The sequence below is a fragment of the Lolium perenne genome, chromosome 4 (genome assembly GCF_019359855.2).
Source record: "Lolium perenne isolate Kyuss_39 chromosome 4, Kyuss_2.0, whole genome shotgun sequence".
Lineage (NCBI taxonomy): Eukaryota > Viridiplantae > Streptophyta > Magnoliopsida > Poales > Poaceae > Lolium > Lolium perenne.
In genome coordinates this window covers 57,552,002-57,624,090 of record NC_067247.2, presented here as the reverse complement: position 1 = coordinate 57,624,090, position 72,089 = coordinate 57,552,002, and the positions used below count along the sequence as shown (strand labels likewise).

Here is a 72,089-nt window from a genome sequence, read left to right as displayed (position 1 = left end):
CTACAAGGATCATGGCACAAAATGCTGCCAGAGGATTTCCTGGAATGCTTGGAAGCATCGATTGCATGCACTGAGCATGGAAGAACTACCCGTTTTCTTAGCAAGGTATATACAAAGGGCGTCATGGATATTACAGTGTGGTGCTTCAAGCTGTGGCAGATTATGACCTCTGGATTTGGCATTCTTTTTTTGGCATGGCTGGATCACACAATAACATCAACGTGTTGTAGTAGTCTCCGGTGTTCAGCAGACTAGTGGAAGGGCATGCTCCACCATGCAACCATGAGATCAATGGCAACCAATATAGCAAAGCCTATTATCTAGCCGATGGTATATATTCAGAATGGGCCAGTTTTGTCAAAACAATCTCGAATCCATCAGGTCAGAAGAATTCCCACTTTGCTACACAACAGGAGGCTTGTAGGAAGGATGTTGAGTGGGCATTTGGTGTGCTTCAAGCTCAATTTGCAATTGTTCGGTACCCTGCTCTAAGCTGGTCTCACGACCAAATGTGGGAGGTGATGCAGGCTTGTGTGATCATGCACAACATGATCATCGAGGATGACCGCAAGAATCAGGTTAAGTCACATGTTGGTCCCTATGAGTGTGAAGGCCCTCTTGGGGAGGTTGATCATGAGTTACCTGCAGATTTTGCTGATTTCCTAGCTATGCACGCAGAGATCCGTGACAACAATGTTCACGCTCAACTTAAAGCTGATCTCGTTGAACATTTGTGGACGATCAAATAAAATGCCGCGACACATTGATCTAGCCCTATTTATTTGTTGTTTTATTGTTCGTTGTATTTTAATTTGAAAACAATCTCCGCAATCATATTTATTTGTATGCTATATTTAAATGATTTTGTTTTCAAAAACCCTTATTTAATGTTTGGGGGAGGCGTTTGGGGGACGCGACTAGGGAGCGGCATCCCCCAAACGCGGCACGAACAAAACACGTCCCCCAAACACTCGATCCGACGCGGTTTGGGGTACGCGACGCGACTGGAGATGCTCTAAGAAGTAAAAAAATTAAAATAAAATAAATAATTCAAGTAAAATTCGGCCTCTTCTTTAAGTCTCCACGGATGCTCCACAAGATTATTTTGGACTTGCGCATAAGTATGTTCTTAAGAGATGATTATCCATGGCTAGATCTTGGTCTCATTCTCAATAATCATGTTATGATTATGCAACCATTAATCACTTCCCACATCTCCCACTAAAAACAAGCAAGACCAATGTACCTAACAATAGGAAACCGATATCGTTGCAAATTAAATGTTCACTCCACATCCTTCGGACTCCCTTGTCGCGAAGCAAAGTGAGACATCTTCTGTCCTAGAGATTCGCTAATTGACTTTACAAATGTCGACCATCTTAGATAGATGCAATCGGCTAGGTGGAGCATGGCCTTCAACAAGTCTAGCAAACAACAGTGATCGCGTTGATGTCATTGTATGAACCTACCATGCCCAAAAAAGCCTGCCAAATCCAGGTGTCATAGTCCGTCACAGCTTACCACACTGCAATGTCCATCATACCCTTTGTACAAACTTTGCTAGGTAAATGAACAGTTCTTCCATGACCACTGCATGCAATAGATATTTTCGGGCATCCCAGGAAATCCTATCAGTTGGCCATTTTGTGCGATGATACGCTATCTTCTCTTCATTTGACTATCTCAACCAATGTTGTCCAAACTTTTCCATGAATGCCCTAAAGAATTTGTACATGGATACTAGGATGTGAAGTCAGGCATGCGTAGGTACTCAACTTTTGTATCTCCAGGAACTCTATATATGTCTTACGTTTCAAATTAGTTTTTCATGCGAAAAATATACCAATATATTAATAATCATAAAGAAGTACATATAACACAAAAATTAATAAAAGTTACAAATATGTACTCATGTCACCTATCGACGAGTACATCCACTAGCACGAGCTGAAGGCGTGCCATCGTTCTTGCACCTCCATCACCGAAGTATGGCAAAACTTACGGTTGTAGAGCTTGTTAGAGCATCTCCACTGGCGGCCTCGATAGCGATTTGGGGGCCAGGAGCGAAAATGGGCACGCACCGGTGCGTCCCAAATGGCGCCGGCCAATTTTCGATCCCAATAGAATTGCCGGCAACCCCGTTCCGGCTCCTTCGCCAAGGGCGCAAATCTGGCACGCCGGCGCCTCACGGAACGACGTTTTTCGCGGGTGGAGCGCCTTGTCAGCGAGAGGATGCGGCGGTTCGCATCGAAAACGACGCGGGGAGGTTGGTCATCGGCGTTAATAGCCTCCCGCGCAGAAACTCAAGCGGCGAGGGCGGTGACTGGCCACACGGTGTCCACCTACCTTACCCATGCGCCTGCCTATGAATATCATTTTCAACATTTGAATTTGTTTTTCCAAGAGCATCTCCAGCCGCGTTCCCCAAAGCGTCCCCCAAAGCGATTTGGGGTGCGCCGGACAAAAAACCCGTTCCAGCCGCGTCCCCCAAAGCCCATTTTTGTCCGGCGTGCCCCCATACGGTGTCCGGCGCCCCGAGCCCGTCCCCGTCCCACAGGGGACGCACCGGGCACGCCGAACACAACGAAAAGCGAGGCGAACCGACGCGGGCCCGACGCGTCAGCGGCTCGGATGCTCAACCGCCGCCTACGTAGCGACGGTGCAGTTGCCCGGAAGCGGAACCGTCGCATTGGCAACCGCGTCGCCCGATGCCCCAACCGCCGGAATGGAGCGCGGACTACTCGGAAGAGCAACCGCCGCTCTCTTCGACTTCTGCGCCGCCGTTCATCCGCGCTCAATAAGAAGACCCGTACGTAGGCGCTTTCGGATCTTCAACCGCCCGCCATTGATCCAAGCTTCCAGCGACGATGAGCTACATCTCGCAGCTTCCATCCGACACCTCCAGCGAGGGCAAGTCTGCTGGATTTCACCATTGGTGGGACAGAACCCAGACGTCCAGCAGCGGTGATGATTCCCTGCCGGCACTTGACAGCGAGGAGGAATGGCTGGGGTCAGAGGAGGCGGCGGCCCGTGCGAAGGCGGAGGCGGACGCGAAAGCGAAGGCCAAGGCGAAGCCGGTGAGCACCGGCGACGACGAGGAGGACACTAGTTCCTCCGACGAGTCGGCCGACACCGCCTATTCGGAAGAGGTGACGAGCAGAAAGCGCCACCATGATGACGACGACGAGGCGGGGCCATCATCGAAGAAGAAGACGAAGTAGTTTAAAATAATTTATATGTAATTTAATTATGTTTTTTTCGAAGTTTTATATGTAATTTTAAGTTGAACCGATTTGAATATTATAGTAAAGAGTTTTCTTCTATCTATTTAAATTATTTTTAATGTTTGGGGGCGGCGTTTGGAGGACGCGGCTGGGGAGCGACGTCCCCAAACGCGGCACGAACAAAACACGTCCCCCAAACGCTCGATCCGGCGCCCTTTGGGGGACGGTTTGGGGAACGCGGCTGGAGATGCTCTAAATATATCGGGACCGCAGGTTTGGGGCGTCGGTGTGGGAGCAGCGTCCCCAAATAGAAGATGTTGTGCTGGTGCTCCCCATATGGTAGTGCCGGCGCATCTGCCGGCGCCTATTTGGGGCTGCCGGCGGAGATGCCCTTATACCACGGTTACACTGAAACGTACTTGTTAGATAGAGACGAATGTAAGCCAAATCTGAGCAAAGCAGCGACAACTAATTTAGAACGGATGATGCACTACATATCAACCTCGCTAGCCTCGTCTATCACTCAATATAATTTATGCTCGACGCCAATTCAAGCTGCGCCACTGGCTGGCCGTGCTGCGCTGGTGCACGGTAGATGGCCCGTGCATATCCACAACATAAACCCGTCATGATCGGACCAATAACTAATCCGCGGGCCACACTCATCGACCTCCTCTCCCTGTCGCCCACGGGGTTCGCCCACAGAAGGCTGCGCAACTTGCGTGGCCCGCGGGACCCGGCGTCAGCGACTGGGATGTCGACGGAAGCCGGAGAGAAAAGTTGTGGTGGTGCTGCGCTGTGGATCGATCCCGGCTGCTGGAACTGGATGGAGGCCAGGCTGGGCACAGCTGTGCGCCGTGGATAGTCCAGATTCCGATCTCATTCTCCTCCGGATAAAATTCCGCGCCGCGATTGGACGATCGCGCGCCTGACTGCGTGCGCTGGGCGCCAGCGCGCCGGCGGGCTCCTCCGGATTGATTGATGGAGAAGTTTCCCGCCTCCTCCGTCGACATCGAACCGCATCGTCTGCTTCCCGCTGGTTCGGCGCGACGACGACACCTGGGAATGTGCAACGGCGTGCACGTCACCTGCGTAGCCAGCCCTATCACGTTACCAAGACGAATCATGTGCGTCGACCAGTTTCAGTGGGTGGCTTGCGTTGCTTCACGGACGATCAGGGTTTTGTCACGTTACGGCGGACCTGAGCCAAACCTGAGCCTGCGATATCTCCTACTTGCTAGATCGGTGCATGCGCTTCATGAAATTCTGGGCAAAGGTTAACTGACGAAGAACCTGCAATCTGCGTCCACCATCTTCACGTACGTATGTGGCGGTACTTCCGTCGCTTATCTTGTCTAGTACGGAGGATTCTGCATCTTTTGTCTTCGACCTTACTAATTGTCTTGATTAATAAAGGTTATTTTCGCTGTAAAAGAAAAAACTACTACCCTAGAGCACAACGAATACTTGCGAGATTCTTTCCACTGTCCGCGCGGTAAGCTCGGGACCAGAGCAGGTGTCATACCTTTCTAATTTCTCACTTTTTGTGATACTAATTCGGTAGTACTCACAAGAGCTAATTACCTTTTCCATCAACCTGGCCAGATTAATTTAACGCATTGTGATCGGCATCGTTGTAGTCGATTCTATGGTATGACGAAGCAAAAAAAAAGGTGCTGTATTTTGGTGAGTGTAGAACCTGCTGAGTGTTTTCGTGGTGTTTAATGGTGATTCTAGGGCTGGTCGAGCACGTCTGAGTGCTGGTGTTGTTTTGCCGCGCACTATCAATTCGTGGTCACCAGCGTCCATCTGACATGAGCGCGAGCACCATCCGCCTGGCTAGCATCAGCGTGTAAGCACGGCACACGGGCAGCAGATCGATCCACCAGCCTGCTTGCTTGCTAGTGGACTAGCTAGTTATAATCCCTGCTTTGTACTGAAAACATTTTGCACCCTATCTCAATCAAAACTGAAGCTATATGCGCAATGGTGAGCCGACCAAGATAAAATCCTAGGAACATCAATTTACCCTTTTCTTCTTCATATCTCCATTTTCAATCCAGAGATGTCTCGATGCACATCCATTTGGAAGACTCTGTTTTGTTTCTATTTTAGTAAACACAATCGAAAATCATCAGTTAAAAATGCAGTTAAATTTACATGTCGCTACATGATGTTTGTGCCTGTTTCTTTTTCAATATTCTTACTGTAAACAAATTTGAATGCAGGTGCTAATTCCAGATCGTTCAGCGCTGAAGTAAACCAAAATGGATTTTTCCGTGGGTTAGGTGGCAATTTATCCTATGCCAGTGCAACTATGGATTATATTGACTTATGCTCATCTGAAAATTGGTCCATGAATGTGATGGATGAAATCTTGAATATGATTGGCTGTGAGAGGGATTGGCAAATTGCATGTGCATTGGTGTTTGCCGAAGAAGGAAATATGTGAGGGGCTACTTCCTTTGGAGACAGATGAAGATTGTGCTTCTATGCTCGATGTCAGCAATACAGAGAAGTGTGTTGTTATGTTCATTGATCATACCAAATTTCTGAAGACTTTGAGAATTGAGGCCATTATTACGAACAGAAGGGTGACCACAGTGCCATCTATGACCAACCCAGAGGCACCAATGAGTGAACCTGATGAAATCAGAGAATGTGAAGCATCAACTTCATGTTTTGGAATTTTGGTGTACCCACTGAATAGCTAAAATAAAAAACGTAATTAAATTTCTATATATTACACCAAAAAATAAACACATTTCTTTTCATGTGGATTCAACATTTTGCTAGTTTGACTCAAACTTAATTTCCAGTAATCACTTCCTCAGCAGATCATTTCGAACCTTATAGTGATGGGATTCGTAGCATAGAAAACAAAAAAATTCTACCGCAAGAACGAATAACAAGCCAAGATCCAATCTAGAAGATGGTAGCAACGAGAAGATCATGAGACTAACCCTCGAAGATTTCAAAGCCTACGAGATTAGATCTCGTTGTAGATGTAGTCGATCACTTGCCGCTTTCAAAAGCGCGTAGAAGATCTTGACGGTGCCACAGTCGGGCAGCACCTCCGTACTCGGTCACACGTACGGTGTTGATGACGACGTCCTTCTCCCCGTTCCAGCGGGCAGCGGATGTAGTAGATCCTCCTCGGAATCCCGCCAGCACGACGGCGTGGTGGCGGTGGTGGTGGAGATCTCCGGCAGGGCTTCGCCGTAGCCGTGCAAGAGGGAGGAGGAGGAAGGGGTGGCTAGGGTTTGGGGAGAGGGGGCAAGGGCTGCGACTTGTGGTGCCCTTGGGTGCCCCTTGGTCTCTTTAAATAGGTGGCCAAGCCCCTTGGGTCGTCCATAAACCTTCCCCCAAGTTTGACTGAGTTCCGACAGGTTTCCGGTTCCAAAAATCTACTCCTACTCGGACTCTTTTCCCAATTCCGAAATTGCATTAAGGAAAGACTCCTTTTCCCTTAAGGCAACGTGGTTTCACCAATTATGGAACCCTCTGGACTTCCTTAGAAAGCCCGGGTCGTCCCGGACACTTCCGGAACCTTCGATAATATTCCGGACTATTCCGGTCCTTCCAAAACCTTCTAGAAGCTCTAGTCAAAACACCGGACTTTTTCCGAACCCCGAAAAATGACTTCCCATATATGAATCTTATTCTCCGGACCATTCTGAACCTTCTCGTGATGTCTTGGATCCCATCCGAGACTCCTAACAACATTCGAGCTTCATTCTATATTCCATATCTACTTAAAACGACATCAAACCTTAAATGTGTCACCCTACGGTGAAGAACTATGCGGACATGATCGAGACTCTTCCCATATATGAATCTTATTCTCCGGACCATTCCGAACCTCCTCGTGATGTCTTGGATCCCATCCGAGACTCCGAACAACATAGCTCCATTCCATATTCCATATCTACTTAAAACGACATCAAACCTTAAGTGTGCCAACCTACGGTTCAAGAACTATGCGGACATGATCGAGACTCTTCTCTAATCAATAACTGATAGCGGGACCTGGAGATCCATAATAGCTCCCACATATTGAACGATGACTTCGTGATCGAAAGAACCATTAACATACGATACCAATTCCCTTTGTCGCGCGATACTTTACTTGTCCGAGGTTCGATCATCGGTATCTCCATACCTAGTTCAACCTCGTTACCAACAAGTACTCTTTACTCGTACCGTGGTATGTCATCTCTTGTGACCTTGTCACATGCTTGCAAGCTAATTAGACGTCATTCTACCGAGAGGGTCCAGAGTATATCTATCCGTCATCGGGATGGACAAATCCCACTCTTGATCCATATGTCTCAACTCATACTTTCCGAATACTTAATCCCATCTTTATAACCACCCATTTACGCAGTGGCGTTTGATGTAATCAAAGTACCCTTCCGGTATAAGTGATTTACATGATCTCATGGTCGAAGGACTAGGTTACTATGTATCTGAAAGCTTATAGCAAGTTGAACTTAATGACTTGATCTTTATGCTATGCTTACTATGGGTGTGTGTCCATCACATCATTCACCTAACGATATGATCTTGTTATTAATAACATCCAATGTTCATGATCAGGAAACCATGATCATCTATTAATCAACAAGCTAGTTAAATGAGAGGCTTATTAGGGACTCTGGTTGTTTACACAACACACATGTATTAATGTTTCCGGTTAATACAATTATAGCATGGGGTGTAAACATTTATCATGAACACTAAGATATAACAATAACCAATTTATTATTGCCTCTCGGGCATATCTCCAACAGTCTCCCACTTGCACTAGAGTCAATAATCTAGTTTACATTTGTAAAGATATAACACCTTGGCCTTCTGGTGCTTATCATGTTTTGCTCACGGGAGATGACGTGGGCATAACCCTTCGGGTAACCGACATTGCCCTACCCTATACGATCTAGCTGGAGGCCCATGAAGGTATTCAATGACAAAGACGGGCCACTTGGATGGCGCGACAGAAGATTCCTTGGCGAGCAAGACAACGAAGGGAAGTTTAGAGATAGATCTATTGTAAAATCTAGTCGTACTCGGTTAGACCTCTTGAGACCTAGCCTCCTATATAAAGGCCAGGAGAGGGGCTGCCGAGGGACACGTACAATCTGAGCAATCTTAGCCACCAGAAGTCTAGAGCTAGGTCGCCGTAACACTTAGCCTCTCGACGAGATCTCAGCCGAACCCTTCGGCACCCCATTATAACCCAATATTCTCATAATCAAGATCAGACAGGCAGGACGTAAGGGTTTTACCTCATCGAGGGCCCCGAACCTGGGTAAATCGCTCTCCCCGCTTGTCTGTGAACCGATGTCTCGTGTCAGCTTACAGGATTCCATCAACCCTAAGCCCCTATCGGAGGGCATTGCCGATGAGCACCCTCGACAATTGGCGCTGTCTGTGGCCTGTGGGAACCCTGTCAGCACAAGATCGATCATCGGTAGATCCAGTCATGTCATCGGCAACTTCATCGACACCGTCATCGCCAAGCCTGGGAAGTCCGATTCGATTCGGCTCCTATGAATTCACCCCGCACAACGACTCCTCCCGCTCGACCTTCTCAGATCTACAAGGAAACATGGAGATGACCTTCGGCAGCGTCCACTACAACGTCAACGCGGAAGGAATTCTTCGACTGCTGGAGCCACTCGCCTCCTGATCGACAGATCCAAGTGCGTCGTCATCAGTCGACCTTTCGGCTGGTCTGAAGGGCTCAACGGACTCGCCTGCATCATCGACTTCTCGTTCAACGTCTTCCATGTCGGTTGGATCCGACAATCCCGCATCTTCGGAGATGACCTCATACTACTGTTTGCACTGCGACGCCAGGCACGGGCTGGGTTTAAGCGACACACCATTCATCTGTAATGCCCAGTACTCATCGGGAGAGGACAGTGTCGACAACATCGTCCAAGGTACCACCCGGAGAATGGCACACAACCAGGTTTATGTCGCCAATAACACGGGAAACACAAGGCACAGGGGAGACAGAGATCACACCCCTCGGTCTAGTAGACGAGCAAGTTTCGAAAACAGCGCCAGCAACAACAATAGCGATTACACCATCGCGGACGAGGAGTGGGCAGCAGCCGAGGCAGTCGTACTTAACAACACGCCGCTCCCCGTAGGAACCTCGGTTGGAACCCTCAACGCTTATCGCTCTATACTAGAGAAAAACCGGGAGCATCTATCGAAAGAGCAAGCCGCCCTCGAGAGACGCTTAACTGCTGCAGAACAATCTAGGAGAGGTTCACGAGGAAGCGCCTCTCGAAGCACTCAAGGAGCAGGAAAGCACCGATCAAGATTGTCCAGACTCTCGGAAGATGACGCCAGGGAAATAACAACGAATCTGACCAAGTCTTTTATGACCACGGACACCGCGGGCATGCCACGGCCAAAAACCGTCACAGGAGCAACTGCCAATCTCGCGGCATTCCTCATCAATCAGTGCCCTGAAGGTTCTATGGCCCAAGCCCATCGAGGTGCCCTAGAAAGTCTCGCGATACTGGGGGACAACTTGGTCCCGCGGAAGGAAAAGACCACGCTACAGGCCAGTGGCTCAAAGCATCATGCGAGAGACGCTCGAGATGAAATCACTCAGAGCAGAATCGACAAAGCAAGGCGACGACGCGCCGCTAGGGAGGAATATGACAGTGATTCTTCAGACGAAAGCCGGGAGAACGATGGCGAGCTAAGGGGGGCCGATCGTTTAAGCTACAAAATCCGTGAGGCGATGCCCCCCAGAAAGTTCAAACCCACTCCTACTGACGCCGCCAAATACGATGGACAGCAGGAGCCGAGGTCCTGGATAGACGACAACCTGCAGACCGTGATTCTGCACAAAGGAAATCAGATAGCAGCAATGCAATGCTTGCAGCTTTACCTAAAGGACTCAGCACGAGCTTGGCTGAGAGGTCTGCCGAAAGGTTCCGTCAAATCATGGGACGACCTAGTAGACGCTTTTGTTACCAATTTCCAAGCAACATACAAAAGGCCCGTCGGGATTGAGGAATTACGTCATTGCCAGCAAAAGCAGAAGGAATCGATGCGTGCATACATCGGGAGATTCACCAAACTCTTAAACGTTGCCGAAGACATTTCTGTCGACAGAGCAATCGATGCCTTCAGCGACGGCATCCGACGTGAAATCTACATAGAGGAACTCGGGCGTAAAAAACCAAAGACAATAACCAAGTTAATGGAAATCGCCAACAGCTGGGCTGATGGCGAGGACAACGTACGGAGGCCACGACAGCGCAGTGACGACGAAGATGACGACCAGCCGAAGCATGATTCGGGTGGACGAAGGGATCGTCACAAGAAAAGGAAAAAACCGCAGCTACGACGATAGTAACCTGGTAGCAGCAGAATACTCTGATCGGCAGGACGACCGAGATGACGACAGATGAGACGATCGGCAGGATGGTAACCGGAATAATTCTGGAAACCGCGACAACTACAAACCGCGACCACAGAGGACTCCCGAGCTACCCTTCGCCGAGCAGATCAACGCTCCTTGCTACTTGCACTCGTACATTGATTCCAAGGATAACAAAACAAAGTCAAGCCACCTGCTCAGATATTGTAGGCAGTTCCTTGACATGGAGAAACTCATTCGGCAGAAGCAGCAGCAACCGCCACCTCCACCACCACCACCACCTCAGCACCAGGTCCAGCAGGCTCAGCCCCATCAACCCAGTGAGGCGTTTCCACCACCACGTGGGCAGATGAGCATGATCCACAGGACAGGTGTCTCAAGAAGAGAAATGAAGAAGCTCACCCGAGAAATTAATCTGGCAGAAAGTATCATGGCGAACATCCCTGAGTATGTCGAGTGGTCGTCTCAGAACATCACGTTCAGTCGAGCAGATCACCCGATGACCATACCAAAACCAGGATACGCTGCCTTAGTAGTCGAAGCACAAATCGGGGGGTTCAAGATGAGCAAAGTCTTCATGGATGGTGGAAGCGGGCTAAACCTGATATTCGTCGACACAATCAAAAGTATGTGGATCACCATGAGGATGCTAGAAGAAACAGACACTTGCTTCCACGGGATTCTCCCAACTTCACCGGCGTACTCTCTTGGCAAAGTTTACCTGAACGTCGTCTTTGGCAAAACCGACAACTTCAGGAAGGAAAAGATCGAGTTTGAAGTAGTGAACTGGGAATCACAGTATCACGCTATACTCGGGAGACCAGCTTATGCCAAGTTCATGGCTGTACCGCACTACGCATACCTCAAGCTGAAAATGCCTGGGAACAACGGGACAAACATCACAGTCTATGGAAGTTTTTCACGCTCGGACAATTGTGATCGCGACTTTCAGAGGATCGCTGCGAAGTTTGGGTTAAAACAAGAAATTATCGATCCTCCGCCCAGGCTATCGATACGTGAAATTAAGGAGGAGAAACATGTCAGGGAAACCAAGAAGAAGCCAGCCGACCTTGCTCCAGAAGCTTCGGCAGCAAAAATTTCGGCAGATGATGGCACAGCAGTCTTAGGAGACAGCAAGACATTGGCTATCGCTGTCGAGACCCCCACTGCAATCAACGACGCTTCAAAAACCGCTAACATGGTAGACAAGCCAGAAGATAAGAAGAACCTTTTCCTTGCTTAGAATAGTCGAATAATGTTTAGCTTTCCCTTTTATTTTCAGCAGGGCTTCCCCTTTTTTCGCCCTTTAGTCCCGTGTTTACCTTATTAATGAGAACTTCAGTTTTGATTCCTTGATAAGCATTGCAGTAATTCGGAGCACTTAATCCGCATCATCGTAACCTTTGCTTACACCCCTCGGTGAACGATGGTGCAATGTAGTGCGCGGCAAAAGATCGTGCTCCAAAAAAGCCTCTACGAGTGCTAAAGGATGCAAAAATAAACAAGGATGATGATCTTTTCCTCTGCTATAGATGCCTCTACGAGCGTCGTAAATAGCAAGAGTCTGGAATTATACAACCCACGTTCGATATTTTACTTATGGAAATATCAAAGGACAACGGGCTCATCGACAGAGTTAACGTTCCCGATACGTTCGGGAGCTGCTGTCAGAACATACATCGGTTGAAAGCAAAGTTGCGCATACAACGGGTTTAGCAAGACCTGCAACACGAGCTGATCACTCAAATAATTTGCCGACCAACAAGAACACTTACGGGCAATTAAGATTTGCTCCTTAATTTTTTTTTTGCCAACGGCATCGACACGGTAAAAGTACATATACATGTATCTACCAAACTTAAAGTTTCAACTATACAATCCAAACGCTCGGATAAAGTAGCCTATTTACAATAAAAACTTAACCCTGAATTACTCTTGCAGAGTCTCTCGTTCTTCAGGTACCCTCGAATCTTCTTCAAGCTTGTCAACAATTATATTGGCGGGTAGCACTACCTTTGGGTACAGCGTCTTCAAATCACCAACTGCGTTGGCAATAGACAGCAGATTCACCGATGGATACTGTGCAAGGACAAGGGCAAGTGTAAATCTGGCCCCTGCAAAAACCTGAGCTCGCACCAGTCTCGAATCTTCTTGGTATTCCCAAACTCAGACATCAGAGTCAACAGCGTAGGGGGGACTGCGTTTAAGGGGAACATCGTCTTCCAAATTACCCTCAGGGCTTTGTAGCACTTGTCGAAGAAATGATGGACCTGTTGGACCCGATCTTGGAATTGCACGACAGCCGAAGCTTTTGAGTGCTCCCTCCAGAAAATCTTTTCGGCTGATGACAGTTGGGTCAATGCGTTCACACGCTCGTGAATCCGCTTGTTCTCTTCAGCACGGTTCAGAGCTATGACTAGCAAAGGAATCAACGGAAGATTAGGCAATACGCTTTTGACAGAGAGTAATAAGCACAAGGACCAGGGAAACCATAGCAAGGGAACTTACAGTTTAAACTTTCAGCGGCTTTCTGCAGTTCAGTAAGAGTGTAGCGCTCTACGTCGGTTGCAATCTCGCCCTTCTTCCTAATAATAGCAGCCAAGGCATAGGTGCTGCGCAGATCCTTTTCCAACTGCGTGATCCGATCCTTCATACGTTGCATTCGATCATCTTCAAGAAGAGCACCCGAAGAATCGTCAACAAATGCAGGCACTGGGAACACCTGCAAGGAAAAGCGTCAAAAGCATGACGGATCGCTTCGCACCAGCATTAGAAAGTACTCCCATCGGGAGAAGTGCAAGTGAAAATATCATAGCAAGGGTGTATTAGCAATATTGCTAGCACGGAGTTTATTACAAACATAAGTTTTGCGGCAGAACGTTGTTCCACATCAGCTCAAAGAGAAGTTTGTTACAAAAATCAAAGGGCTTGGGTCTGAGTCGATAAACTGGGACCAGCCGATGTCTTACTTGATGAAACCAGCTCAAGGAGCTGGCGTGCACACTTAAGGGCTGACGCTTTGAAGACGCTTAAATCAATAAACCGCCCATCTTGCTCCTTCGGCAGTTCCTTGGACATCTCTTCGATATCGGCCTTGAAACCATGACCCATCATAAGTTGGAAGGCTAGGAGGGCACCATAGGTACGCGAAGTGCATTTGAATACCTCGATAACCTCCTTGGTGTCGACTGCGAAGGCGTCGATCAGCTGCCCCAGAGTCTTGACTTGACTGATCTTGGGGAAGATCATTGAGTGCATCCGCGCCATGGCATCTTTCCCCTTTTCAAGAAGCTCCCGTGTAAGCGGGTAGGAGGCAAGAGTCATCGACACACCGTTTGCCGGAGAGTTATTTGGAACCCTGTCCAAAGCATTGGCAGGGATGTCGGTGGCCTCTGCAAGAGAATTGAACAAAATGAATTACTGACAAAGAATCAAAACCATAAGTGCAATAATCAACAGAGAAGCATAAAAAGAGATTACCAAGCAAAGCCAACGAAGACTGGCGAAGGAGTTCATCTTTTTCAGTTGCCCGAGCCTCGGCGGCCAGCCTAGACGCTTCCTCTTCTTTCAGCTTCTCCTTCAGCTTGCCCAGTTCCTCCTTCAGGGAGTCGACTTCTTGGCGAGCTGTGGCGGCCTTTTTAATGGCACCATCCAACTTCAAAGAAGAAGATCTAACTTCCTCCTGCAGCCGAACCTTGTCTGCTTCTGGAGAAGTAAACTGAGAGGCAAAAGCCTCCAAAGAAGATATGACGCCCCGTAGTTCCTTAAGGAAAAGAGAAAAAGAGGTGTTTGGCGAAGAATTATTAAAAAAGGCACATTCAGAGAAACTCACGTTACGATCAAGAAAGACTTACGGGTTTCCCTGAAGAAGGAGTCATGGCGGCAGCAGCCGAAGGAATGTCCTTCCCTCTAGAAAGGGAGGAAGAAGTCGATACCTGGGCTGCGGGGACTGCAGCAGGAGCTGAAGCTTCGGAAGCTGCAACGTCTGGCAGAGGAGCATCAGATTTGGCCTTCTTAGGCGGGGGCTCGACGAGACCTTCGTCACTGCAAAAGGAAATGGTTAGCTAAAATAATGAGAGGAATACGAATGATGAAAGAAAAGTACGAGCTCTAAGAAGAAAGGCACTTACAGGTCGAAGAGATCGTCTTCATCGGCAAAACCACCGATTGACCTCTTCACAGGCGGAGCTTTGACCTCCTTCACAGCTGCATTAATAAAGGCATCATGATCAGCGTCGTCATCACGCCCTGATTCCACTGTGTCGCAAGTATCGTTGGCTGGGGGAGGAGGATCGGCAAAGACAGCTTCAGGATCTATTGGATCATCATGTTCGGTAGCATGAAAATCGACAGGAGTTGAGGAACCTCTTCCTTCGGAGGTGTCGTTTGGTAAATCATGCAAGTTTTCGGAAATTATCGGGATCTGTCAAAATAAAGGAGTAAATAAGAACAATGGTAGTTGTACCAGCAGAGTAGAACAGAACGATATGGATATGAGAAGAAAAATTTACCTCTGTCAACGGATGATCGGCGTCAAGGGGAGTATAAGAAGATATCAATGGGATCGAGTCTTCCTGGCTGAAGAGGGTGAGGCGACGAACTTCGTCAAGCAGTTCCTTTTCTGATAGTTCGGCGATATTTATCCTGGTTTCATCTCTTGAACCTGAATACAACCACATCGGATGGACCCTAGCCATGATTGGCTGGACCCGACGTTTTAAGAACACCGCGGCCACCTCTGTACCAATCATGGTTTGGCCGTCGGTTTCTCTAATCCGAAGGAATTTGGCAAACAATTCGTCGGCTATTGCTTTTTCGTCGGGAGAAAGAATGTTTTTCCAAGAATTCTTCGGTTTAGCTTCAAGGACATCGGCAAAGCAAGGAAGCTCGGACTCGGTTGTTGGGGAATCCTTAACATAAAACCATTTCAGTCTCCATCCTTGCACGGATTCTCTCATTGGGAAACTGAAATAGTTGACTTCTGAACGAGCGACAAATCCCACTCCCCCAATGACAAAGGGTCCATTGCTACTACTGTATCTCTTTACAAAGAAAATTTTCTTCCACAACCCAAAGTGAGGCTCGATGCCCAAGAACGTTTCACAGAGTGTGATGAACACGACAACGTGGAGGATTGAGTTAGGGGTAAGTTGCCATAGTTGGATTTCTTAAGTGCGCAGAAGACGGTGAAGGAACTCGTGAGCAGGAAGCGAGAGACCCCGGTACAAGAATGACAGGAACATCACGGTAAAACCAGCGGGAGGATTGGGCCGAGAGATCGCACCTGGGAGAATCACATCCTCTTCGTCGGAGGAGATTAGCCCGAGGCTTCGAGCCCTCTTCTCATCACGCTTTGTGATGGAAGACGCTAGCCAATCTCCGGGTTTGGGTGCGGCCACCGAACTTGGCGGCGCCAGCGGCGTCGGAGCTGGAGGAGGAGCATCTGGCTCGCTCCTTTTCGTAAGATTCGAGGAGGCCTTGGCGGCGGCACCACCGCTCGTGGAGCTGGTGGCGGCACCGAGGTTCTTCTTTTTCACCATCGCGAGATCTAGACGAGATCTGGAAACGGTGGCGACGGCGCAGCGGTTGAGAAAGGGAGAAGAAGGGCAAAGTATGCTACGATGAATATGAAAGAATGCTAAGGATTTTTTCCTAAGAGATTTTAAGAAGAGGAGAACTTGAGGATTGCGTAGGCACGTGTCGTTGCTGCCAGTCCATTAAGAAGACCTTTTCTTCATCGTTGATCGCGGGAATCGAGGAGGCACCTTGGTAACTGTACGAGGAAGGTAGATATTGCTTAAAAACAGAGCTATGCAGAAGTAGGATGGGCCCAGCGGGTCGCGTCTTGTCAGTCAAAATCAAAGTAACAATAACGTCATCAGTGACGTCGTAAGAAACGATGTCAATAGCAGTCGAAGGAAAATAATGAATTATCGGATGTTTGGACTTGAGTCTGCACCCGACCACAAGTGCTCGTGTCCAGACTCGGGGGCTACTCCCATCGGGAGCGCTGGACGCGTACCCGATGAAATGAGGACTCGAAGATATTCCTGTGAGGAAATATTTGGAGAAAAGAAGGAAATGCTCAACTCGAGTCTGCACCCGGTTACAAGCACCCGTGTCCAGACTCGGGGGGCTACTCCCATCGGGAGCGCCGGGTGCGCACCCGATAGAACTTTTTTGCACTCCAGGATCATGCCCGGGGACTTGATTCTGTGTAGGGTGACGTTGTTTTGCCATACGCAGTTAACCAGCAAAAGTTGGGCACGTTACTTATTATCCCTTACGCATTGAAAATTTATCGGGTAAAACAAGCCTTGGTACAAATGTATCGGATGATCCATCAAGACTTGCAGCAAAACTTCCGCAGAAGAAAATGTTCGAGTAGTACAACTTGAGTCTACGCACGGATTGCAAGCATCCGTACCTAGACTCGGGGGCTACTCCCATCGGGAGCGCTTGACGCGCACCCGATATAAGAAGATGATGCTGATACAAGATGGACAAAAACAATCCAGGAGAAGAACATTAGGTGGAGGCATGCTTTAGTCTCTACCCGAACTATCTTCGGCTAGACACTCGGGGGCTACTGACGTGGGCATAACCCTTCGGGTAACCAACATTGCCCTACCCTATACGATCTAGCTGGAGGCCCATGAAGGTATTCAATGACAAAGACGGGCCTCTTGGATGGCACGACAGAAGATTCCTTGGCGGGCAAGACAACGAAGGGAAGTTTAGAGATAGATCTATTGTAAAATCTAGTCATACTCGGTTAGACCTCTTGAGACCTGACCTCCTATATAAAGGCCAGGAGAGGGGCTGCCGAGGGACACGTACAATCTGAGCAATCTTAGCCACCATAAGTCTAGAGCTAGGTCGCCGTAACACTTAGCCTCTCGATGAGATCTCAGCCGAACCCTTCGGCACCCCATTGTAACCCAATATTCTCATAATCAATATCAGACAGGCAGGACGTAAGGGTTTTACCTCATCGAGGACCCCGAACCTGGGTAAATCGCTCTCCCCGCTTGTCTGTGAACCGATGTCTCGTGTCAGCTTACAGGATTCCATCAACCCTAAGCCCCTATCGGAGGGCATTGCCGAGGAGCACCCTCGACAGGAGAGGTTTCATTCAACGAATCTGACACGCTCAGAAACGAATGTATTTTGCAATTCATTTGCGTCTCCACGCATCACTCATTACCAAATGAGTCGGCATTAATCGTATATGTTCAGTCTTCTGGTGGAACCTTAATTCCGCGGTCTGAAATATGTCACTAATATTGTCACACACAATATAGCTTCAAAGTTCTGACACTATCGGAACTACACAAAGTTCTCAAAGAACTTCTCGACTTAACATCCTCAGTCATTGTCAAAACAATGACATACTCTGCCTTCGTTTGTAGAATCCGTCACAATATTTAGAACGCATCTAAATCTAGCATAGATTTCTTCTAGCTCATTGTGCTACCTTTTAATCAACACTTATCCTAATTGAGATTGAAATTTATTTTTATATGTGACCAAACTAATATCGGTGCAACACCTTACAACGATTTGTTTGTCATTACCCCATACAAAACTATATATATATCCTTGGTTCTTCTAAAATACTCAAGGATATTCTTACTGTTGTCCAATAATCATCATATGAATGATTTTAGTATATGCTCCTAACTCTTTAGAGCACAAGACATCTGATTGTGTACATATTATTCGTGATCTAAAATCACTCATGTGGAGTGTCACATACACTCAAGTCTTGTTAAACCTTCACATGGAAAAGAACACCTTCTTAATATTTTTATATTGAACTACTTCAATATTCATTCTATGTATTTTGACTTAAACTTATTATGTGTTTCAATCTATCTTCATAGATCTTGACACTAAATATGTTTCAGTCCATATCCTTTCATTGAAGTCAATTCTCAATGAAACCTTTTAATCACATCAAGTATATAATTACATCATTTATAATAAATGATATGTCATCCACATATCATATTATAACTATGTCTCAACGCTCCCACTTAATTTCTTGCAAACACAAGCATCTTCATCGTTTCTGATGAAATCAAAACTCTTTGATTATTTCATCCGGTGAAGATTCCAACTCCGTGATACTCACTTCATCCAATTGAAGTTTGTATACCTATCTAGTATTCCACGGACCAGAAAAACTCTTGGTTGTATCTAGTATACATCCTTAATACACACTTCTGGTAAGGAATGTATTTTTGCCATCCTACTAGCATATATCGTAAAAGAAATATATATAGTGATTACTAGAATAATCCACATAGACTATAAACATCGCTATGGAAGATCTAATCTTATCATATTCAACTCTTTGAACTTTGTCGTAAACAAATTTTCGACAAGTCGAGCTTCTTCAAGGATATTCCATCCAAGTCCATCAATTTTATAGATCCATTTACTTTCAAAAAATATTCATCTATCTTGGATTTCATGGCGCATAGCCATTTTAACGGAGTCAGGGCCCATCATAACTTCTTTGTATGTAGTTGGTTTATTATTGTTCAAAATCAATCCTTTGTCCACAAATCATTTATTTGATCACAAAGTAAACCATACCTACAAGGTTCAATGGGTACTTCGATCTCCATGACTATAACTCTTTGTAGACATGGGAGCTGTGATCTTCGTGGCCGCCTCCGGAACCATTTCCGATGCTGCAGTACTCTGATCATCATGCTCAGGTTCATAAACCTTATCAAGTTTCATTGTCCTCTCACTCAAAAACTTCACTAGAAACAATTTCTTGGAAATAAGTAACAAACATCGATAAACACTTTTGTCTTTGTCTCCATAGTGGAAAGAATTCCCAATCAATTCTCTGGGATAACCAACAAAGACATTCATCCGATTTTGGTTGTAAACTTATTTACTTATGTTATGCATACCAAAATTTAAGAAAGAACTATTAGGGTTTATACCCATGACATAACTCGTATGGTGTCACTTCAACGGATTATGATGATGCTCTATTTAGTGTAAAAGCGGTAGTCTCTAAAGCATAATCCACAAAAATATAATGGCGTCATATTATTTTATCTCATCATTACTCCAACAAGGTTTGGATACGTCTCTCGGATACTCCATCATCACTATGATACTCCAAGAAACGTGAGTTGTAGAACAATTTCATAACTCTCTTATATGTTCGCTAAAACTCGTAATTCAAATATTTCCACCATGGTTCAATCATAGATATTTGACTTTTCTATTACGATGATTTCCACTTCATGCTGAAATTTATTTGAATCCATTCAAATGTTTCAAACTTCTTCCTTATCGAATAAATATATCCACATATATATACTCAATTCATTGTTGGAAGTTTTCATGAAGTAGAGGAATCTCCCGCACACAACTATGCCCAGTGAACCACATACATCATCATGTATGTTTCCACTAAGTTAGTTGCCCGTTCAACTCTTGGCCTATGAACGGTATTTCAGTCATTCTCTTTAGAAGAGATTTGCAAGCGCCAAACGATTCTAAAATCAAATGACTCCAAAAATCCATTTGCATGAAGTTCCTTCATGCGTTCCTTTCTAACATGACCTAAATGGCGGTTCCACTAATAAGTGGAATTCACATCATTTGCCTTGTGGTGTTTTAGAGTCAGTGTTATGCATGTGTGCTTCACCATAAAGTTTTATAATAACTTATCCATCGTAAATGGAATACTGTCATAATTTGAACAACTCATTGTTTTCATTTGACCAAAACAAAATAACAATTATGAAGTTCTTTATTATAAATCTGAGGGGCTAGGTAGAATGCCAACGACGAACACAATAACACTTTATTTTGTTCCAGACGTGCATTCCTACCATATTCCTTGTCAGTCACTTAGGCCATTGTATCCTTGTATTGCGTTGTTTTGTATGACACCTCATACCAACCAATATGGTACAAATACCCAAGAATTTCATTGTGTGACCAAACAAGGAATACATTCATAACATGTATATCATCTATATACACCTGAGCTAGACTTTCTAGTCTTTTCTTTCTTTCTACCAAAAATCTTTTGTAGTTTCTCTTTTAGCTTTCCTCATTCTCAGAAAACACTTCACATTCAATAACTTCTAGGTCCATTGGTCAAATACTAATAACCTTGAGGTTCTTACTTTGAAGTTGATCATCACATGACAAGTGTTCCAGATTTCACTATTAGTACCTTTTAATGTGATGAAAAAATTCACTCATAATTTTTATCCATCAAATCATGACGACTTTCCAAGACCATGTCTGTACATGTTAGGCTCGTAAAGTTTAACCTTAGTATTCGCATGTGTAAATCTGGCTTGCATCCGTTGTATGCACACGTAGAATCTATAACACCCGATCATCACGTGATGCTTCAAAACGACGAGTGATGTGGGCATAACCCTTCGGGTACCCGATATTGCCATAACCGATATAGATTATGAAGATGGACCAGCACAAGGACTCGACAAGCTGGACCTGCATGCGCCTCAACTTGGACTACAAGGAAAGAAGACTCCAATACGAATCCTACTAGGACTCTTGTAAACACTAACTTAGCTGATATATAAAGCCAGGCAGGGGCACCCCTTAGGGACACCTATTCAGAAACATAAATCATAGAGGCGACTCGCCTAGACATCGCAACCCGCGAAATGGAACTAGACTAGATACAACTACTCCGCCTATAGCGGCCCCCTATACACATATATTCATATAGTGGATTGCTAGCAGGACATAGCGATCCTCCACCGCGGGGACGTGAACCTGGGTACGTCGTGTACCGTCTCGCTCCCGGAACTTCCGTCATCGCCTTTCTCTAAAACCCAAGCCCCTCATGGTGGACATTGCCGAGGAACCGCCTCGTCAACGAGTCTTAGCAACTGTGCATACTAAGGACGATCACTTCATGGATATGCGAATATCGTTAGTGCCCAACTAGTTGGAGGATCAGGACGCCTAGCGTCTTCAACCTTCGTACATTCCCATAAAATTATGAGTTTATGTAGTCTCACTAAATTATATTCTATCATCTTGCAATAAGTTCTTAGATATCACATATATATCATACCTCGCTTATTTCTGAAAACAAAATTTCCAGCTCCTTACTTTTCAAACGGATTTGAACTTCAAGTTTCACGGAGACAAGATGATTTTAGGTACTAATTGAAAACATTGTTCTTTGAATCGGCAATGTGAGGTTTACTAAAAGTTTGCAATAGGACTTAATAATTTCTTGATTCTTTAACAATACGGTACCGGTCCGTAAAGTTTCTTGTCAGACTTAACAGTATTTCTATCTCAATTACAAGACTAGTGCATGGTAGATAACGGATGCCAATTCTACAAATTTAATACAAAATACTATTCAGACTATGTTCATGATAATTAGTTCATGTTTTAATCTAATTACTAATGAACTCCTACTTAATACAACATCCCCATAGTTGTTTAGTGGCACACGATCCATATCCACTACACCAAAACCGATCATCACGTGAGATGATGTAGCTTCAATGGTGAACATCAACATGTTGATCATATCATCCATATGACTCGTGTTCAACCTTTCGGTTTCCTGTGTTCCGAGGCCATGTTTGTACATGCTAGGCTCGTCAAGCAAACCCAAGTATTTTCGCGTGTGCAACATGGCTTACACCCGTTGTATGTGAACGTAGAATCTATCACATCCGATCATCACGAGATGCTTCAAAACGACAAACTGTAGCAACGGTGCATACGAGGGGAGAACACTTTATTATCTTGATATTAATGTGAGGGATCATCTTATAATTCTACCGTCGCGATCTAAGCAAGATAAGATGAATAAAAGATTAACATCACATGCAATTCATAATATGTGATATGATATGGTATTTCTTCTTGTGCTTTTGATCTCCATCTCCAAAGCATACGAGCATGATCTCCATCATCATCAGCATTGCACCAAGGTCCATGGCGCCGCTTCATGGTTGTCCATCACTTATAGCTACTATAACAACTACTTGAAATAAAGTTATTACATGATGAATAGACACGCATGTCTTAACAAATTTAAAGACAACCATTAGGCTCCTGCCGGTTGCCATAATACAATAATGAAAATATCATACATCAAATATAATCATCATCACATCATGGCCATATCATATCACCAAACCCTGCAAAAATAAGTTAGACGCCTCTAATTTGGTTTGCATATTTTACGTGGTTTAAGGTTTTAAAGTAAGATCCAATCTACATACGAACATGAACCACAACGGTGATACTAATGTTGTCAGTTGAAAGAGTAAATTGAATCTTAACTATGGTGAGAGAGACAGACACCCGCAAAGCCACTTATGCAATACAAGTTGCATGTCAAGCGTGGAGCAAGTCTCATGAGACGCGGTCATGTAAAGTTAGCCCGGGCCGCTTCATCCCACCATCCCGAAAGATGCAAAGTACACATAACAAGAGACACCAAAAGCATCAACGCCCACAAAACCATTGTGTTCTACTCGTGCAATCAATCTATGCATAGACACGGCTCTGATACCACTGATGGGATTCGTAGCATAGAAAAGAAAAAAATTCTTACCGCAAGAACGAATAACAAGCCAAGATCCAATCTAGAAGATGGTAGCAACGAGAAGATCATGAGACTAACCCTCGAAGATTCCAAAGCCTACGAGATTAGATCTCGTTGTTGATGTAGTCGATCACTTGCCGCTTTCAAAAGCGCGTAGAAGATCTTGACGGTGCCACAGTCGGGCAGCACCTCCGTACTCGGTCACACGTACGGTGTTGATGACGACGTCCTTCTCCCCGTTCCAGCGGGCAGCGGATGTAGTAGATCCTCCTCGGGATCCGGTAGCACGACGGCGTGGTGGCGGTGGTGGTGGAGATCTCCGGCAGGGCTTCGCCGTAGCCGTGCAAGAGGGAGGAGGAGGAAGGGGCGGCTAGGGTTTGGGGAGAGGGGGCAAGGGGTGCGACTTGTGGTGCCCTTGGGGTGCCCCTTGGTCCCTATAAATAGGTGGCCAAGCCCCTTGGGTCATCCATAAACCTGCCCCCAAGTTTGACTGAGTTCCGACAGGTTTCCGGTTCCAAAAACCTACTCCTACTCGGACTCTTTTCCCAATTCCGAAATTGCATTAAGGAAAGACTCCTTTTCCCTTAAGGCAACGTGGTTGCACCTATTATGGAACCCTCCAGACTTCATTAGAAAGCCCGGGTCATTCCGGACACTTCCGGAACCTTCCATAATATTCCGGACTATTCCGGTCCTTCCAAAACCTTCTAGAAGCTCCGGTCAAAACACCGGACTTTTTCCGAACCCCGGAAAATGACTTCCCATATATGAATCTTATTCTCCGGACCATTCCGAACCTCCTCGTGATGTCTTGGATCCCATCCGAGACTCCGAACAACATTCGAGCTCCATTCCATATTCCATATCTACTTAAAACGACATCAAATCTTAAGTGTGTCATCCTACGGTTCGAGAACTATGCGGACATGATCGAGACTCTTCTCCGATCAATAACTAATAGCGGGACCTGGAGATCCATAATAGCTCCCACATATTCAACGATGATTTCGTGATCGAAAGAACCATTAACATACGATACCAATTCCCTTTGTCGCGCGATACTTTACTTGTCCGAAGTTCGATCATCGGTATCTCCATACCTAGTTCAACCTCTTTACCGACAAGTACTCTTTACTCGTACCGTGGTATGTCATCTCTTGTGACCTTGTCACATGCTTGCAAGCTAATTAGATGTCATTCCACCGAGAGGGCCCAGAGTATATCTATCCATCATCGGGATGGACAAATCCCACTCTTGATCCATATGCCTCAACTCATATTTTCCGAATACTTAATCCCATCTTTATAACCACCCATTTACGCAGTGGCGTTTGATGTAATCAAAGTACCCTTCCGGTATAAGTGATTTACATGATCTCATGGTCGAAGGACTAGGTTACTATGTATCTGAAAGCTTATAGCAAGTTGAACTTAATGACTTGATCTTTATGCTATGCTTACTATGGGTGTGTGTGTCCATCACATCATTCACCTAATGATATGATCTTGTTAATAATAACATCCAATGTTCATGATCAGGAAACCATGATCATCTATTAATCAACAAGCTACTTAAATGAGAGGCTTACTAGGGACTCTGGTTGTTTACACAACACACATGTATTAATGTTTCCGGTTAATACAATTATAGCATGGGGTGTAAACATTTATCATGAACACTAAGATATAACAATAACCAATTTATTATTGCCTCTCGGGCATATCTCCAACATATAGAACCCCCACCCCCACCTCTTTCCACCGAAGATTGAAACTTACTACAAGTTTAAAGGTTCAAACTTAAATACCAAACTCTTGGGTAAGATAAACCATTACTCCAATGCATTGTGAAAGGTTGGTGCATAATGAGTTGGAGTATCACATTATGAGTTGGAGTATCACATTACCCTAGGTAAGATACACCATTACTCCAATGCATTGTTTCTTAAGTATTGTATCTAAATTTAATGATTTTTTTGGTACATGCATGTGTGTTATTGGGTTAGCATTGTATTTTGCATATGGTTTCGTGCAACTATTATTTCTTTGCTAAGATACAATCTCACTATCTCTCTTCATTAAATATAGTGCCACATAGACATTTTGCCTATGATCCTGTGGTAAGAGACACCCATTATGAAAGAGTTGGCTCGTAGGGACATCCTTTTGCATGGGAATTAATGATGAGAATGCATGTTTTTTTCGAAGCTGGACAAGGTATGAAGCAAGGGGACCCTAACTTTCCCATTTGGTTTAACTTGGTAGATGATGTTTTCACAAATGTGCTATCCAAAGCTGCTGCAAACGGCTTGATTAGGGACTTGCTGCCTCATCTTGTTCCTGGTAGTGTCACCAACATTCAATATGCTGATGACGTCTATGGCTAGGAACTTTAAGTGGTTTCTTTACTGTTTTGAGCAGAGGACTAGCATGGGTATCATAAGTCTGACCTTATGACTATTAATGTTGATCCTAGTGAAAATGTTTTCTCGAATTTTCTGTTGTAAGATAGGAGTTTTCCCTTTTATGTATCGTGGACTCGTGGTGTCCCTCTTCATTATGCATAATTTAAAAAGAAGGCATTCAACCTGTTGTTGACAATACTCTTAAAGAGATTTCGAGGTTGGAGGGGCAAGCTGCTAAATTACAAGAGTAGGTTGGTGTCATTGAAGGGTTGCATTGCTAGCATCCCTATGTACCTCCTTTATTAAAATTTTCAAATCGGCAATCAATGCAATTAATTCCTAGATGTCTCATTTTTTGTGGGAGGGCGAGGAAGATAAGTATAATGTTCATTTAGCTAATTGAGATCTAGTTTGCATGAAACGAGAGTTTGGCGGGCTTGGTATCTAGAATTTAAGAGAATCTAACTTGCATTTCCTTGTCTCTTGGATAAAATGCTATCACTTGGACTCTAATAAAATTTGGAGGAATTGAAATTTGTTTATTTTAAATATGACTTATCCCCAAATATTTTGTGGGTGAAACCTGTGCGTGCTCGCCTTTTTGAAAAGGTGTTATTTGGGCAGCTAGTGCTGCTAAGCACGGTTATAATGGAAAGTTGGGCGAGAGGATAAAGTGTTGTTTTGGAGAGGCATTTAGCTTGCTAATTGTATTCTTGCAATCCTCTTTTGGGATTTGTTTGGTATTGGTAATGAACGGCAATTGACGGTGTGCCAAGCTTGGGATGGGGTGAATTTGAGGATCACCTTCCGTGAGAGTGTGTCCTAGAGCAATTCAATCGTTGGCTTGAACTTTCTGAGCTGGTTAGCACGATGGGGTTAACTGAAGTGGACGACGAGCCAATTTGGGTTGTTCACTCATCTAGCTAATACAGTGTTAGCTCGTTCTACGCTAATAGAGGGGTTATCCATCTTCATACCCCAGCAATTTCGAAACTTGATGTTCCTCCCCGCTTCATGTTTATCTTTGGCTGCTAGCTAATAGCAAGCTACTAACTAGGGATAACCTTATAAAGGTATCACATTCGGGTCCATCTTGCTTATTCAGTTCTGATACAGAGACTAGGCAACACTTGTTCTTTGTTTGATTTGTAGTAAAACTGGTTTGGCATGTTATTTCTGATATTTTGGGTGTTTAGGTTGATTCTAACTTTGAATCAGTTGCAAGAGGGTGGTTGAGTAATAATAAGAATTCATTGAAAAATGTAGTTTGTACTGTTACACTGTGGTTCTTATGGAAAGTCCGGAATGATCTTCGTTTTCAGGGAAAGGTTTGGCCAGGTGTGGCCTACCTTTGGAGAAGAATAGCGTTGAATCTAGATCAATGGAAGATTCTATCTAAGGAGGTTGTGTCTTCACTGTTGGGGCGCAACGTGATGGATCTAAACAAGAAGCAAGGAGAACTATTCAGGATAGCTTGGGTGTGATGTCTTTGTTTATCTAGTCTGGCGAGATGTATGATGATCGCGACAAGGAGCTCGATGCTCCAGGAAGAAGCTTGCTGAATGCTGATCTTCAAATCAGTTGTAGTTTAACGGTCTTCCTAGTGTGCAGTGTTCATAGGTGTCTATTCTTTGTTTCCAAATATGTATAATATGTAACTGTATTTAATGAAGATTCTAATAATATTAGTTCCATATAGTAAATATTGATAGGGCCGCATGCATCAATTGATGCAGAGGGTGGGGTTTTATCCCCCTTATCGAAAAAATATACTCCTAGTAAATATTGATTGTTTTTCCTACATAGTTAGTCAAAGTTTAGTTAGTTTGACTGACTAAATCTAGAATGCGGGGTAATTATGGATACAGGGAGTGGTCATGTTCGCAATACCTCACGCTGCTAACGGACCTTGTTATCTACTGCTACTAGAAACACCATGAAGAACTGTACATCGTTCATCGATCTTAATATGATCTGAATCCTCGTGTTTCCCCAATGTTAGGTCACCTCATACAAGTTTCTCGCGCTGGATTCTCGGCCAAAACGCTAATGTACGGGTCCAATTCATCATCGGGCAGGGATGATCGCAGGTTTCAGTTCTAATCCAGAAAGGACTCGGTACTTGTTTCGAGTTGGAGTTTGCCCTGGACTCTGACTCTCAAATTTTATGTACTACTATTGCAAACTGGGGTACTAATCAAGTCAGAAGGACAGCAGATCGATATCAGATATTCGATGGAGACAATTGCGACGGCCACGCTCGGCGAGCGCCCGCCATGGCAGGACCTCCCGCCGGACCTTCTGGGCCTCGTCCTCCAGCGTGTGCCGTCCCATGCCGACCGCGTCCATGTCCGCGCTGTATGCCGGTCCTGGCACGCCGGCGCAGGCGCAGGCGCCGGCGTGCAGCCTTGGCTGCTACCACTACTTCCCTGGCTCTTACGGTGCGACGGCACCTTCCTCAGCCTTCCCGACGGCGTGGTCCACCACATCGCCTTCCCTGACGATGTCACTCTACACAGGTCCACCGGAGACATGCTCTTCCTCGTGCACAACGATGGTAGATGCTCTCTAGTGAACCCTTTCTCCCGGGAGACGGCACATCAGTACGTTAGCGCCGAGTGCTTCCGTTACGAGTTCAACAGCACCGTCGTCTACAACATCCGCAAGGCGGTGGTGATGCCCGACCACATCATCACCATCGACAACAACCGTCGAGTCGCTATTCAGTCGAGGGCCCCGAATCTCCGGTGGACGCACTGGCTAGAAACCGGCGCATATGACGTCGACGTTGCGCTCTTCCAAGAGAAGCTCTATGTCCTCGTCGGGACATATACTTGGGGTCCGAAACTCTATGTCATGAACATCATCAACGAAAGCATGGCACCCTACAATGCATCATCCGCAACCCAATAGGCTTCACGGGCAACATGGACCACTACCTGGTAGCGTCTGGCGATCGGTTGCTGATGGTGACGCAGCTCAATAACGGACTCCTTAGCCAGCACATCCCGGCTAAGTTCGAGGTATTTGAGGCCGTGGACCCGAGCAACGGCGGTACACGGTGGAGGAAAGTCGATACATTGTTGGGACGTGCTCTCTTTCTGAGCCAAGGCTGCTCCCAATCGCTTCTAGCCAGTGACCATTCCTTCGGACCTCAGGAAGATTGCATCTATTTTCTACACGAGCGCAATGGCAAGCCGGTGAGCCTTTGCTCTGGCATTTACGACATGAGAGATGGGACAGTATCGCCTTTGCCGTCTGAGGCGGTGGTGGCACAAGACAGTGAAGTGACCGCATCTTGGCTTCTTCCGCCTAATACTTGAGTTCTGTGATTACAACTAGGGATGTAGCCATATTCATAACTTTGCGTTTCATACTATGTTTTTCCCAATTTCTAATTAATGCCTGGGCACGCTGTAGTCTTAGGCGGTGCCCCCACCTCGTGGCCGTCAGATCGCAACGAAGCGACGCAAGCCTCCAAAAAACGTTACGTACAGTACTACTTTCCCCGGTGGTTTCCCCCTTTCATCGGCCTCAACCCAAATCCTCTGTTCGTCCCTCACATATCTCCATAAATCTGCCTCGCCGGCGGCGAGCGCGATGTCGAGAAGCTGTGGGGCAGTTCTCCTGTGGATGGGAGCGGTGGTGGAGCAGCCTCGCCATGGCGACCTGCCGGGAAGCTGCGAGATGTCCTCCTGGTGGTGAATCGTCGACGGGGATTCAGCTGGCCGGTGGTGTGGTAGCGGTGAATCGGCGGAAACTCACGTACCCGCAGCTGCATCGAGCAGGGAGGCCGCGGAAGGGGTGGACGGGTTCAAGCTTTGGGTGGTGGCGTTCAATCGGTGGTGGAGGTGCCACATCTGCCGCACAGGTGCGGCTGAATCAGCAAGTCATGGCGACGCCTACTTGACGGCGCATCGATGGGGGCTCCGGGTTCCTCGCCGGCGCGCGTGCATACTCGCGCGGCGCTCCGTCGACCATGCCCGCCCGCATCGCGCGCTCGCCAGGACCACCATCTGCACCCACAACAAGATGCCTCCGGTGGCCGCCACATCCCGGACGGGAGGCCATACCTTCTCCGCCTCCACCTCCCACGACGCACCACGCCGACCCGCCTCCACCACGACGCACCACGCCGACCCGCCTCCACCACGGCGCGTCAAGCTCTCGGGGCCGGACGCGATGCGGCAACCTCCGCGTCCGGGCCTCCAAGGTCGCCAAATCGCAAGATGAGCACGGGGACGGCCTCGCCATCCTGGACCCGCATTCTCGTGCTCCCTCCTATCTAGCTCGATTCAAGTTCAGTCTTTTTTCCCAGTACCCCCGTATCCTCTCGATTTTTGGGGTGGAGCTAGAGGAACAATTGAGCTCCAGATGTAAGAATGGTAGTTTTCTCCCGATTTTGCCTAGTTTTTGCAGTATGTGCACTTCCTACCATTTTTTTACATCCAGGTTGATGAAAATCTCAAGATGTTTTTGCTCCCAATTCTAGATGAAACTTTTATGCATCTATATGTAATTTTAATTATTTTTCTACATCTAGTGTATTGATTGGAAGAAGTTAACGCTTGTATGTTTTTTATCCGGATGTAATTTTTATCTTTTTTGTACATCTATTGTTGCAAATTATACATCCTCAATTTAGATCACAAACTAGCTGGTATGTATTATTTTTACGAGAGATGTAACTTCTATAATTTCTTCCTTTTTTTTCTACATCTGCTGCTGTTTTTGTACATTCTCCATTGGAATAAAAAACACTATATTTTCGAGGATGTAATTTGTGAAGTTAAACTTCAATTTTTTACATGTCAATACTTGTTCTAAACTTGAGGCAAAAACGAAGCAGATGACAGTCGCGTTTTTTTGCCGTGAATTTGTGACCCGATGTATTTATTTTACACGATTGCTAATTGTAGTTTTTTCTCAACGGAACCGTGAAATGAGACTAGCTGATCTGCAGATCCCAATTTTTATGTGCAACAGCCATCCCAGACCGAAAGAAGGAACGTGTGGAATTAAAACTTTCTACTTTTAGACCATGAGGGATGTTAGAACTAATTTATTTCTATTTTTGGGTGGGGCACTCTCTAAGACTAATCGGTGCTATAGCACTCTGTAGAAACGTCCTATGTTTTTTTCCTGACAATATCAATTAGAAGCTTGATGCAAGAAGGATAGTTTCTTCAATATTTTTATTTTCTTTTTCTCGGCAGATATGATTGTTCTTTGCCTAACAAAGTTAAGTTACTACTACTAGTACATGAAAAGAGGATCTGGGAAGCCAAGGTCGACCAAGCTATAGCATACAAAAATTAACACGGGAAAAAATGTTACAACCACTTGTCTCCCTAAGTCTCAGGATTGACAACAGCCTAACAAATTTAGCTTCGTAGGCAGTCGACGAGATTTGTCAGTCCGTGACATAGACGCACGAGTTCCTGACATATCTAGTTGTTACCAAGTACAAACAAATCTAGCAGCAGTTCGTATAGAACTAAGAATCGCATACGCACACTCAAAATACACTTCTCTCGTTTTACATACAATCTACATAATCATGACTCAAAGTGTGGCAAACCATAAACAATACTAGCAGACTGTTCAGGAAAACATCAACAGTTCAACACAACAAATTAGATAATAATCAATCAGAACAGGTGAAGCAAAGCCAAGCAGAGACCATTTAAGGAACAACAGAGGATGCAAACTGTAATTTATCATCACAAGGTAAATCAAAAGATACTGTAGCCCACCTATCCAATATCTAGACTATACCATGACTCAATTCATGGCAAACTATAATAAGTGTTAGCAGACCATCAACATAGTACAATAGGATCATGATCAATATGAGAGCAACAAGCAAAGCTGAGCTGAGAATACTTCAGGAACAACAAATAGCCGCACATAGATACAAACATGTGGAATGTAAAATGAGCACCAAACAGAAGTCGACCAGCTTTCACAAAAATAAAAGTATGAACAATAAAACATAACGAGACACAATAGCAACACAATTATCTGTTTTGCATGCTCAAGCAGCAGTCACCAACACGGTGTAAAGGTTTGTTACTCCGATTCAAACATTTAGTGCATTACATGATATATAATAAAGATCGTCCTCGATGAAACAACACACTTTGATGATGGCTTCCTACTCCATGCTTCCTTTGAGGTTTCCAGTCTTAACGGTACTGCAAAACAAGAGTGCAAATTCAGTAATCTTCAATTAACCCACACATTGAGGTATTCACAATAAAGAGATATACAGAAAGGCAATACCAACAAATGCATCTGAAACACAATTCAATCAAATCTAAAAATTCAAGCATAAAAACTACATTTAATTAGAAACAGGCAAAGAAACAATATCCTTCAAAAGGTCAATCATCTCAATGCTCCAGTACATTATAGTTATTCACGAAATGTAAATATACCTACTTGTTGTTGTTCATTAATTAATACAAATGCAACATATTCAATGCTTGCTAGTGGGCGGTAGTCCGTAAAGTAGTGGAAACTGGAGATAGATAAACAAAGATTTCATTACCAGGAGCAGCAATACAGACAGAACTTGTACATATGTCACCAAGATAGTTGCACTAATACAATTCTAAAATGCCTGATGGCATTTAATGATTCATAAACATTGAGCAAAGATACAGGCAATATTGCAAGGCATAATATTAGGTAATGATTGCAAAAGTTGGCCAGGAAGGGTATTGCCACAAGTGGAGTAACACTAACACATACATCTATCCTGGATAAGTGAATATACCATGCTATATCTCAAAGTATGCAATAATCCATGCTACTTGGTGATAGTCCAAGATAATTCAAACTAGCTCACTATATCAAGAAGCCTTGTAGACAAAGCATATAGAATTGCCAAGCAAAGCATGGGGTGATATACTACTGCTCAACCGATATAAAATTCAGGCATGGGCTTCATGAAATCGATCAACTGTGTGGCAGCGCGCATACCTTGATGAAGCCGATTTCCTTGGCGTTGCTGCGGAAGCACTGCCTGCAGCACATCAGCCCGTACTTCCGGATCAGGCCATGCGAGTTGCCGCAGACACGGCTGCAAGTGCAACAACAAAAAACCAAACCACAGCGCGTCACAAACGGATCAAGCAATACAAGGCACGTGAATCTTGGATCTCGGACACAAGGTAAGCCACAAGCTCGCGCCACGGATCTACACGTACAGATAGAAATCGCGTACTGCTACCAATCTAATATAAGACAGGGGGCGGTGCAAGTTTCTAATCGGTGAACCGATCACGAAATAGGCGCTAGAGAGAAAGAAGAGAGAGAGGATTATTACCAAACCCTGGATCCGGGGCCGTAGTTCTTGGGGTGCGAGTTCCAGACGTTTTCGTGTCCCATGGCGGCGGCGACGGCGGCGGCGGCAGCGGCGGCGGCGGCGGCGGCAGCGGAGGTCCTGACTCTGTAAACCCTAGCTTTCTCTCGCCTGGCTGAAATGAGGAGGCGGGTCGCGAGGCCGCCGGCTTATTCTATAGGCAGACAGGCCTCACTTCCTGGGCTTTCACTTGGACACGTTAGTACGCCTGCGGAGCTATATGCCTGCGGATGGGCTTCCGGATACATGGGCTGGACGGACATGTCGTTTAAGTAAACTCAGCCCACTCGCCACCCACTGTAAAGGAGAGATTGAATTTAAGAGCATCTCCAGTTTGCCCCCAGCGCGGTTTTATGTTTTTTTTTTTTTTGAGGGAAAAGCGCGCTCTTTATTCAAACTTTAACATCGGTACATAAATATTGCCGGATAAACTCCGGAACAACACCATGAAAACTGAAAAAACTAGAAAGTTCACTGGAACGAGCTAACTGATGAGCCGCACTATTCAAACCACGGGGAATATGCTTGAAACCGCAAGACTGAAAGGATGTCGCCATCAATTTGATATCTGCCACTACTGCACCCAGGCCGGATCGATCCATCGCTGGATCATTAAGCCTATGGATCACAGATAGACAATCAGATGCCACAATTAGAAACCGATGACCCTGAGTGTGCGCAAAAGAGGTTGCTCGCCTGATGGCTAGCGCCTCCGCCAATTCTGGTGTCGTGACCTCTGGGAGATGATCACTGAAGCCTGCCAAACATTCTCCACGATGGTCCAGAATCACAGCACCAATACCCATACGTCGAGATGATGCAAAAATAGCGGCGTCTACATTCATCAAGACAGTGCCGGCCGGCGGCGGAGTCCATTTCAAAGGTGATGACGATGACTCACACCGGGAAGCCCGGGGATTCTTGAAGCAATGCAGAACCACCATATCAACATATGCCTTGATCTTCTCGACAATTCTTCGAGGGTGTATAATCCCCTCATTATTCCTCGCATCATTCCTAGCCTCCCATAAATGCCAGAAGGTCAAAGTAATAGCTGTTGTCTGAATACCTGAACATCTCTCAAGCACATCAAACAGCCATTGGCGAGGTGATAGGAAGAAACGACGTTGGAGATGAATGCCATAGCACTCCTTAATGGCCTCCCAAACCTCCTCAGCATAGCTGCAGAAAAGAAAGGTATGTTCTACACGTTCCACCCGGTTGCAAAAAATGCAAGTATCGGGTGCTGGTATATGTCTCCGACAAAGTTGAAATCCAATCGGAAGACAATCATGGGAAAATCTCCATAAAATAATTTTCATCTTCTGTGGCGCATTGATTGCCCATATTCTTTTCCATCCCTTCTCTTCTTCACATTGCCGTGAGCTAGAACCCTTGCGGGAATTACTTCTTGCACAATGAAACTGCTCAGTACGTGCTAAATTGTGTAGCATCCATTTTTTGTGAAGGGCCATGATACAAAGTCGTTCTCACCTTGTGAGCTGATAGGTACAGTTAGGATCTTGCGCACGATCTGTTCATGGAATACTTCACGTAGCCGCACTTCATTCCAACTCCTGGACTCACTATTTATCAAGGTATCAACAGTTTGTCCATCAGATAAAGGAACCATCGGGTTCACTAAATAGGCCGGGGTGTCAGGGATCCATTTATCCTTGGTGATTTGAATTGTCGATCCATTTCCCACACCCCAGCGAATACCCCTGGATAGAAGATCCTTCCCAAACATTAGACTCCGCCAAGTATATGAAGCAGTTCTCGGACATGACGCAGACCAGAAGCTTCCATTCGGGTAGTATCTTCCTTTCAGCACCTTCGCACACAGCGAATCTGTGACAGTTAACAGCCGCCAACACTGTTTTCCGAGCATCGCTTGGTTAAAAAGAGACATATCACGGAAACCCATACCACCAAGCGATTTTGGTGTTGAGAGCCACTCCCATGAGCGCCAGTGCATTTTGTTCTTCCCGTTCTCCACTCCCCACCACGAATTTGAGATTGTACATCTCATAGTATCACATGTGGCCACCGGGAGCTCAAAACAATTCATGACATGAGTAGGAATAGCCTGAATGACGGATTTCAGGAAAGTTTCTTTTCCCGCCCTCGACATTGGCCTCTCTGTATATCCATTTGATCTATTCCACATACGATCTGGCAAGAACTTGAAGGTGCTAGTCGGTGATCGTCCCACATGTGTGGGCATACCCAAGTAGGTCTCCTGCAGCGCCTCATTCTGCACCTCAAGCTTGGTCTTGACATATGATTTAATGGCATCCTTGCAATGGGAGCCAAAAAATACTGACGATTTTTGCAGATTGATCTTTTGCCCTGTGCCCGCACAATAAGTATTAAGTGTTTCCTTCAAGGCCTCCACACTAAGGGGTCACTTTTTGCAAAAAAGATACTATCATCTGCGAACAATAAGTGAGAGATAGCTGGTCCATTCCTCCCATTCTTGATGCCACTCAAAGCACCACTATTCTGCATGGCATTCAACAAACAGGAGAGTCCTTCAGTGTATAACAGAAAGAGGTACGGACTGATCGGATCCCCTTGACGAATGCCTCGCGAGGGTACGACCGGCATGGTAAGGTCTCCATTGACACGCACTGCATAACGAACAGACGTGACACATCTCATGATCGTGCTAATCCATGTCGGGTCAAAACCAAGCTTCTCTAAACAACCATGGAGATAGACCCACTCCACACGATCATATGCCTTCATCATGTCAATCTTCAAGGCGAAGTGTGGCTGCTTGGACTGTTGGTTACGAATGGTGTGCAAACACTCAAATGCCACCAAAGCATTGTCGGAAATAAGACGGCCGGGAACGAAGGCGCTTTGGTGTTCAGAAATGATATGATGCAGAATCACCTTCAATCTGTTGGCTAACACTTTAGAAGCAATTTTATAAAGCACGTTGCATAAACTTATTGGGCGAAAATTTGTCAAGAGATCCGGATGTGCCACCTTGGGGATGAGTACAATAACTGAATCACACAGCCCCTCTGGAATCTCCCCTCCTTCCAAGAAACATCTAACAGCATTACAAATTTCCGCTTGGAAGAAATCCCAATGAGTCTGATAAAAAAGCGCCGGGAAACCATCCGGCCCTGGCGATTTAGTCGGTCCCATTTGAAAAAGAGCAGCCTTGATCTCACTGTCCGTGTAGGGTTTGAGAAGATCCTCATTCATATCCAGAGTTACTTTAGTCGGAATGGATTCAAGAACTGCATCAATGCTCGGACAAGGTTCAGATGAAAAAAGGTCCTCATAAAATGTTTGGACCATACCTTTAATATCATCTTGCTTGTCACATCGTGAACCATCTGGTCGCTTGAGGTATCGAATCTTGTTCGTACGTCGGCGAGCCGACGCCCGAGCAAGGAAGAAGGCGGTTTTATGCTTGGGTGACGAAATTCCCAGCCATCCCCCAGTTTCGGCCCCAGCACATCACAAATCGGTGACATTTGTTCGAAAGTTCGGTTTCCGCTAGGCAAAAAACATCACAGAGTCGTCGTCTAGGTTGTGTCGTTCTCCTCCTTGAAGTTGTTGTCTAGGTTGTTCGTGAAGCTCTTGGTGCACCTGCTGGAGTCGTTGCCGGCCGCCGCCTAGAGCGTGGGCTTCGAGGGCGCTATGTGCACCATCGTGGGCACTTCATGGTCGTCGGCACCTCCGTTCTGGTTTGGTTCCGCCGTTTTTGGGCGCTTATGGTTGCACAGTTGCGTTGGTTTGGGTCATTTTGGAGTTGGAGTTGGCCTCCTTAAGTTCCATCCTTCGGCTGTGACGTGGCCTAGAACCTTTGTGCATCGCCTACTCTTGGAAGGTGACGTTGCAAGGCGTGTCCTTGGCAGACAAGAGCGGATCTAGGATTTGGGCTGGGAGAGGGGGGCGAGGGTCGAATAAGACAACTGTCACAAATGAAATCTACTACAGCTATGTATAGTAAGTCCTCGCAGAGAAATCTCTTTGCCAACAACAGTCCATGGCTATAAATTTGTTCAAAAATTCTGCTCACACGAAATAATAATAATTTGCATCTACGGTCATAAAAAATTGTATGCATTTTCAATGGACAAGAATGGACGCTTGAAACAGCGAGCTTGAAAAAGACCATAGGTTGTATGCATTCGCTTCATTTTTCTCTCCACTTAATATTTTGTCTTGAAAATGCCACATGCCGATTTATTTGTGGATGGAGGGAGTAGATCTCTATCTCTCATGTGAGCACATAAAATACATTAACTAATCCGTCAGCCATTACCAATATCAAGGAAGATTAATTAGTAATGCCCATAACTAATTAACGATTAGCTAAACCATACGGCAATTAGAGCTTCCCCTCTCGTGAATTCTTGGGGGTGGCCGAGCCATAGGGGGGCCTGGAACCCGCTCCCCCTAGATCCGCCTCTGTTGCCAGATAGCTTGTGTGGGTAGTATTGTTCGTCATGTGTCGTTTTGTTTGTATCGTAGTGCCCTTTAGCGTTGTACCGACTACCGACCACGGATCATCTGGCCTCTTCTTCATGATCGATACACCCACTATTAATAAATAAATAAATACATCCGTTTCGGAATTTGTAGCAATATGGTCCTATGGTCTAGTGGTTAGGACATTGGACTCTGAATCCAGTAACCCGAGTTCAAGTCTCGGTAGGACCTTTGTTTGCACCATTTTTTTCTTATATTTTGACAGATGGAAAATTCACGATGGGCAGTTATAAATTTGACCTACTATCAAAGATGGTGAAAGGTTCAAGATGGCAAGTCTTTTTTAGCTCAAATATCAGCTCCATACTCCCTAGACATGAACTCTCTTCTGAGGTTAAAGCACGCCAATTAGTTTTTTTTCTTAAATATGACAGATGAAAAATTCACTATGGGCAGTTACAAATTTGACCTACTATCAAAGATGGTGAAAGGTTCAAGATGGCAAGTCTTTTTTAGCTCAAATATCAGCTCCATACTCCCTAGACATGAACTCTCTTCTGAGGTTAAAGCACGCCAATTAGTTTTTTTTTTCTTAAATTTGACCGATGAAAATTTCACGATGGCCAGTTATGAATTTGACGTACTATCAAACATGAAAAATTCAAGATGGCAAGTTTTTTTTTAGCTCAATATCAGCTCCAGACTCCCTAGACATGAACTCTCTTCTGAAGTTAAAGCAGGCAAATTACACCGAAGTCCACTTCATGGTAAGTTGAACGAGTGATAAACTGTCATTCAGAAGTTCAGAATGTCGCATGAGTATGCTCACCAAAACTACTGGCCACTTGCTGCGCTGTTTATTTCCTGGTATATTAGATTTATTCTCAGTACAGGCTACAGAAAACTGAAACGGGAAGGGGGAAGAGAAAGAAAGCCTACTCCCTGTATGCACAGTTTTTTCAACTTCTACAACATCGATATGTGCACATGAGAGGATGACTATACATATCTGAGGTTAACAAAAAAAAGTATCGCTAATCTGTGGTGATCCTACATTACAGTACTGTCTTCCAGCTCTAGTGAACCCGGGAACATCTCCCGTGAAGCCTTCTTGAATGAGAACGAGTTTTCGTCCTTATCGCTTCCATGAGATTCCGCCGAGTGTTTGCGTGTAAGTGCTTTCCCTGATACTTGCACCTCCGAGTACCGGTACGAGTGCCCGTGGAAAGCAGAACGCCAAGAGCTTCGAGATGAGGTGCTCCTGATCCGAGGTGAACTGGAGCTCGCGAAAAGCTCTTCCCGGACCACCCTTAGCGGGTTCTCCAGCGCTTTCAAGATGTACCGAGCAAGTGGCCGCCTAGAGGGCTTTGGATTCAAGCATGCCTTCGCCACAATTGAGACTGCCCATACTTCTTCTAGGTGGTCTTCGTCAACAATAAGTAAAGGGTCTACAATATTTGAGATGCTCTCCTTGTCGTGTGTTTCAATATAGCCTAACGTGCTTGCCAACCAATCCTCTGAATCAGTGTCACTTGAGCCACTCACACCGAAATTCCCGGTGATTATCTCAAGCAGCACCTTTCCAAAGCAGTAAACATCATATGAGCAGCTAGCAGGTGGACCTGTTGGTGAGAAAAACATGCCATAATGTTAGACAACATGGTTAGTAATTCTCATCAGAATTACTGCACATATGATGTAATAGACTACAAAACTACCGGAAAGGGAAGTTATGCAGAAGCTTTACACACCTGATATATTCTTGTCAAGAGACCTGTAACAAAAAAAGAGACAAATGTAGATGTCAGCCATATACTCATACACCGAATTTCCATAGTTTTTGTTTACATAAGGACAACCCCCTTTTGTATAACAAAAAACTAAACTAGTACTTTCTTTTTGGGGCATGATGTGAAAGCTTCCTTACTTTATAGAGAAAAGGTATAAATGACAGTTATATGTTAACATAATGTTCCTGTAACTGGAAACAATAGCTATTTGTCATCAGATATATTCAGTACTGTTAACTTGTATTGGACACTATCATCTTGATCTACACTCTTCCATCGGATATACCAATCAACTTTTGCCAAGAAACCTGTTTCCTACGAAACAGGGATGAGGAACAACTAACATGTATGATGAATTGTCAAGTTAAATGTGCAACAACACATTCTTGGAGAAGTTATGTAGCAAGAAAAAAGTTTAGATGCCTCCAGTTCATCAACTTTATTTGGAGTATTAAACTAAGGATAAACTGTATCGGCCAACTACATATATAACTATTTTGTAGTTGAAAGCGTGATTTGTTTTTTTTGTATATGCAAGTGAGATCCTCGCAATATAACCATTTAGGCTGCTAAAGTTTCTTTTACAGAATAGAGTGCCAATTAGAGTAGACGATGACATAGAGATCTTACTTTGATGATCGCAACACCCTAGAGAAGAAACTCCTGCTTCCCTCACTTGGTTGAAGGCAAATTTCACTCAAACTTCCAAGGCGCACTTCAAATTTGTCTTCAAGAAGCACACTGCTTGCTTGGATATCTCTACAAATATTATGATGACATCAGACACAAATAAAAAAATGTACTAACATTTATTCAAACATCAAAGAAAATGAGCAATATGCATACATGCCTCAACAGACTTGGAGAATTGGATTTAAGGCAATTGCCAGTTGCAACACCGTGACAGGGAGAATACGAGGGCTTCATATAGTTATGTGGTAGCATAGTATTTTTGAAGCATTTGAGCAATACTATAGTTTCTCAAAATACCACAGTTTCAAATACTTTTATGTGTTTGGCTGTAACTAAAGACTGTGGTATTAATACTTCATTATCTCTGAAAATGTGCTATTTTTGAAGTATTGGAAAAACAACTCTGGACCTCTCTTTTCCAAAATTGAAGTATTGCTATTCCAGGCAGTTAAATACTATGGTTTGTAATACTTCAGTTTTAGAAAAAAATTGTTCCCAAACTAGGCCCGCAGTTGTTATTACCAAACAATAGTATTTTATGTATCGCCTGGTAATATTTCAGTTACAGAAAAAGTGGTCTAGAGTTGTTTTTCCAATACTTCAAAAATAGCATACTGAAGTATTAATACTGCAGTCTTTAGTCACAGCCACCACACATCAAAGTATTTGAAACTGTGGTATTTTCAGAAACTGTAGTATGATTGAAAGACTTCAAAACTATTTTGCTACCAAACACAGCCTTAATCAACTTTACTATTCATGCTTACAATTATTCCTGGGTTTTTACAATGCGTTTGACATGTAAAGAAACCAAATGCACGTAGACAATGTACATCTGAAGTGCCAGTTTTGCAATTAGGGAGTGTTTTCTTTCTTTTGTTCATGTCTTATCCTTGATCGCGCCTTGTAAATTTGTTTGATTGTTTCCCATCTTCTTAATGCCAAACTATATTGCCAACTACTTCTCATACAAAGAATATCCTAAACAACTAGATCCACAGAAAATGCAAATCAGGTTATATGCTGTTCACATGAAGCCAACACATCTAGGCAATACAAATGTCCTCTCTATTCAATGTCTGGTTAAAAAAATCTTATACGTATAATTTATTTTCAGAAATGGTTCTGCGAAATGCACCAAATGAGATTTGCAACAAGGAACCCATTTCGAAATGCGTACATAGGTAATATTGTTCTCCTTCTGTCACTGTTTCACTTAAGGTCTCTAGTAGAACTTTTTCAATAAATTGCGACCACCTGATGAGCTAGATAGCATCTGAAACTCCTATGTTCTTATCATGTTGTTAACGCTGAATCTAGCTTAACACAGCTATCAGGTTTATTATGCAATAAGATCGCTATACTTACCGAACTACCAAAAAAGAAAATAGTGCACAGCGTACATAACCATACCTGTGAACCAATGGTGGACTGCATTCATCGTGAAGGAAGCACAAGGCCTCAGCAACACCAATGGCAATCTTCAGTCTTGTTATCCAATCCAATGAACACAACCCCTCTTCGGGATCCAATGGCTTCCTGTGCAGTGCGGTTGTCAAATCTCCCTTGGCCATGTACTTGTACACTAGCAATCCCTCGCCATCCTTGACCAAATGCCCCAGCAACGGAACAATCCTCGCATGGGATTTTTTCCCGAGAAATCCCAATTCCACTACGTTCTTCCTACTGCTCTTAAGGTCGATCTTCTTGACGACAACATTTAAGCCGCTCTCCAAGGCACCACGGTAGATGTCCCCGGAGCGCCCATGCTTAACGAGGTTATCATCTCCGAAGCCTCCGGTAGCATGGTGCAGCTGCTCGTAGGTGAACCCATCCACAACAGCAGGCACGCCCTTGGGTGGACTGTTAGCTGCCCAGGATGGCGACTGCACCATCGGGTTCACGCTGCTGCTCTTGCGCGCAGAGCGGACGCCGTCGTCGTTCTGCTCCAGCCCTCTTCCTCTCGGCCTCCTTCTCCCCCTCTTCAGAAAGCAAAACACCAGCGCTGCAAGGAAAAGGACTGCCACGATTGCGGTAGCTCCAAGAACTCCAGCTAGTACATGCTTCCGCTTGACCCCTTTCTTGCCCGGGGGTGGGTCTGACAATGGCGATCCATTCCTCTTGTAGAAATCCTGGCAGTCGCCACGGCTGCGCTGGCTTGGCATGCCTGTCAAGCAGTTCATGTCGATGTGGACGGTTCCATCAGAGCCATTCCCAACCACTTGGGCAAAGTAATTGTTCGACACATCGACCACCCGAAACCTCTTCTTGAGGGACACCAGGAGGTCATCGCCAATTGCACCGTAGAGTGAATTCCCCGAGACGCTGAACAGAGCCCCGGGTCCATCACCGGCGGAGGCAGACACGACTGGGAGTTCCCCGGTGAGGTTGTTGTTGGAAAGATCAAGGACCCGGAGAGCCTTACTGGCGAAAAGCGACGCGGGGATCGGGCCGGAGAGGCTGTTACCGGCGAGGACGAGGGCGGCGAGGCTCCCGGACGAGCCGAGGTCGGGGGGCAGGTCGCCGCGGACGGCGGCGGAGCGGAGGTCGAGGACGGCGAGCGAGGGCGGGAGGCCGCGGCCGAACCAGGCGGGGATGGGGCCGGGGAGCGGGAAGCCGGAGGCGTTGAAGGCCTGGAGCGCCGTGAGGCCGCGCAGCGCGTCGACGGCGAAGGCGGCGCGGAGGGCGCCGGCGCGGGTGCGGCGGAGCCCGGCGAGGCGGATCCCCGCGACGCGGCCGGCGCGGCAGGCGACGCCGGCCCAGGCGGCGCAGGGGTCCGCCCGGTCCGGCCAGTCCCGCGCGCGCAGGCCCAGCGACGCGCGCAGGCCGTGCAGCGCCGCGAGGTCCTGGGGATGGAGCGGCTGCGGCTGCGGCTGGGCGAGCGCCGAGGAGGAGAGGAGAAGCAGCGGGAGGAGCAGGACGGCGAGGCTGCGGCGCGGAAGCATGGGGGAGGAGGTGGAGCGGAGTGGGTGGGTGTGAGGTAGAGGTAGCTGCGGGGTGGTGGTGGTCTGTGTCATGGCGCGGCCATGGCGGGGTGGTGCGCGCACGCAAGGTGTTCGGTGTTTTGGGTGCCTACCGTGGCGGATTTCGTCGCCGGTCAGCGTCTCGGGAAGCAACCGAGCTGACCACGGGGAGCCGCGAGTGGGAATGCGGGAGGGGCGTCGCGCACTTACATGTGGGCTCTACCCGAGTGGTAGTGGGGACCCGGAGGGAGTGGCGGCTGGGCTGGGGAGCGACCGAGCGAGGTGTGGTCTGACTGGATTGATTGATTGAACTATCATTGCCGCGAGCGTGCGTGTGTGTGTTTGTGGAATAGTATTCTCATACATGGACCCTTTTCAGTAATTTAGGTTCCTGTCATTTTCGTTTCTCTAGGAGCCGAAAGAGGACACGTTGGGTTCCTCAGCGATTCGATTCCGACACCAAAAGCTTGCATCCAAAAGCATGGTGGCGTCGCGTCATGTCGAACACGTGATACATCATCCAGCTCTTTGGATGTCCGTCTCACAAAAAATCAACTTTATCAAAATTTAGATGTATTTATAGGTAATATCTAGATACATCTAAATTTGGACAAAATTGAGATATTTTTTGTGGAACGGAGAGAGTAGATACCCGCGAGGTTCAATGTGGTGCAGTACCAAATCATGGAAGATGTTCAATGAGATACAATTCAAATTATGTTGTTTGGGATTTATATTTTGTGTCTAGCCAACAAAACAAAACAATTTTTGAGTTTTGGAATGGTCATGAGATTAGAGGGAATTTTAGAAAAACTTTCACTGAAAATATGATGATTCAGTGGCAACAATTTTTGGAAGTTGCTAGATCCATTTCCTTCTCCAATGAAGAGGACCAATTAATTTGGCAATACAACTCTTTTGTGGTTTATTCTTCTAGCTTTTTGTATGCTACCATCAATTTCAGATGGATTACCCAGTATACCCGCCTAATGTTTGGAAGCTTAAAATTGCACCTAGAGTTTTCATCTGGTAATTCTCCCGGAACAAGATTATGACTAGAGATAACCTTAGAGTTAAAGGCATTTCAAAACCTATGGAGTGTGAGATGTGCAGTGAATTTGAGACCGTACATCTCATGTTTGAGTTTACTGTATCTAGAGCTCTTTGGGATCTGGTAGAAGAGGTTTTTGGCATGCATGTTTCTAATTTTGAATCCATTGTTTCTTAGTGGCTTTGTAACAACAAATTCTTGCATTTCAATGTAGTATCCTCTGCTATTCTCTCTCTGGGGTTTGTGGTTGAATAGAAATAATCTTGTGTTTAACAAGGTTACTTGGATTAATTTGAAATAGGTTTGGCGCCTGGTTTACTTCCTCCTTCTAGATTGGAAGAAACCTTTCGAGGATCTAGAAAATGGAAAAAACGTTCAATTCATGAACCTGCTGCTAGCCAGTATGAAAGCTCCTCTCTGCCTCCCTGTGGGGTGAAATGCCATCCTTCGACTGGATCTCCTCCCGGAACTCGAGCTATGAAGGAAGGGCGACCCTACCGTATCTCCTGGACAATTCTGACAATTCTCACAACATCCATGTGGTGATGTGATTCGGAAGGCGCAAAGACAAAAGGATCATTCCCATGAGTCGTTTGTGAGGGAGGAACCCAAAAAAGTTGAGGATCAGTGGCGGAGCTTGAAAGAAAACACACTTGGGGGGGGGGGGCAAAATACAAAATACGAGTATTTAGGGGGGGGGCAAATTATTCTAAGTTGTCACAAAAAGGAATTCCTTCAAAGCTTGTGTAAGGGTATATTGCCCCTATGTGTGGTTTTGGTAATTAATGACAACCCCTATGGACTAATGTTTTCATTGAGTTTATATGAAGGAATATTCCATAGGTACTACTTGTAAAGTTTAGAGGGTTTAAGGGAATGGTTTTATACTTAAGTTTGGTTTGTGCTTAAGTGTTTTGCCTCTCATGCATTCCATATTTATATGTCTTGCATGGTTGTATATATATAGTGGAAATTGTCCCAAAGGTTAATCTTGACAAGTATGCAATGAATTCATGTTCATCACACGTGCATACATTGTGGGGGAGTTTTCTCTATATATATTGGTTCTACTCACATCCCGTGCATTTGTTGTAGTTGTGTGAGTAGAGACGGTTTTGATATGGCCTAGTAGCTTTGTGTTACTTGACCATATCAAATACAACCTCTTGTATACAACTTATTCTCGGATAAGTTGCGTACTTGTTTCTATTATTCATTATATAAACCCTCTTATTGTGGTTGTCATCAATTACCAAAATGGGGGAGATTGTAAGGGTATATTGCCCCTATGTGTGGTTTTGGTAATTAATGACAACCCCTATGGACTAATGTTTTCATTGAGTTTATATGAAGGAATATTCCATAGGTACTACTTGTACTCCATGTGTTGGATTCAAGTATGGATGCCATGAAGATAAAGGTATACCTTGTGTATTGGCATCAAGATCATCGGTATGAAGATATATATATATATATATATGTGATATGATCAAGAAGAAGAAATGAAGATGGAGTTCTTATGTGGAACTCAATATTAGCCATGCTCTATCTTATGTGAGTATGAGAAGATACAAGGTTGAGTTGGGCAAGTTCAAGATGAGCATCTTGAGTGGATCACATGCTTGAAGCTTGTCATCCATTTGGTGATAATGGACATGTGAAGATGTGCATCAATGGAGCTTTCCCATCATAGTGTATGGGGGAGTTTTTGTGAGTCTTCACGAAGCAACATTGATCAAGTGTGGCATTCCGGCTTGTGTAGAGCTTGAAGTGTTATCATCAAGATCAAGCGGGATGCGCAAGGCAAAGGTATGACCTTGCTAGGTTTTCCTTTTACCGGTCTCAAGGTGGTTGATGGGAGACCAGATTATAGGATAGATAGCCGCACTATTAAGAGGGGCTTTCGGTTGAGTAACTTGATCACATCGTCTTAGGGAGCTCAATCCTTTGCATACTTTGCATATTCTTATTGCTTCTTGGTGTTTCTCTGTGTGAGGTTCTTGAGCTTGTTGCTAGCTTTACAACAAGCCCAAGTTCATCGAAAACGGAATCCGCATGCATCTTCTATTGCGTTTTCGAGTTTGGACGTCTTTACCGTTTATTGACGGTGGGAGACTCCCTCTCAAAAATCATCTAAAAATGTTCTGTGAGGAGTCTCCATACTTCCAACAAAATTGGTTTCATGTCAATCGGAGTTCGGGAGCATTAGTTATCACAGTTTTTGTATAAACATGTTTTCCTGCTCACTGTGTCGTGGACTGGTCGGACCGGCCCTTGCGCCGGCCGGTTCCGGTATGCCGCCTGCCAGCCGGCCTCACAACCGCCTGCTCCGGCGTGCCGACCGGTCAACCGGGCACCAACCGGCGCCAACCGGATGACCTCCTGGACGACACAAAGTGACCCCCGGTCGTGGTCCGGCCTGCCGACCGGTTTGGACCGGCTGGTCCGGTCTGTGGGCCAGTCGGTTCGACCGGCCCTGGACCGGACGGCCCAGCCCCAGGCCCGGTTGACCGGCCTCCTCGACGGTTGACTCATCCCAACTTTTCCCCAACGGTTATATTTGCTCTTGGGCTATAAATAGCCCTTCTTCCACCTTGGGCTGAGTTAGTTCTTCCCATTCTCTCTCCTCCATTGTTGCATTTGAAGAACTTGCTCTCTCTCTTGTCCCCCCCCCCCCCATGATTCTTGCTATTTCTTGAGGGATCTAAGAGAGGAGATCTAGATCTACACTTCCACCAATCCTTTTCTCCTCTAAGTGAGGGAAACTCTTGGGATCTAGATCTTGGAGTCTTTTGTTGACTTTCCCCATTGTTCTTCCTCTCCAATCTCATCTTAGCATTTGTTGCTTGGGTGGGATTTGAGAGTGAAGGACTTGAACACCTCTAGTGTTCTTGCGTTGCATTATTGCATAGTGTTGAGCTCTCCACCACGATTAGTTCGAGTGAGAGACCGTGAGCTTGTTACTCTTGGAGGGAGACCTCCTAGTTGGCTTGATGGTTGGTGCTCCGGTGATCTCTTCAAGAAGATTGTGAAGAGGCCCGGGCTTCTCCTTCGTGGAGCTTGTGAAGTGGTTGTGGAGCTTGCCATCTCCGGAGCGGAGGAAAAGCTAACCATAAGGAAAGGGCCATTATCCTTCGTGGGTGTGGTTCGGAGAATAGGGTGAGCCTGTGTGGCGCGGGGAATCCTTCGTGGGACCTCCACTCCTCCAAACGTGACGTACCTTCTTGCAAAGGAAGGGAACACGGGAATACATCCTCGTCTCCGCGTGCCTCGGTTATTTCTATACCCGAGCTCTCTTTCCTTGTGATAGCCATCGTGCTTGAAGTACATATATCTTGCTATCACTTGTGCTACATATATCTTGTGCCTATCTTGCTTAGCTCTAGTTGCTATTGTTACACTTAGTTGAGCTTAGCATATTTAGGGGTTGTGCTTGTAAACTAAACGATAGTTTAATTCCGCATTATTACAAGACAAATCCGTAAGAGTTTTTAATTGTCTATTCACCCCCCCCCCCCCCCCCTCTAGGCGACATCTCGAGCTTTCAATTGGTAAAAAGTTGGGGGGAGGGGGGCAGCGGCCCCCCTAACTTGAACTAAGATACGCTAGTGTTGAGGATGTCTTGGTTTTCATGTGTGTGGCACCTTGTTCTATAGCTTAAAAACCTTGTTTCGGTTCTGTAAACTTTGATATTGTTTCTATTTTTGAGTTGATGGTATTTCGGGAACAGTTGGGATGGCAGCTGTTTCCCGAGTGATCCTTAAACAAGCAGATCAGTGTCTTTCGTTTTATGTTCCCATTGTTTTTTCGTTTTTAGCAAACTGAGAAACTTTGTATGGCTTCTTTCTATGAAATGGAGCTGGGGAGTGATCCTTGTTGATCTAAAAAAATGTTGTGTGGAAGGCACGTGAAAATGTAAGCTGAATCGGAATCAAAATTGTTTCAAGATGTTGTCATATTGCCCCGTTTTCTAGAATCCTGAATTTGAGACATAAGACTGATAAGAGTTGAGAAAAGACGCGGTAGTGACCGTAGTTAAGGAAGAAGGTTTGCTTCTTTGCTATAAGTTTGCATCGATGCCTTCAATTGTACGCCAGAAGATCGGAGCTGAATTCGAGCAGCGGAAGAGAGCTAAGCGCCATGAATCGCTAGAAGAGATAGAGTGAATTAGCCCTAGGAGTCTGCGTGCGGCTCGGACACAATTTTCTGTGATTGATGTCTCGTGTTGAACTCTTGTAATCAGTTTCTCCTCTCTGTCTTAATATAGAAGACACGCATTTCATGTGGGTGATCTTGAAAAAGGGCGACCGTTTCTAATCCAAGCTCCTTCGCCGTGATCGCCATGCATGTTGTAGGCCAAGAAGGAACTCCATCTGAGCACCTCCGCTTTGCAACCAAGGACTAGTCCTTGTGTGAGCTCCTATACGTCGGTGGTCAAGAACGACTAGCCCCAACTAAGAAGTCGACGCGGAAGAGGACAAGGAGGTGGCTAAGGTTGAGGAAGAAAAGGCAGAAGAGGTGGCTGGAGTTGAGAAAGCGGGCATTAAGATCCCTGCCGGTGTCCTCCCGCAATCATGGCGGTCGTGAGCGGGTTGGAGCTTCCCATGGATACATAGGGGTAAGGTTCTGCATAGTGAGGTGGCTCTTCTATTTGATGTTCAATGCTAAGTTGCATTTATAATTACGAATTTCAGAGACAACCAAACAAAAGAATTCAGGAAACCCAATACCACATCTGAATTTCAAGCATCAATATCCACATACTAATGGGATATAATTGGATTTTATAGAAGTTGGATTTTAAGATGTTGGTTTGGATTAGAATTTGTATAATCTTACTATTTTGGTACTTCCTCCTACTCATATTACTTATCACTGAAATGAGCGAAGAGACACACAAAAATATGTCACATACATATGTATCAGTGAGCGACAAGATGAATCGAGGAAGTAGTACACTTTCCTTCCAATCTCTTGAGTCATCCATGTATGGTCTGAGGAGATGGAAAAAGTGCACTCGGGCGTCGACTCTTCCGCTGGCGAAGTGGCAAACCAGCTGGCGAACTGGTACGTACAATATTAGACGAGAGTAAGGGCATCTCCAACCGCGCGATCCAAACCGCGCCCGCGCGTCCGTTTGGGTCGAGCTGGACAAAAACGCGGCCCAGCGCGCGGACCTATCCTTAAAACGGATGGCCGCGGCGTCCGGGATGACGAGTTTGCGTGGCCGCGGACGCCGGATGCTGGTCGCTCGCGTCCTCCCCTGGCCCGCCTGTCTGTCTCCCAAAACACAAATCCCTCGCACACATCTCCCGCCGCTCCGCCGCCAGCCAAGGACCGGCGATTTGGGAGAGGCGTCGACGCCGGCCACCGTCGTCGACACGCCGGCAAGCGGGGCGGAAGCATAGGTCGCGGCCCCGCGCTGCTTTCGCCGCGTCGTAGCAGAGTCGGAGGACGCCGTCGCCGTCGCCGCTGTCCTCCCGCCGTTCGCAGCTGCGCCGTTGCCGCCGGAGGTGAGCTCTCGTGCACCGTGTTCGCAGACCGCAAGTCGGCCGAGACGGCCATGGCCTGCAGGTCCCTACGGACGCATTGGATGGCCTCCGCGTGCGAGGTGTTCGATGAAATGGGCATACTAAAATTTGTCCCTTTTCATCTGTAGATCATGGTGGACAGCGACGACGACTACTTCTTCAAGAACTTCATCGACACGTCGTCCGACGAGGACTCGGACGACGAATTTTTCACGGATGCTGCGCTGATCATCCACGATCACATTGTCACGCAGATCCCCGTGCACCGGGGGTCCTTGCTGGGGCGCGCCGCCGCCTTGGACCGCAAAAGAGAACGCGGCCACGATCAGCTCTTCACCGATTACTTCCAACCCAAGGCATTGTACACGCCGGCCTTGTTTCGCCGTCGTTTTCGGATGTCCAGACCGTTGTTCCGCCGGATAATGGATGGCGTCAAGCTCTACGAAATTCGAAATCTAGCTGTACACAACCAGCTGCAGGCAGATTTGATCGAGCACGTCTGGCAGCATGTAGGCAACAATGCTGCAAACAACGATGATGAAGGAAATCCGGAAGCCTAGATCATTTGTATCGTATTTTTAATTTTTTTGAATAATACTTTATCCTTCATTACGTGGACAATGTAATGTGTAATAAATTTTGAGCATTTGAACTATTTTATATATTTTCTACAATTTATTTTGTGTTTTTATAGTGGATTTACAAGAAAAAGTACTGTACGGGGCCGCGACCCAAACCTGCCGCGTTGGGCGCAGGGCGCGACCCAAACGGACGCGCGGACGCGGGGCTCCGTCCGCGCGTCCGCTCGGCCACCCAAACGGGCCAAAACGGACGGCCCAGCGCGTCCGTTTGGGTCAGCCGGTTGGAGATGCCCTAAGAGCATATTCAGTCGCATTCAGTCGCGTCTCCCAGACGAGACAATGATTGGTGGATGGCAGATAAAAAATAGAGAAAAACATTTTCCAGTTGCGTTCTTCAAGATTAAATAACGCTTTATGTTATGTCCGGCATTTTCGGTAAAGACTCTATACATAGAATCTCTACCAGGGAAGTCGGACACAAAAACAGCGTCCAAACGCATGCATGTAACTCCTACTTCCCACATGTTATTTCTTTTTTCCACACTTTCTCTCACCTACTTTTCCCACATGGGGTGGTCCCCTCTATTAAAATGCATGCATCCGGACGCTGTTTGAGGGACACGGCTGGGAAGGGCCTCTTTTTACAGATTTTTAGTCTCCTTTTCTCCGGCGTTGTCCCCAAACGTGCCCCAAATTGTCATACAGGACATTTTTTGAGGGACGTGACTGGAGATGCTCTAAGGGCATCTCCAACGCGGGTACCCAAACGGACGCGTCAGGCCGTTTGGATGGCCGCTCGGACACGCGGACAACGTCTTGCATCCGCGTGTCCGTTTCGGTCGCACGCTGCGCCCAACGCGACGATCCATAAACCCGCCACGTGGTTCGTCTTCCCTGGGCGGCGCTGCGCCATGGCAGGCATCGACGGGACAGCAATGGCGGGCGGGAGAACACGCAGGAAAGTTCCCGCGCGCACCAGGGTTCCCGCCCGCGCGAAAAGGTCAGGGGCGCGCGCTCGCGCCCAAGTTTCCCACTAAGAACGCCGGCTATAATAGACGGCGCGCGTGGCCTCGCAGACCTCACCCGCTCCACCGTCCTCTCCCTCTCTACCTTCTCCGGCGCCCTCTCCTCCTCCATCGCCATGTCGCGCACCCTGCAGACCACGTGGGCCAAGCTCTCCCTCGCCGCCCGCTCCAGGTTCCCACGAACGGAGGAGGAGGAGCGGCAGGACGTGCGGTGGGTCGTCGACGACGCGGCGATCCGCGTCATGACCGAGGGGGCGACGAAGAAGGTAGAGTACGCGGAGCTGGAGGAGGCGGCCGCGGACGGCTAGCACGAGGCCTTCGACGGCTGGTACGAGGCCGCGTAGGAGGGATCGGACCCCGCCACCGAGGAGAAGGCGGATGTCGTCGCGGCCGCCGACGGGGAGGATGCCGCCCACGACCTCGAGATGGCGAAGCTCAACGTCGCCATCGAGGAGCGTCTCACCGAGCTCACGCGCGAGACGAGGGAGCACGAGGCCTCAGTATTGGCTGGTCGCCGCCGTTTAGGCGACCTCATCGGCTAGAAGAACGAGCTCGTCGCTCGGCAAGCAGCCCGCCGCCTCCTCCAGTTGCCCTCGCCCGACCGGCGCGCCTAGGAGGAGGATGCGGAGGCGGAGCTCGGCTGCCAAGAGCGCCGGCGTCGTCAGCAGGAGAACCACGAGGCCCGGGACGCCGGCCGCGTCCTCCTAGAGGCACGAGACATGGTCGAACGCGCCGAACGCGTTGTGTGGAACCTCGCGACGTGGGGGAAGCGGCCCGTGACGGCGCAGGTGATGGGATTCATTGCATAGAAAACAAAAATTTCCTACCGCAAGAACGAAACACAAGCCAAAATCTAATCTAGAAGACGGTAGCAACGAGAGGATCACGAGACTAACCCTTGAAGATTTCCAAAGCCTACGAGATTAGATCTCGTTGTTGCAGAAGATGATCACTTGCCGCTTGCAAAAGCGCATAGAAGATCTTGACGGTGCCACAAACGGGCAGCACCTCCGTACTCGGTCACACGTACGGTGTTGATGAAGACGACGTCCTCCTCCCCGTTCCAGCGGGCAGTGGAAGTAGTAGATCCTCCTCGGAATCCCGGCAGCACGACGGCGTGGTGACGGTGGTGGTGGAGAACTCCGGCAGGGCTTCGCCTATGCGCTGCGGGAGTATTATGTGGAGGAGGAGAGGCTAGGGTTTGGGGAGAGAGGGGGTCTTGGGCGCCGGCCACTTGGGGCTGCGGCCAAGAGGGCTTTTGGTGTGGCCAGCCCCTCCCCTATGCTCCTCATTATATAGGTGGAAGCCCCCAAGAGTTGTAGTCCAAGTCTTCGAATAAGACCCCAACAACAAATCTTGCCATAGGTGGGAAACCTACTCAAGGGGGAAGTCCTACTCAAGGTGGGACTCCCACCTTTCCTTGAGGGGGTGGCCGGCCACCATGGGGTGGAGTCCACCTGGGACTCCTCCTCCTTAGGTTGGCCGTCCATGCTAGGTGGAGTCCCGGAGGGACTCCACCTTCCATGGTGTTTTCTTCCGGACTTTTCTAGAACCTTCTAGAACCTTCCATAAATGCACTGGATCATTTTCAAACTTGGAAAATGACTTCCTATACATGAATCTTATTCTCCGGACCATTCCGGAACTCCTCGTGATATCCTGGATCCCATCCGAGACTCCGAACAAAACTTCGAACTCCATTCCATATTCCACATCTACTTAAACGACATCAAACCTTAAGTGTGTCACCCTACGGTTCGCGAACTATGCAGACATGGTTGAGACCTCTCTCCGACCAATAACAAATAGCGGATTCTGGAGATCCATAATGGCTCTCACATATTCAACGATGACTTAGTGATCGATTGAACCATTCACATACGATACCGATTCCCTTTGTCACACGATATTTTACTTGTCCGAGGTTTGATCATCGGTATCTCTATACCTCGTTCAACCTCATCTCATGACAAGTACTCTTTACTCGTACCGTGGTATGTGGTCTCTTATGAACCATTCATATGTTTGCAAGCTAATTTAGACGACATTCCACCGAGAGGGCCCAGAGTATATCTATCCGTTATCGGGATGGACAAATCCCACTGTTGATCCATATGTCTCAACTCATACTTTCCGGATACCTAATCCCACATTTATAACCACCCATTTACGCAGTGGCGTTTGATGTAATCAAAGTACCCTTCCGGCATAAGTGATTTATATGATCTCATGGTCGAAAGGACTAGGTAACTATGTATCGAAAGCTTATAGCAAATGAACTTAAAGACGTGATCTTATGCTATGCTTAAATGGGTGTGTCCATTACATCATTCACATAATGACATAACCTTGTTATTAATAACATCCAATGGTCATGATCATGAAACTATGATCATCTATTAATCAACAAGCTAGTTATACAAGAGGCTTACTAGGGACTCCTTGTTGTTCACATAACACACATGTATCAATATTTCGGTTAATACAATTATAGCATGGTATGTAAACATTATCATAAACATAAAGATATATTATAATAACCATTTTATTATTGCCTCTTGGGCATATCTCCTACAGTCTCCCACTTGCATTAGAGTCAATAATCTAGTTTACATTTGTAAAGATATAACACCTTGGCCTTCCGGTGCTTTATCATGTTTTGCTCACGGGAGAGGTTTTAGTCAACGGATCTGACACGCTCAGAAACGTATGTATTTTGCAATTCATTTGCGTCTCAACGCATCACTCATTTTCCAAATGAGTCGGCATAATCATATATGTTCATTCCTCTGGTGGAACCTTAATTCCGCGGTCTGAAATATGTCACTAATATTGTCATACACAATATAGCTTCAAAGTTCTGACACTATCGGAACTACACCAAGTTCTCAAAGAACTCTTCGACTTAAACATCCTCAGTCATTATTAAAACAATGACATACTCTGGCTTCATTTGTAGAATCTGTCACAATATTTAGAAACTCATCTAAATCTAGCATAGACAACTTCTAGCTCATTGTGCTACCTTTTAAACAACACTTAGTCCAATTTGAGATTGAAATTTTATATGTGACAAAACCAATATCGGTGCAACATCTTACAGCGATTTGTTTGTCATTTCTCCATACAAAACTATATTTATATATCCTTGGTTCTTCTTAAGTACTCAAGAATATTCTTAGTGTTTTTCAATGATCATCACATGAATCATTCTGGTACATGCTCATAACACTTTTAAGAGCACATGACATCTGATTGTGTACATATTATTCGTGATCTATAATCACTCATGTGTTTTTACTCATTGAGTGTAAGATACACTCAAGTCTTGTTAAACCTTCACATGACAAGAACATTTTCTTAATATTTCTATATTGAACTACTTCAAAATCCATTCTATGTACTTTGACTTAAACTTATTATGTGTTTCAATCTATCTTCATAGATCTTAACACTAAATTTATTTCAGTCCATATCCTTTCATTGAAATTAATTCTCAATGAAACCTTTTTAATCAAGTATATAATTACATCATTTATAACCAACTATATGTCATCTACATAAGTATTATAAATATGTCTCAGCGCTCCCACTTAATTTCTTGCAAATGCAAGCCTCTTCATCGTCTCTGATGAAATCAAAAACTCTTTGTCTATTTCATTCGGTGAAGATTCCAACTCCGCGATACTCACTTCATCCAATTGAAGTTCGTATACCTATCTAGTATTCTACGGACTATCAAAACTCTTGGTTGTATCTTGTATACACCTTTAATACACACTTCTATTAAGTAATGTATTTTATCATCCTACTAGCATATCTCATAAAAAAAATATGTAGCGATTACTAGAATAATCCACATAGACTATAAGCATCGCTACGGAAGATCTAATCTTATCGTAGTCAACTCTTTGATCTTTGTCGTAAAAAACTTTTCGACAAGTCAAGCTTCTTCAAGGAAATTTTATCCAAGTCCATAATTTTATAGATCCATTCACTTTCAAAAAATATTTATCTATCTTGGATTTCATGGCGTATAGCCATTTTAACGGAGTCAGGGCCCATCATAACTTCTTTGTATGTAGTTGATTTATCATTGTTCAAAAAATAATTCTTTGTCCACAAATCATTTATTTGATCACAAAGTAAATCATACCTACAAGGTTCAATAGGTACTTTGATCTCCATGGCTAAAACATTTTGTAGTCATGGGAGTCATGATCATCGTGGCCGCTTCCAGAACCAATTCCGATGCTGCGCTACTCTGATCATTATGCTCAGGTTCATAAACCTTATCAAGTTCCATTGTCCTCCCACTCAAATACTTTGCTAGAAACAATTTCTTGGAAATAAGAAACATTGACAAACACTTTTGTCTTTGTCTCCATAGTGGAAAGAATTCCCAATAAAATCTCTGGGATAACCAACAAAGACATTCATCCGATTTTGGTTGTAAACTTATTTACATATGCTATGCATACCAAAATTTAAGAAAAGACTATTAAGGTTCATACCCATGCCATAGCTCGTATGGTGTCATTTCAACGGATCATGATGATGCTCTATTCAGTGTAAAAAACGGTAGTCTCTAAAGCATAATCCACAAATATAATGGCGTCATATTATTTTATCTCATCATTAATCCGACAAAGTTTGAATACATCTCTCGGATACTACATCATCACTATGATACTCAAGAAATGTGAGTTGTAGAACAATTTCATAACTCTCTTAGATGTTCGCTAAAACTCGTAATTCAAATATTTCCACCATGATCCAATCATAGATATTTGACTTTTCTATTATGATGATTTCCACTTCATGCTGAAATTTATTTGAATCCATTCAAATGTTTCAAACTTCTTCCTTATCGAATATATCCACATTTATATACTCAATTCATTGCTGGAAGTTTTCATGAAGTAGAAGAATCTCCCGCACACAACTATACCCAGTGAACCACATACATCATCATGTATGTTTCCACTAAGTTAGTTTCCCGTTCAACTCTTGGTCCTATGAACGGTATTTTAGTCATTCTTTTTTAGAAAAGATTTGCAAGCGCCAAACGATTCAAAAATCAAATGAATCCAAAAAAAACATTTGCATGGAGTTCCTTCATGCGTTCCTCTATAACATGACCTAAATGGCGGTTCCACAAATAAGTGGAATTCAAATCATTTGCCTTATGGCATTTTAGCGTCAGTGTTATGTATGTGTGTTTTCACCATTAAGATTTATAATAACTTATCCATCGTACATGGAGTAATGTTATAACTTGAACAACTCATTGTTTTCATTTAACCAGAGCAAAATAACAATTATTAAGTTCTTTATTATAAATTCTAAGGGCTAGGTAGAATGCCAACGACAAACATAATAACACCTTATTATGTTCCAGACGTGCATTATTACCATATTCCTTATCAGTCACTTAGGCCATCATATTCTTGTATTGTGTTATATTGTATGACATCTCATACCAACCAATCTGGTATAAATACCCAAGAATTTTATTATGTGACCAAACTAGGAATACATTCATAACATGTATATCATTTATATACACCTGAGCTAGACTTTCTAGTCTTTTTCTTTCTTTCTGCCAAAATATCTTTTGTAGTTTCTCTTTTAGCTTTCCTCATTCTCAGAAAACACTTCACCTTCAATAACTTCTAGGTTTGTTTGGTCAAATATCAATAACCTTGAGGTTCTTACTTTGAAGTTTGATCATCACATGACAAGTGTTTCAGATTTCACTATTAGTAACTTTGTAATATGATGAACAATTTCACTCATAATTTTATCCATCATATCATGAAGACTTTCCGAGACCATGTCTGTACATGCTAGGCTCGTAAAGTTTAACCTCAGTATTCGCATGTGCAAATTTGGCTTGCACCCGTTGTATGCACACGTAGAATCTATAACACCCGATCATCACGTGATGCTTCGAAACGACGAGTCTTAGCAACGGTGCATACTAAGGACGATCACTTCATGGATATGCGAATATCGTTAGTGCCCCAATAGTTGGAAGATTGGGACGCCTTGCGTCTTCAACCTTCGTACATTCCCATAAAACTTATGAGTTTATGTAGTCTCACCAAATTATATTCTATCACCTTGCAATAAGGTCTTAGATATCACATATATCTCATACCTTGCTTATTTCTGAAAACAAAATTTCCAGCTCCATACTTTTCAAACAGATTTGAACTTCAAGTTTCACGGAGACAAGATGATTTAGGTACTAATTGAAACCATAGCTCTTTGAATCAGCAATGTGAGGTTCACTAAAAGTTTGCAATAGGACTTAAACATTTCTTGATTCTTTAACAATACGGTACCAATCCGTAAAGTTTCTTGTCAGACTTAACAATATTTCTATCTCAATTACAAGACTAGCGCATGGTAGAAAACGGATGCCAATACTACAAAATTAATTCAAAATACTATTCAGACTATGTTTATGATAATTAGTTCATGTTTTAATCTAATTACTAATAAACTCCCACTTAATACAACATCCATCATAGTTGTTAAGTGGCACATGATCTATATCCACTACACCAAAACCGATCATCACGTGAGATGATGTAGCTTCAACGGTGAACATCAACATGTTGATCATATCATCCATATGACTCGTGTTCAACCTTTTGGTTTCCTGTGTTCCGAGGCCATGTCTGTACATGCTAGGCTCGTCAAGCAAACCCAAGTATTCCGCGTGTGCAAACATGGCTTACACCCGTTGTATGTGAACGTAGAATCTATCACATCCGATCATCACGAGATGCTTCGAAACGACGAACTGTAGTAACGGTGCATACGAGGGGAGAACACTTTATTATCTTGATATTAATGTGAGGGATCATCTTATAATGCTACCGTCGCGTTCTAAGCAAAATAAGATGCATAAAGGATTAACATCACATGCAATTCATATGTGATATGATATGGCCCTTTAGTCTTTGCGCCTTCGATCTTCATCTCCAAAGCACGGACATGATCTCCATCATCAATGGGCATGATCTCCATCATCGTCGGCGTAGCGTCAAGGTCCATGGCGCCGTCTTCATGGTTGTTCACCTAATGTAGCAACTATTACAACTACTTTGAAATACTACACAACATGAAATTTAAAGACAACCATAAGGCTCATGCCGGTTACCACAATACAATAATGATCATCTCATACATATTCATCATCACATCATGGCCATATCACATCACCAAACCCTGCAAAAATAAGTTAGACGTCTCTAATTTGGTTTGCATATTTTACGTGGTTTAGGGTTTTCGAGTAAGATCCAATCTACCTACGAACATGAACCACAACGGTGATACTAGTGTTATCAATAGAAAGAGTAAATTGAATCTTCACTATGGTGAGAGAGACAGACACCCGCAAAGCCATTTATGCAATACAAGTTGCATGTCGAGCGTGGAACAAGTCTCATGAACGTGGTCATGTAAAGTTAGCCCGGGCCGCTTCATCCCACCATGCCGCAAGATGTAAAGTACACGAACTAAAGACAACAAAGCATCAACGCCCACAAAACAATTATGTTCTACTCGTGCAACCAATCTATGCATAGACACGGCTCTGATACCACTGATGGGATTCGTAGCATAGAAAACAAAAAATTTCCTACCGCAAGAACGAAACACAAGCCAAAATCTAATCTAGAAGACGGTAGCAACGAGAGGATCACGAGACTAACCCTTGAAGATTTCCAAAGCCTACGAGATTAGATCTCGTTGTTGCAAAAGATGATCACTTGCCGCTTGCAAAAGCGCGTAGAAGATCTTGATGGTGCCATAAACGGGCAGCACCTCCGTACTCGGTCACACGTACGGTGTTGATGAAGACGACGTCCTCCTCCCCGTTCCAGCGGGCAGCGGAAGTAGTAGATCCTCCTCGGAATCCCGGCAGCACGACGGCGTGGTGACGGTGGTGGTGGAGAACTCTGGCAGGGCTTCGCCTATGCGCTGCGGGAGTATTATGTGGAGGAGGAGAGTCTAGGGTTTGGGGAGAGAGGGGGTCTTAGGCGCCGGCCACTTGGGGCTGCGGCCAAGAGGGATTTTGGTGTGGCCGGCCCCTCCCCTATGCTCCTCATTATATAGGTGGAAGCCCCCAAGAGTTGTAGTCCAAGTCTTCGAATAAGACCCCAACAACAAATCTTGCCATAGGTGGGAAACCTACTCAAGGGGGAAGTCCTACTCAAGGTGGGACTCCCACCTTTCCTTGAGGGGGTGGCCGGCCACCATGGGGTGGAGTCCACCTGGGACTCCTCCTCCTTAGGTTGGCCGGCCATGCTAGGTGGAGTCCCTACTCCACCTTCCATGGTGATTTCTTCCGGACTTTTCTAGAACCTTCCATAAATGCAATGGATCATTTTCAAACTTGGAAAATGACTTCCTATACATGAATCTTATTCTCCGGACCATTCTGGAACTCCTCGTGATATCATGGATCCCATCCGAGACTCCGAACAAAACTTCGAACTCCATTCCATATTTCATATCTACTTAAACGACATCAAACCTTAAGTGTGTCACCCTACGGTTCGCGAACTATGGAGACATGGTTGAGACCTCTCTCCGTCCAATAACCAATAGCGGGATCTGGAGATCCATAATGGCTCTCACATATTCAACGATGACTTAGTGATCGATGGAACCATTCACATACGATACCGATTCCCTTTGTCACATGATATTTTACTTGTCCGAGGTTTGATCATCGGTATCTCTATACCTCGTTCAACCTCGTCTCATGACAAGTACTCTTTACTCGTACCGTGGTATGTGGTCTCTTATGAACCATTCATATGCTTGCAAGCTAATTTAGACGATATTTCACCGAGAGGGCCCAGAGTATATCTATCCGTTATCGGGATGGACAAATCCCACTGTTGATCCATATGCCTCAACTCATACTTTCCGGATACCTAATCCCACCTTTATAACCACCCATTTACGCAGTGGCGTTTGATGTAATCAAAGTACCCTTCCGGCATAAGTGATTTATATGATCTCATGGTCAAAAGGACTAGGTAACTATGTATCGAAAGCTTATAGCAAATGAACTTAAAGACGTGATCTTATGCTATGCTTAAATGGGTGTGTCCATTACATCATTCACATAATAACATAACCTTGTTATTAATAACATCCAATGTTCATGATCATGAAACTATGATCATCTATTAATCAACAAGCTAGTTATACAAGAGGCTTACTAGGGACTCCTTGTTGTTCACATAACACACATGTATCAATGTTTCGGTTAATACAATTATAGCATGGTATGTAAACATTATCATAAACACAAAGATATATTATAATAACCATTTTATTATTGCCTCTTGGGCATATCACCTACAGCAGGAGGCGGAGCGCGAGCGCGCGGAAGCTGCGTGGAGGGCCAGGAGGAGGGCGGACGTGAAGCACGCGAAGGAACGCCGGCGGGCTGCCACCACCAGACCACCTAGCTGATAAAGCTGGAGTGGAATCCTCACGCGTACAAGCCGCCCTCATCGAGCGAAATCCATAGCCCCGGCGGCGAGTCGCCGGCGAGGCCGTCGAGGCCCTACGTAGCTAGACTAGTAGTAGGTACTATTAAGAAAAATATAATATATTTAATTTTAATGAAAAATAAAATTATGTCCCTATGACACGCGGGCCAGGGTAAGACAAGGGAGGACGCGAGCGGCCAACGATCAGCGTCCACAGCCACGCAAACGCGGCCCAGATTTAGGCCGTGTTTGAGTTGTCCCGGACGCTGCGGCCATCCGTTTTAGGGATGGGTCCACGCGCTGAACCGTAGTTTTGTCTATTTTAACCCAAGTAAACACTTGAGAGCGGGATGGGTCGCCAGGTTGGAGAGATGCCCTAACATTGCCATAGCCGCAATTTACATGCCGTGGAAAAAAAACCAGCTTCAGTCGAGTCCTCCTACTTTTCGTCGATTTGCTCGTTTATTCTCCGTTAGGGCGTCTCCAACCCGGCGATCCATCCCACGCCTGCTCGTCCGAATGGGTCCGGCCAGACAAATACGTGGCCCAACGCGGCGATGCACCGCAAATGCGGATGGCCGCGGCGTCTGGAACGACGCAAACCCGTCCCAAATCTGGGCTAGGTTTGTGTGGCCGCGGATGGCACGCGATGTTCGTTCGCGTCCGGCTGCTGGCCTGCTCGTCTCCCTTAGGCCCACCTGTCGGTGACCGGGGAGGCTTATTAAATATGGACTGGATGGACCACTCCCCACTCCACTGCCCATACCCAATATAGGGCATATGCTTAATGAAATTTAGTTTAAATTTACATTTTAATTTTTTTTGTTTTTCTTCAAATATGCGATTCGCGCGTTAGACGCAGCGTGCGACCCAAACGGACACGCGGCTGCGGACCGCTGTCCGAGTGTCCACGCGGCCACCCAAACCTAAAATGGACTGTCGAGCGCGTCCGTTTGATCGCTAGGTTGGAGCTTAGCCATCAGAGCATCACACAGGTAGAACTTTCTTTTGTTGTCTTACACATCGGTAACTAGCAGTGGATGAATGATTTGATGCGTCATATCGTACCTGGAATGATCTGTGTTGCATATCGGTCCAAGTCTTCGGTCAGGGTATCAGCCGATGACTGATCCATGTTTGCGTGCCGACGCAGACCCTTGCGCGCGGTAAGTCCAAAACTGCCGACAAATTAACAGCTAGGTGGGCTTGATAGCTCAGTCACGCTCGCTCGCTCCATATGACTAAACTGTGGCCAACTATATGTCGATGAGAATTGAGAAGCATGCTTCGTGCACATCACACCACCCAGTACGGTTGCTAGGATTTACCTACGGTCATGTATGTCTAGATCGATCAAGTAGAGCGCCACCTAGCAAGCAAGAAGACACCGCTCCTATATATCTTGAATAAATTTATGTGGAATTTTCGAGGCAACTCGTCTGTCCCGTTCTGAATCTTCGTCGGTTTAGGCACTAGCTAGTTCTCGTGTTCGACAGGATAAGCTAATTGAGCCGTGCCACGTCGAGCTATCAAGCGAAGATCTTTAGGCGTCAATATTGACGGCGTCATTCTTTCCAGGTGTCGTGTTCTCGTGGACTTGTCTAGCTAGCAGGTACGTACTCGCACACGGGTGCAGAGTTATATATGTACGTGCTGACTACAGGAAACATGTGAGGTGATGTCGGCCCATGCCTATACCGACGGCCACCATCGCCACAGCATGGCATCGACAATTGAGTTGGCCGTCGACACAGACCTCAGTCCAACGGGCCATTCGAGCTGTCAGCACAGTTGTTGTTGGCACAGTTGTAGGTGGGCCCGCGGAAGGCCTTGTATCGACGGCATTGTCGCCGGCACAGCTCCGTATTACAGTCGGCACAGCTCTATCACGCGTCCAAAATTGATGTCGGCACGGATCCACCACGTGTCCAAAAAAATGTATTGTGCCGACCGTCGGCACAGCTCCACAGCACAGTTGCCGCCGCGGGACAAAAACCTGTTGTTGGCCGATTTTTTTGTCCACTTGTGCCGACGGCATGGCACAAACCCTGCCTTTTGGCACAATCAAGGGTCTGTGTCGGCGGCATTGCCGTCGGCACAGCTGCTACCATTTGTTTTTTTTTTTCGAGAGTACGCGAACGCGTACCATAATGTTATAGAAGGCAGAACAAACATTTACAAGCATACCCCAAGTGCGAACACATGGGGCATGAACTCCACAAGACACACGCCTACTCTCTCGCGGCACCAAAAACTCCTACTCCTAATGCTACTCTCAAAAGATTACAGTCATCCACTATCAGGTTCGACAGGTTAAGGGCCGAGTGCTGGTTCCGCGAGTTACCAAAAATCCAAGCATTCCTGTTCTTCCAGATGGCATAGCCGACCATGCACACCAACCCATCGAACCAACGCCTGTCTTGCTTCGTGAACCTCCTCCTCTCAGCCATCCACCAATCTTTGATCATGCTATCAGCGTTCGGCATCGTGAAGTTGACCCCCAAACGCTGACCACACCTGAACCAAACTTCCCTGGAGAAGCTACACTGTACCAGAAGGTGCTCCGCAGTCTCGAGTTCCTGTAGGCAGAGGGGGCAGGCGTCCTGGGTGAGCTGTAAGCCAAACCTTACTCGTCTGTCGGAGGTCCAGATCCTGTGCAGCGACGCCAGCCATAAGAAGAGTTTACTCTTGGGTGTAGCCTTACTCTTCCAGATGGCTTTGTGAAGCTCCGAACGTATGCCTCCCTCCTGGAGCATGTCATAAGTCGACTTAGCCGAATATTGCCCCGACGCGGTCCACGGCCAGGTGAAGCTGTCTCTACTGTCCGTGTGTCGCTGCACACTATTCACCGCTGCCCAAAGGGTGATGAGTTCTCTGGCACCCCTGGTGGCGAGAGTGCCCGGTATGTCGGAGAACCATCTGTTGTTGATCATGGCCTGCTCCACCGTCCTGGAATTGCATATACGGGCGCTGATCGTCAAGCAAAGCCCCGGGGCAAAATCCGCAGCCGACCGGCCGTCAATCCATCTATCTCTCCAAAACAGCACCTTGCCACCATCCCCAACATCGATGCGGATCAGACTGTCGAACAGAGCCCTAGCCTCCGCGTCCTTGAGCAGTGGCAACCCCTGCCAGGGCATGAGCGTGTCCGTGCGCAGAAGCCATTGCCACCTCACTGTGAGGGCTAAACCCTGGAGCTTAAGATCCTTGATACCCAGACCTCCATACTCGAGCGGCTTGCAGAGCTGATCCCATGCAACCAGGCACTGGCCTCCGTTGGCCTTTTCGCTGCCCGCCCAGAAGAAACCACGAAGACGCTTCTCTACTTCCTGAATGAGCCAGGCCGGAGCCTCAGAGATGAGCAGGTTGTGTGTTGGCCTGGCACACATGACCGCTTTGATGAGAACCAACCTCCCTGGTTTGGCGATAAGACCCCGCTGCCAGGCCGGAACAAGATGTGTCGTGGCATCGATAAGCGGCTGCCATTGGGCCTTGGTAAGCGGTCTAAGAGCCAGCTGCAGCCCAAGGTACTTGATTGGGAAATCCTTGATGGAGCAACGTAGGGTATCGACGATGAGATCTTTCGTTTGCTCTCCTCCCCTGATGACTGTCGCAGAGGTTTTGGCATAGTTCACGTGCAGCCCCGAAACTCTACCGAACAGCCTGAAAATCTCCCTAACAGCCACCAGATCCTGCACCGTGGGTTTGGCAAAGAGTACCACATCATCGGCGTAAATCGATAGGCGCTGGAGGTTGTTGCAGTTGCCGATTCCAGACAGAAGGCCCTGTTCTGCAGCCCTACAGATGAGAAGGGTCACCACCTCCATGGCAAGAACAAAGAGATGCGGCGACAGGGGATCCCCTTGTCGAAGCCCACGCGCGTGAGCGATGCGATTCCCTGGCACACCATTGACTGAGATCCGAGTGGTGGCAGTCTTGAGAAGAATAGCGATCCAGCGGATGCACATCTCCGGAAAACCCAGCTGCAGTAAAACCTCGAGAAGAAAGGACCAAGAGAGGGAGTCGAACGCGCGGGAGATGTCTAATTTGAGCAAAACCCCTGGCTCCCTCCTGCTCTTGATCTTGCGCGCCATCTGTCGAACAAGGAGGAAGCTGTCGTGTAGGCTCCTGCCGAGCAAGCAAATTACCAGTTAAATCACCGAATAATTAGCAGTAAAATAGCAATTAAATCAGAAGATCGTCATCATCATATAGATAGCAAGTATCATCTCAACATACACAAGGTAACTTCATCGTTATCATACACACATGGTAACAATGTGGAGGTTAGCAATCGATCTCTGGCCGGGATAATAACATTCATCAGTGTCACTGTCACGGTGGCACCGATCACAATTGATAATTAAGTTACGAAGAAGCAGTTAGCTAGCTACTATGCTTGATCATTTTAAATGCCGGCGATGCGAATATGCAACCTTCGCTGTGCATGGACAGGACGTAATCGATACTACTACGTATGGAGCAATATGTATGAAGATCTTATGTGTGACCATACCCCCTTTCTGAGAAAATATCTATGGAAGGTTAAAATTCTCCTAAAAATTAAGATTTTTATGTGGTTCCTGAGTAATAAGGTGTTATTAACTAAGGACAACCTAGCTAAACGTCATTGGAATGGGTATACAAAATGTGTGTTCTGTGGGGAACACGAGACCATCCAACACTTTTTATTGAATGCCCTTTAGCTAAACTATTATGATGTGGTGACCCAGCGTACCACTGCATGGTGTAGTACACAAGTCGTTGACATAACACAAGTGAAACACAGTTCCACTCATATTACATCTCTCAGAGTGGTACAACAGAAACATATGCGAGTCCAAGGTATGTCTATAGAAGTACACACGAACTGTTTACATAAGATCCACATAGCCTCCTACTTTACAGTGAGGTAAAACTTCAAATAAACTCCAGAAGAACGACTCGTAGTCTAACTTGTTACTAACTCAAGCTTAAGAGCTAACTAGCTTGCTATAGAAATCTAGCTACTTAGGTGCTAGTATCAGGGAAAGGTTCCCTTCTATTACTAGTCTAGGTTTCCAATATAGTTGATGCAGAAGTTGACTCCATTGGCTTCTTTGATTGAATTCTTCATCTTGTTGCAGTTGACTCCTTTGTCTTCGAGTTCCACGGTAGTTTCTCCTTCGGTGCCTTGATCTAAGAAGGGGGTTCAAATGGGATAGAATGAGTACGAGCGTACTCAGCAAGTTCATATTAGGAAATATGTGTATCATGCACTAGCTACAGCCAAAGACCAGAAAGTCATAGGCCAATGCAAGTTTTTGTAATCATTTCTTCAAAAGGTTTATTTTATTCTGAAAACTATGCCCGTCAGTCTTCACAGGTTGACTAGAACTTCGTGGAGTTCCTTTCCTGCCGCGTTCGCGATTCCTTCCGAACAGGGAGTGACAGTCACAATTCTTGATACCCTCTGCAGAGGTGCGTTACTTTACCCCACAAGAGATCTTAACCATGTTGCCGGCCGAGAGTATGTCCCCGTCCACACTTCCTTTGGTGTGAGGCCCAGTATAAGATCCAAGCCAATCACTGCCTTCTCCGCGACCCTGCAAACCCACCCTTTTGTCCAACCGTACACCTCCAGTAGACTTCTCCCGATAATACGGCTTTACTCATGGTGTACTCCGGACAATCCATCATAGATCGTAGAGCTTATCATCACTAATGGATGGGGATTTAAAAGGATTTCCCAACCTATTGCGGCAGTGCCTCCAACACCCCACCGCTCTCTGCATCCGTTGGCGTGCGAAGGGAAAAGATACAAATGACTTCCCCAGAGCCATTATAGATCTTATGGATAACGCGATATGTACGGCGCTAGAATCACTGGACGGCATTGGTAATTAATCCTAGGGTGATATAACCCATGCAATGGAACCTCCACCATATCAACACATACCATGGTTCCATTGCCCACCACATAGTCATATTCATAGTTGTAAAATAATACTTTGTTTTTCAATGCATGAGTGATAAGTATAGTACTTTGCATATAGTTTGATACAAATAATCAAATGACATGTGATGAACTTGCCTTTCTTGACTGCAAGATTATGCAGGCAAAAGCTTCGATACGTGATAACTCCAAATGCTGAAATACCATCATCGTCCGGTAAGGACAATGTTTAAAGAACTGGCAAAGATGCTATAATGCATAGTATGAGATGCAATCGTCCCGAGCGTAACCTAACCTCGATGATTTAGGATGTATGAGTTGTAAAGATTTCTTTAGGTTTGGTTGCACTTTTATAATGGTTCTCAAACAAGGTTCTTATTAGGGTTTGGTTATATTAGCATCATATCCAAGTGATATAAGACATCATAACAATTACACACATAAAGAATAGTGATGGAATAATATGTAAAGAACAGTTGTCAATTTTAAGTTCTACAGATCATGGTTGATGATTACTTATACTATACTTCAAAAGAATAACTTTTGAAGAACATGTTAATTAAGAATCAATGAGTATTTCAAAGAAGAACTATGGCTTCTACGGTTTGATTGACATTTGTACTTCAAAAGAATAACTTTTGAAGAATAGGTTAAATAAGAATATGAACTACTATAAATAGGTGCTATGGCTTCTAGGGTTTACTATTGGATTCATTTAGTTCACTATTAGGAACTAGTTGGGTTCTTAAGTTGAATGGGTTTCTATATAGCAAGTATTAGCAGGTTTATTATGATGGTTGATTATGGTATCATATCAAAGGATGATGGTCAAGATGGTTCTATAAATTAGCTATTAGGGTTTACTATGGTTTCACACTTGCTTCACTAAATAATCTCTAATGGTTGCCAAGCTAAGTGGTTTATCATTTTCTAAGTAGGGTTGAGTGGAATAGGAGCATGTGTTGTGAATTGCTACACAAGATTGATACTAGGATTTATCATTATGGTTCTACTAAATTATGATGGTTAAGGTTGATCCTAATGGTATAGTTTATATGAGTGGTAATTAATAGTACTAATTCAATTAACAAGTTAGGGTTTATACCTAGGTGGCATTAGTGGATCATATATGTTTTACTAAAAGTAAAGACATGAAATGATGATCACATGTGAATTGGTTGTATGTTGATGGATTATAAGCATGCATTCATTGGTTTCTTACTAGGGTTCTATAGGTATAGATGAATCTCACATGATCACATGTGACACATAGCTAGGGTTTTAGAGTTACTACTAAAGTGTAATGATCACATGGGTTAAATCCTTAGGGTTTTAGGTTTGCAACTACTATGGATGAACACATGAAATAATGATATCAATGTCTTACTTAAATTGAAACTAGGGTTTCTAAGTTATGGTACAACTCCTAAAATGATAATTGGTAATAGAGTTGTGGTTACTAATTACTTTGAATCAAAATTAGGAATGGTTTAACATTTTATAAATTTTCCACAAGAATTAATAATTAGGGTAACTCCTATTTTGGTTTAATTAAGAATCAGGGTTTAATAATTGTTATTAGGGTTTAAAATAATTAACTTGTTAACTAAAGAATGTTTAAGTAAATAATTGTTGAGCTACCAAAATGATATTGGCTTTTAATATTTTCTTGCTTTATTGCTATTTAAAGAAAATGGTAAATGGTAATTTGCAAATTAGGGTTTATGAATTACCACTAATAATTAAGTTAATGCAATTATGGTAAATAAAATTAATCTTAACATTTTACTTAGTTACTGAATATTTAAAATTTAATTTTTATAACTTTACTAATTATTGAATTCAAATTGTATTTTAAATAATTGAAATGGCATAATTAATAAGGTTAAAAATAAGTGAATTTTTATTTTGACACACATTTTTTTATATTTTATTTGAATAGAGTTTATTTTTGTGAGCATTTTGATATATTATGCATATTTTTCTGAGTTGAAATGATTTTTCTATGATTTTACAAAGTTTCAGCAATTTACTGGAATTTGAAATTAATCAAAAATCTACACATACCGATTCATTTCTACCACTAGTCACATATAGGTGGGTCCCTTTGACTAGTCAACAGCCACGCGGCCGAAGACCAGTCAATGAGGTCCTGAGACCCCACCTGCCACATCATCTTCGCCGGAGAACCTCCGGTGATCGACGACGACAACGTTTCTGGCGATCTAGGGCTTCCTGGGACAAGCGGCTTGTTGCGTTTGAACGAGAAGACGATGGCGAATCTACTGGTGGCAACGCCCCCTCGAAATGGTCACCGGAGCTAGCTCCGGCAACAAGGTCTGCGGCGGCGACTCCGGCGAGAATTCAAATCCGATGCTAGGATGAAAGATAAAGCGAAATAAAAAGGCTCCAGAGGTGCGTAATCTCACTCTGATGATGATGATGTGCTCGACGAGGCCATGGATTCCGACGAACCCGAGCGGAAGGGATCGAGATGATTACGTCGCTAGGAAGCTCCCCTCTTCGATTCCTTCAGCCAGGAGTCTCCCTGAGACATGGCGATGCTACTCAGCTACCTCCCGTAGCCTGGGGTGGCCTCCAACGTCGACCTCGAGCTCGACTCCGGCGAGGTACTGTGGAAGATAGCAGAAGATTGAGAGGGCTAGAGAGGGATTGGATGGGCGGCGAAACATTAGGGTTTCAATGCGGAGCTCAGGGCGTATTTATAGGCCACGACGAGGTCTATCTCATCACCTCGCTGGCGGCAATGGCCGGGATGCCTTGATGAGGACTGAGGTGGATTGGGCGTGAATCTTGGCGCGATTGGGATAGGCTCGGATGAGAGAAACTTGTACGAAATTCAGAGATGGTCTGCGACGTCCGGCGGCGTCTCTATCCTCGACGAGGACGTGTCGAAGCTCCTCCACCGCGCTGTCGTTGCCGGGAAGGAAGACGAAGCCCCTTTTCTTCCCTCTGCCGAAACGGTAAGGTGGGTCGAATTTGTTCGTGGGCTGGGCTGCTCCTGGTCCTCTGCTGGGCCAACAACGTGGGCTGTTACTGGGTTGCACGGCCAGGTAAGGCAGGTGAGTTTTCCCTCTCTTTCTTATTTCAAATTTCTATTTTCTGTTTTTATTTTATGTTTGATATTTCTATTTGAATTCAGATCTGATTTCTATTTTGTTTTGCAGATTCAAAACTATTTGAATATCAATATCATTTTATGATAATACTCACTGCCTAATTCTTTTGTTTAGCAACTATTGATTTTTTTAATTAAAGTGACACTTAGTGAGATTTAATTAACAAAGAAATAGGTTTAGCTTTTTATCTCACTTCCTTTTAATTTAGGAACCAAATCCATTTAAATGGTTTGAAATTTATAGCTGGTGCATAATGAACTCATGATTAGGTTAAACTAGTACTTAATAATATGGATTGTTCACATATAATTCTCCTTATGGCTAGAGTTTAAATTAAATGATAATGAGAATGAGATGAATTCATCATTTTATGTGAAGGATTATTTCTTAGGGTTTAAGAAGATGGTTATATAACCTCTATAATCTTCAATCAAGCTTTGACTTAAATTATTTAGGATGAATCCTATAATCCTCATAGTTAATTCAATTGCTCTTGTGGTGATTCTATTTTATAAACTACTATTTCATTTGGTTCACTTAGGCAAGGTATTTGGATAACAAAGTAGAATAGGGTATTGGTTTCATCCTACTCACCAAATGGTATTTAATACTAAGCATCTATAACTTGGTTTATACTTGTGATACATGATACACCAGTGGGGACTTAATATTTTATGTGGGGTGGATACTACATGAAAAGGTTTAGGGTTTTGGAATGCTTCACTAATCGATGTATAAAATAGGCATGAGGCATGGCAGGGTTCTAATTATAATCCAAAGTGATATTTGGATTGGCAAGGTTTAAATACAACATCATTACTACTCTATACAAGGCATGAGTATTGGTCTGGATTAACTACTATTGATATATTTATCATTTCATGTGAAGAATGAGATCTATGGATCACTTGTAGATGTTTAACTTAGCATCTCAATTTATAAGGTAAGATCATGCATTAGACATGATCCACTTATTCCTCACTAATCTCTCTTCTTTAATCCTTATCTCAACACACTCAATTAAACTCTTAGGGTTTATGATCATCACTCAATTTGTAATAATTAAAGTATTGGCCTCATAGTAATTCTTTAGTGAATCATGGTTCTCTCTCCAAGATCAAGTATTGGTCCATATACTTGAGTATACCTCTTAAGGTTGAGCTCTTCTGAATAGGTAGGGTTTCTCTAGGTTTAATGGTAGGAGTTGTGAAACAATGTTGGAATGGTCAAGGTTTAATGAAGAATGAATATGAGTTCTTGATTGGTTCAAGTATTGTAGTTGAAAGATATACCATGTGACTCATGGTAGGAACATTTATTTAGTAGAAGACATGGATAAGATAAGTAAAGAATAGTTTCTTAATTAATGGTGTTCTTTGATTTATGATTGAATAATTATTCATGTGTTGTTGTAAGGAATGGTATGTTGAGATCCTTTATAAGATCTTGTAGTGGATCCTTACTTAAGGTGTTGTTTGTTGCAAATCTACTTCTATTTGATCTAGTCCATAGATCAAATCATGTCTACCCAAAATGAGGTTTTAGCAAAGATCACAGTGAAGTGTATAGCGCTTGACTTGATGATCTACTTCAATTCCAGCAAGTCAAGTGAAACTTCAGTTACTGTGGTAAGTTTATTTGAAAGCGCGAAAATTCCCCGGATTTTCTATGCATGGATGCAATGCACACTTTGGTGTTCTCTCATTTTGTAGCCTCTAAACCTGGGATATTACAGCCTCTCCCCCTTAAACTGAACTTCGTCCCGAAGTTCGAACGCTCTCATGTTTCGGAATGTGGAACTGACTTGAATAGATCACAATCCTTTCAAACTCCATGGTGATCTCATTAGATATAATTAGATATATCCCTTGTCCAGATCCTTCCCGGAGTCTTCTGATGTCTGGCACTGATACTTTCTTATATTCTATGATTTCTTCCATACTCTAAGCTTATAGGCTTACTCTCTAAAGATTCTTGGATTAGGACATCTTATTGTGTTAATGGCTTTTACTAATGGTTGTGGTGACATCTTCCTATTTGGGTACTTAAAACTTGGTCCTACCAGCTGCGATAATCCAGCTGCGATGTAATATGGCACTACGGTGTACCAGCTGCGGTGTCCAAACCTTAATTCTAAAAGATTCATTTAAGGTAGGATAGTGTTTTCCCTTACTACCATAACGAAAGTAATGGTACTTAGTAAGGTATTTACAATAGGCATTATCCTGGTTGTTTTATTCCTACGAATGGATTAGACTCATTTAGTCCATCCAATCAAGGCTTCTAGTTTATACTAGTTATCTTCCTTTTGGTTTCTTTAGGTTCCATAAAAGGAATCTTTCTAATAGGCTTATGTCTTGGGTATGGTCAAACCCTTCGGTCTTTTGTTTT

General features: G+C 45.0%; 3 protein-coding genes and 1 non-coding gene across 4 annotated transcripts; 2 read left to right on the top strand and 2 right to left on the bottom strand.

Moving 5' to 3' along the window:
* Positions 1–27,873: 27,873 nt before the first annotated feature.
* On the top strand, positions 27,874–28,551 carry LOC139838963 (uncharacterized). The gene has a single exon (XM_071828980.1). It carries the CDS (start codon positions 27,874–27,876, stop codon positions 28,549–28,551), a length of 678 nt encoding a protein of 225 aa, XP_071685081.1.
* Positions 28,552–31,601: 3,050 nt separating this feature from the next.
* LOC127292630 (small ribosomal subunit protein uS14) lies at positions 31,602–33,137 on the bottom strand. The gene is made up of 3 exons (XM_051322076.2): positions 32,972–33,137; positions 32,626–32,725; positions 31,602–31,835 (listed from the first exon to the last, which is right to left on the bottom strand). The coding sequence occupies exons 1-3, from the start codon at positions 33,031–33,033 to the stop codon at positions 31,827–31,829; spliced, it is 171 nt and encodes a 56-aa protein (XP_051178036.1). The 5' UTR covers positions 33,034–33,137; the 3' UTR covers positions 31,602–31,826.
* Positions 33,138–37,624: 4,487 nt separating this feature from the next.
* TRNAQ-CUG (transfer RNA glutamine (anticodon CUG)) lies at positions 37,625–37,696 on the top strand. The gene has a single exon. It is a non-coding gene; the product is annotated as a tRNA-Gln (tRNA).
* Positions 37,697–38,287: 591 nt separating this feature from the next.
* Positions 38,288–43,103, bottom strand: LOC127292629 (probable LRR receptor-like serine/threonine-protein kinase At2g16250). Its single transcript, XM_051322075.2, has 4 exons — positions 41,362–43,103; positions 39,886–40,014; positions 39,217–39,239; positions 38,288–39,087 (listed from the first exon to the last, which is right to left on the bottom strand). The coding sequence occupies exons 1-4, from the start codon at positions 42,963–42,965 to the stop codon at positions 38,516–38,518; spliced, it is 2,328 nt and encodes a 775-aa protein (XP_051178035.1). The 5' UTR covers positions 42,966–43,103; the 3' UTR covers positions 38,288–38,515.
* Positions 43,104–72,089: the final 28,986 nt, after the last annotated feature.

Coding starts and splice junctions, on each gene's coding strand:
- LOC127292630 (XM_051322076.2), bottom strand. CDS start 33,033: ATGGGACACGAAAACGTCTGGAACTCGCACCCCAAGAACTACGGCCCC. Junction 32,726..32,971: donor GGCCCCGGATCCAGGGTTTG/GTAATAATCCTC, acceptor TTGCACTTGCAG/CCGTGTCTGCGGCAACTCGC.
- LOC127292629 (XM_051322075.2), bottom strand. CDS start 42,965: ATGACACAGACCACCACCACCCCGCAGCTACCTCTACCTCACACCCAC. Junction 40,015..41,361: donor AGTCCACCATTGGTTCACAG/GTATGGTTATGT, acceptor TAATATTTGTAG/AGATATCCAAGCAAGCAGTG. Junction 39,088..39,216: donor TCTTGACAAGAATATATCAG/GTGTGTAAAGCT, acceptor TCTCACCAACAG/GTCCACCTGCTAGCTGCTCA.
- LOC139838963 (XM_071828980.1), top strand. CDS start 27,874: ATGGAGACAATTGCGACGGCCACGCTCGGCGAGCGCCCGCCATGGCAG.